General features: G+C 35.2%; 3 pseudogenes; all 3 read left to right on the top strand.

Moving 5' to 3' along the window:
• On the top strand, positions 10,099-10,380 carry RPL37P21 (ribosomal protein L37 pseudogene 21; annotated as a pseudogene).
• Positions 38,352-38,720, top strand: HNRNPA1P18 (heterogeneous nuclear ribonucleoprotein A1 pseudogene 18; annotated as a pseudogene).
• On the top strand, positions 50,682-52,003 carry ELL2P3 (elongation factor for RNA polymerase II 2 pseudogene 3; annotated as a pseudogene).

Raw genomic sequence — 72,089 nt, 5'->3', positions numbered from 1 at the left:
TAATACACCATCTTTATTACTAACTGGAGACATGCTAATTTAAACGAGACATCATTTAGTTTCTACCAACAATACAAAATTTAAAGGAAATGGGAAAAGATAAACCATTAAATACTAATATGATTATTTCAGTGGTATCAATTTGGAGAGGTAAAGTGATACTATCTACCAAAATAAAGTGTGCCCTTAGTGCAGTAATTACAAAACCCCAGCAAAACCTGGATATATTTAAATTTAGAATAACTTTTATAACTGAACACAAAGATGTATAAATGAGTTTGTCTATAGCAATATTATCTGGTATAATTTCAATGTACATAAATGTAGAAATAGGTATATGAATGTTTTCTATGTATCTAATGAAAATATATACATAGAATATTTAAAAAGGATGAGTGAGGTTTTCATTTTTTTTTATATTAGTGGATGTAGATTTATCTCATTCTTTTTTTTAAAATTATTATTATACTTTAAGTTTTAGGGTACATGTGCACAATGTGCAGGTTAGTTACATATGTATACGTGTGCCATGCTGGTGTGCTGCACCCATTAACTCGCCATCTAGCATTACGTATATCTCCTAATGCTATCCCTCCCCCCTCCCCCCACCCCACAACAGTCCCCAGAGTGTGATGTTCCCCTTCCTGGGTCCATGTGTTCTCATTGTTCAATTCCCACCTATGAGTGAGAACACGTGGTGTTTGGTTTTTTGTCCTTGTGATAGTTTACTGAGAATGATGATTTCCAATTTCATCCATGTCCCTACAAAGGACATGAAGTCATCACTTTTAATGGCTGCATAGTATTCCATGGTGTATATGGGCCACATTTTCTTAATCCAGTCTATCACTGTTGGACATTTGGGTTGGTTCCAAGTCTTTGCTATTGTGAATAGTGCCGCAACAAACATACGTGTGCATGTGTCTTTATAGCAGCATGATTTATAGTCCTTTGGGTATATACCCAGTAATGGGATGGCTGGGTCAAATGGTATTTCTAGTTCTAGATCCCTGAGGAATTGCCACACTGACTTCCACAATGGTTGAAATAGTTTACAGTCCCACCAACTGTGTAAAAGGGTTCCTATTTCTCCACATCCCCTCCAGCACCTGTTGTTTCCTGACTTTTTAATGATTGCCATTCCAACTGGTGTGAGATGGTATCTCATTGTGGTTTTGATTTGCATTTCTCCGATGGCCAGTGATGGTGAGCATTTTTTTCATGTGTTTTTTGGCTGCATAAATGTCTTCTTTTCAGAAGTGTCTGTTCATGTCCTTTGCCCACTTTTTGATGGGGTTGTTTGTTTTTTTCTTGTATATTTGTTTGAGTTCATTGTAGATTCTGGATATTAGCCCTTTGTCAGATGAGTAGGTTGCAAAAATTTTCTCCCATTCTGTAGGTTGCCTGTTCACTCTGATGGTAGTTTCTTTTGCTGTGCAGAAGCTCTTTAGTTTAATTAGATCCCATTTGTCAATTTTGGCTTTTGTTGCCATTGCTTTTGGTGTTTTAGACATGAAGTCCTTGCCCACGCCTATGTCCTGAATGGTATTGCCTAGGTTTTCTTCTGGGTTTTTATGGTTTTAGGTCTAACGTTTAAGTCTTTAATCCATCTTGAATTAATTTTTGTATAAGGTGTAAGGAAGGGATCCAGTTTCAGCTTTCTACATATGGCTAGCTAGTTTTCCCAGCACCGTTTATTAAATAGGGAATTATTTCCCCATTGCTCATTTTTCTCAGGTTTGTCAAAGATCAGATAGTTGTAGATATGCAGCGCTATTTCTGAGGGCTCTGTTCTGTTCCATTGATCTATATCTCTGTTTTGGTACCAATACCATGCTGTTTTGGTTACTGTAGCCTTGTAGTATAGTTTGAAGTCAGGTAGCATGATGCCTCCAGCTTTGTTCTTTTGGCTTAGGATTGACTTGGCGATGCGGGCTCTTTTTTGGTTCCATATGAACTTTAAAGTAGTTTATTCCAATTCTGTGAAGAAAGTCACTGGTAGCTTGATGGGGATGGCATTGAATCTATAAATTATCTTGGGCAGTATGGCCATTTTCACGATACTGATTCTTCCTACCCATGAGCATGGAATATAATTCCATTTGTTTGTATCCTCTTTTATTTCATTGAGCAGTGGTTTGTAGTTCTCCTTGAAGAGGTCCTTCACGTCCCTTGTAAGTTGGATTCCTAGGTATTTTATTCTCTTTGAAGCAACTATGAATGGGAGTTCACTCATGATTTGGCTCTCTGTCTGTTATTGGTGTATAAGAATGCTTGTGATTTTTGTACATTGATTTTGTATCCTGAGACCTTTGCTGAAGTTGCTTATCAGCTTAAGGGGATTTTGGGCTGAGACAATGGGGTTTTCTAGATATACTATCATGTCATCTGCAAACAGGGATAATTTGACTTCCTCTTTTCCTAATTGCAAACCCTTTATTTCCTTCTCCTGCCTAATTGCCCTGGCCAGAACTTCCAACACTATGTTGAATAGGAGTGGTGAGAGAGGGCATCCCTGTCTTGTGCCAGTTTTCAAAGGGAATGCTTCCAGTTTTTGCCCATTCAGTGTGGTATTGGCTGTGGGTTTGTCATAGATAGCTTTTATTATTTTGAGATACGTCCCATCGATACCTAATTTATTGAGAGTTTTTAGCATGAAGGGTTGTTGAATTTTGTCAAAGGCCTTTTCTGCATCTATTGAGATAATCATGTGGTTTTTGTCTTTGGTTCTGTTTATATGCTGGATTACATTTATTGATTTGCGTATATTGAACCAGCCTTGCATCCCAGGGATGAAGCCCACTTGATCATGGTGGATAAGCTTTTTGATGTGCTGCTGGATTCGGTTTGCCAGTATTTTATTGAGGATTTTTGCATCAATGTTCATCAAGGATATTGGTCTAAAATTCTCTTTTTTGGTTGTGTCTCTGCCCGGCTTTGGTATCAGGATGAGGTTTTCATATTTATCTCTGGACAGATCACAAAACTTAACATTGAGTGAAAAAAGTAAGAAGAAAGATACATAACACAAAATTGTTCATGAGCATTTAAAGATATGCAAAGCAATAGTTTATCTTTCCTATGGATATGTATCTCAATAAAGATATAAAACATTAGTTGCACAAACCCAAGTCAAAATTATCAGAGTATTTCATTGTTGCTCTTGTTGTTTTTTATCCATCCAAGGGATGAATAAAATTACATTTAAAAAACAGTTTTTGGTCGGGCATGGTGGTTCATGCCTGTAATCCCAGTACTTTGGGAGGCCAAGGCGGGTGGATCATGAAGTCAGATCGAGACCATCTTGGCTAACATGGAGAAACCCCGTCTCTACTAAAAAAAAAAAAAAATTACAAAAAAAGAATTAGCTGGGCGTAGTGGCAGGCACCTGTAGTCCCACCTACTTGGGAGGCTGAGGCAGGAGAATGGTGTGAACTCGGGAGGTGGAGCTTGCAGTGAGCTGGGATCGCACCACTGCACTCCAGCCTGGGCAACTGAGCAAGACTCTGTCTCTATTATTATTATACTTTAAGTTTTAGGGTACATGTGCACAACATGCAGGTTTGTTACATATGTAAACATGTGCCATGTTGGTGTGCTGCACTCATTAACTCGTCATTTAGCATTAGATATATCTCCTAATGCTATCCCTCCCTGCTCCCCCCATCCCACAACAGTCCCTGGTGTATGATGTTCCCCTTCCTGTGTCCATGTGTTCTCGTTGTTCAATTCCCACCTATGAGTGAGAACATGCAGTGTTTGGTTTTTTGTCCTTGCGATAACAGAACCAAGACAAAAACCACATGATTATCTCATTAGATGCAGAAAAGGCCTTTGACAAAATTCAACAACCCTTCATGCTAAAAACTCTCAATAAATTAGGTATCGATGGGACGTATCTCAAAATAATAAAAGCTATCTATGACAAACCCACAGCCAATATCATACTGAATGGGCAAAAAGTGGAAGCATTCCCTTTGAAAACTGGCACAAGACAGGGATGCCCTCTCTCACCACTCCTATTCAACATAGTGTTGGAAGTTCTGGCCAGGGCAATCAGGCAGGAGAAGGAAATAAAGGGTATTCAGTTAGGAAAAGAGGAAGTCAAATTGTCCCTGTTTGCAGACTACATGATTGTATATCTAGAAAATCCCATCGTCTCAGCCCAAAATCCCCTTAAGCTGATAAGCAACTTCAGCAAAGTCTCAGGATACAAAATCAATGTATAAAAATCACAAGCATTCTTATACACCAATAACAGACAAACAGAGAGCCAAATCATGAGTGAACTCCCATTCATAGTTGCTTCAAAGAGAATAAAATACCTAGGAATCCAACTTACAAGGGATGTGAAGGACCTCTTCAAGGAGAACTACAAACCACTGCTCAATGAAATAAAAGAGGATACAAAGAAATGGAAGAACATTCCATGCTCATGGGTAGGAAGAATCAATATCATGAAAATGGCCATACTGCCCAAGATAATTTATAGATTCAATGCCATCCCCATCAAGCTACCAATGACTTTCTTCACAGAATTGGAAAAAACTACTTTGAAGTTCATATGGAACCAAAAAAGAGCCCGCATCGCCAAGTCAATCCTAAGCCAAGAGAACAAAGCTGGAGGCATCACGCTACCTGACTTCAAACTATACTACAAGTCTACAGTAACAAAAACAGCATAGTACTGGTACCAAAACAGAGATATAGACCAACGGAACAGAACAGAGCCCTCAGAAATAATGCCGCATATCTACAACTATCTGATCTTTGACAAACCTGAGAAAAATGAGCAATGGGGAAAGAATTCCCCACTTAATAAATGGTGTTGGGAAAACTAGCTAGCCATATGTAGAAAGCTGAAACTGGATCCCTTTCTTACACCTTATACAAAAATTAATTCAAGATGGATTAAAGACTTAAACGTTAGACCTAAAACCATAAAAACCCTAGAAGAAAACCTAGGCAATACCATTCAGGACACAGGCGTGGGCAAGGACTTCATGTCTAAAACACCAAAAGCAATGGCAACAAAAGCCAAAATTGACAAATGGGATCTAAATAAACTAAAGAGCTTCTGCACAGCAAAAGGAACTACCATCAGAGTGAACAGGCAACCTACAGAATGGGAGAAAATTTTTGCAACCTTCTCATCTGACAAAGGGCTAATATCCAGAATCTACAATGAACTCAAACAGAAAAAAGTTTTTAAATGTTCAGTTGTGGTAAAATACACATCTATTTCTAAATGTACATTCAGTGGTGTTAAGTACATTCACATTGTTGTGCAACTATCATCATCATCCATCCACGAAATCTTTAACTTGCAAAATTGAAATCCTGTTACCCATTAAAAATTCTGTACTCAAACCCCTGGCAAACAGCACTCTACTTCTGCCTCTATGGATTTGACTTCCCCAGGGACCTTATATAAGTAGAATAATCAATTTTTATCATTTTGTGACAACTTAGTTCACTTAGGGTAATATTCACATGGTTTATATATGTAGCATGTAAAAGAATATCCTTCATTTTTAAGACTGAATGATATTCCATTGTATGTATATGCCACATTTTGTTCATCTATTCATCTATCAATGGACACTTGGGTTGCTTCCATGTTTTGTCCATTATAAATAGTGCTTCTATTATCATATTTTCTTATTTTTTCCCATCTTTATTTTTTCTCTTATATTTGGGAAATTCAAAACTGTCCTTGGCATCAGTTTTTTTAATGTTCCTTAGTGCCATTTCCATTTTAATACCATATATCCAAGTAAATTTTGTATTTCTAATTCACTTTTAATTCTAGCTCTTATCTTTTTTTGTATCTTAACTGTGAGTCTCTTTATTTCAACTTATTTTTTATTAGCTGGGTCTGTTTTACTGGATCTTATTTCTGATTCATAAATACCATGTTTTGTAGCCTATGTAAGTCAATAAATATTTAATCTAGAACTGCTAGCAACCATAGTTATCACTATGTTAAGAGAGCCAGTCTAACTATGAAACCAAAAGGTGGGAGATAAGAAGAAATGAAATGCCAGAAAAAGAAAACAAAGATTCCCTTCTGGTTCAGTAGTAAATACTTTTCAAATAATACACTTTTTTAAAAAACATTCAAGATATGTTTTGATTCCATGTTTAAATATATATATACAGATATATAATATATATACATATATGTGTATATATACATATATAGCATTAACTGAAATTTATGAAAATCTTTGTTTTAGGAATAAAGCATGCTAATAATTTTCCCTAATCCATATTTGTGCATTGTCCAGCCATTGGTACATATTTTAGCACAATTTATTTTGTAATAGATATTCATCTGGTTTATGCTCTTCTGCTATTAAAAGGAATCTTTTACTTTTACTACCAGGCTCTACGGTAATCTGAGCAGATAGGATATATGAGCAGAAATCCTAAATACACACACACATATCATGACCAGATATTATCTCATCCCCTTCACTAAACACAGAAAATTTTCATTATTCATGGATTTTATATTTGAGGTTCTATTAGCTAAAATTCATTGTAATCCCCAAATTAATAATTATGGTGATTTCACAGTCATTCGTGGATATATGCGGAGTGGCGAAAATTTGAGTCAGCAACCTGTACATTCCTAGCTGTGGTCAAACGACAATACTCTGCCTTCTTGTTTCAGCTCTCTCACTGTAAATAAATGCCATTATTTTCCAATTATTGAGTACATTGTTTTATGATTTTTTTGTTTTGCTTTTTCTTGGTGATTTTACTGTGTAAAGTGGCCCCAAGTATAGTACTCAATGTTGTCTAGTGTTCCTAGGCACAAAAAAACTGTTGTGCCTTATGGATAAAATATATGTATTAGATAAGATTCTTTCAAGCATGAGTTATAGCGCTGTTGGCCATAAGTTCAATGTCAATGAATCAAAAAATATATATTACAAGGTGTCTTCTAACAGAAACACACATAAAACAAGGTTATATGTTGATTGGTTGACAGAAATGTTGAACCAGATGCTCGCAGAAATTTAACTCTGTATTTCTCCTGGGGGCAATGATTCGGTCTATACAGGCCCTGAATTATGGTGGTTGTACTTACAATTTTTTGATTTTACAATTGAAAGCCATAAGCATTGAATAATAACTATACTTCAAGTACTCATACAATCACTGTTTTTCACTTTCAGTACAGTATGCAATAAATTACATGTCATATTCAAGAATTTATTATAAAATAGGCTTTGTTTTAGATATTGCTCACTTGTACACTAATGTGTGTTATGAACACATTTAAGGTAGGTTAGGCTAAGCTACAATGTTTGGTAGATTAGATATTTTAAATGCATTTTCAACATAGGACATTTTCAATTTATGATATGTTTATCAACACGAAACCCCATTATAAGCCAAGGATCATCTACTTTCGAATTCAGTGTTCACAACAATTTTGTAGAACTTACCCACGTCAAATAAATAGATTCACTTGTATTTTGCTTTATTTGTAAATGCTGTATCCCCTGAGATATAACAGAACGCCACTTTTGACTAGTTATTATTATTATTATTATTGTTATTTTTATTTATTTTTTTCTGAGATGGAGTCTCGCTCTGTCACCCAGGCTGGAGTGCAGTGGCCCAATCTCGGCTCGCTGCAAGCTCCGCCTCCCGGGATCGGGCCGTTCTCCTGCCTCAGCCTCCCGAATAGCTGGGACTACAGGCGCCCGCCACCACGCCTGGCTAATTTTTCATATTTTCTTTTAGTAGAGATGGGGTTTCACCGTGTTAGCCAGGATGGTCTCGATCTCCTGACCTTGTGATCCTCCCGCCTCAGCCTCCCAAAATTCTGGGAATGACTAGTTATTTTTCTTGCATGGAGGGAGGTTGAAGGTAAGTTGCTTTCCTCAGCTAAAGATAGAAAGATAGAAATATCTTCAGCTAAAGATAGAATGGTCAGATGACAGAAGTAAAATGACGTTTTCATGCTCTCTTTGAAAAAAAGAAAACACCAAAATAAGGGTAACTATGCAGTCTTCTGGCCATTAAAAATTTTCTGTGAAGCAATGGTAAACAAATACATTTTTTTGATGTCAGGTGAATAGCCTGGATAAACTTCTGACAGTATTCTAAGAGTGAGCCACCACATGTGTGTTTCAAGTCAATTTAATTGCCTTTGTTCTTAGATGGTGTTATAGATTGTCCACTGCATATTTTATTATTATTGTCACATTTCATTATCTTTTTATGAATATTCATTATATTTACTGAAAATGTGACAACTTATTTCAAAAGTAATATGTTAGAAAGGTAAAATTTTATGCCAAATTTCCTATTTTATGTATTAAAAGCTGGTATCTTCTGAAGATCGGAAGCAGTACACATAATTTATTAGAAAAAATAATTTTGTATTTTGAGACATGGCATACCATATTCTGGCTCTGAAATATAAATTTTAAAAAATCTTAAATAAAAACACATTGCTTCATCACAGCTTAAAGATATAGAGTACACATACAGATATACTGTATCTGGATGTATTAATATACTATTTTGTGTGTTTTCTTTATGATATTGACTAGGATATAACAGTCAATATTATAACACTGACTTATAACATAATATTGACGAATAACATAATGTTATAATGTGATGTCTCTGAAGGGCAGTGTGAAAAGATATTTCACTCAACAGGTAAAGGATTACTGGAATACTGGAAGAAAAACTGCTTATTTCAGGTTTTTTTTTTTAATTGGCAAACAAGCGATTTATGTAAGCTAGAAAAATAAGACATAAAGTAAGTAAAAAAAAAAAAAGTTACCATTATTAAGTTGGTATTTAAATAACCATCAAAAGGAATGGCCTATTTTAAGCACAGGCAAAATGACTCAAAGCAATTGAAATTGCCAAATCTGTTCGAATAGACCCATAATAGATTTTTCAAGACTTCAAGATTTTGATGTTCAAAAGAAGATGATGTTTCAAATAAAGATTTTCAATAATACAGAAAGATTATGGCATACATATTTTTATCGCTAAAATAAATAAATAAATAAATACCAGATGGCTTTCAAGAGGAACTGTTTAAAACATGAAAAAAAGCAATCCAACTAAGGAAAACAAATGGAGATATCAGTGCAATACTATAAGATAAAGTCCTACCTTTCACTTTATTTCAATTTTACCTCACAGTTTGCCTCTGAAAATTTTAAATTCTTCCTACCTTATGATGAAAATTATTATTTCTTGGTACACTACCACAGTGTATTTCTTTTGATAAAGAAAAATAATCTTATAATTTTCACAGACAATTTTGGTAATCACAACATATTTCTATAAAATAAGCCAATCATCTAGGGAAGAATAAATCCAAAATCTGGAAAACTAGAAGATGCAGTTAGTTTTATTATTACTATTATTATTATTGCAGGAACACTTAACATCAGATCTACCAGCTCTTAAAAAGTTTTAAGTGTACAATACCATATTGTTAACTCTAGGCAAGATGATGTACAAATCTCTAGAAAACCTGAGCTTTGTTCCAGTCGAATGGCAACTTCCTATTTTCCCCTCTCCCAAGCCCTTAGTCACAATCATTCCGGTCTCTGAATTTTCTGTTTGACAATTTTATATACCACATATAAATGTACTACATATAAATTATTATTTTAAAAGATATATTTTTCATCCTCATTAGTTTTCTTTCACCTGTTTTCCTAAACAAAACTTACTATACTAATATACTCAGGGATATTAAACATATCCTATTTTAGTAAATGACTAAATTACAATGTCCTTGAGCTATTTTGGTGCTACAAGGCAAATGTTTTCTACCCAGTCTTTCAAGAACAACTCAAATTCAGAAGTAAGTCCATTTGGAATATTCTAAATTTCAAATATCACTCTGTGGCTCATTCAGCACATAATTTAAAAAGAAAAATATATACATATCATTAAAACATTGTTGTATTAATTATTTTTATCTGAAGATGGCAGTTACAGAAAAATCTAACCATTATATAATCCACATAGATGTCCATGCTTGTAACAAAAATATTTTAAAAAGAAAAAAACCTAGTTTTTTGGCCTGGGCTATGAGATGAGATGACAAAGGGAACATCAATATTTAGAATGTGTCACAAGAAAACAGGCATGTTGTGTTGCCATTATGGTTTTAATGGTTTCCACCTGTTAAAATGAGGTTAACCTGCTAACCACAAACAAAAGTATTAATGTAACTGCAATATGAAGGCTAAACAACAAAATGCTATCGGTACTGGCTGAATAAAGCACCTAAAATTTGTGTATCGCAGATTCAGGCACAGGTGCTCTGCAGGAACAACATAATGCCAAGAGGCAGCTGTTGCAGCACCCAGTTCATATTAAATATTTCAGAGACTAAGTAAAATTGACAGTTAAAAAATATTTTTTAAATGTGTGTGTGTGTGTATCTTCAAAGTACTCTGAAATGATTTCTTACCTTCCACTTATATATGACATATTAACTTAGAGCATCAGACTCATATTGGAATAAAAATACATTAAAATTTGATGTCTAAATCCTGTTAAAATTTATCTGCCATTTTTATTTAAATTCAAAGACCTAAGTGATCATAAACGATTATCATTATCATTAAACAGATTTTTATTTGTTTACTATTCTTCATGGTCAGAATAATATTGTATATATTTATTCTGAGATGTAAGTACAGTTTTAAAGTTCTCTTTAGAAAATTGTAAATAACACATTATTTTCCCTTAAACTTCTTTAACATATTTAAGATACTATCAGTTAAATTGCTCAGAGAACATCATCCCATGTTAGTATCAGTTTAAGATAAGACAATTAAACAAGTAAATCTCAACAGATATCAATTAATGCATTCCAAAGCACATATTGGTAATTCTATGACCATATTGCTCGAGCACGTTTGCTTTGTTTGTTCATTTCTCAGTTCTATTATAACATCGCTTATAATGTTATTTCATAATTTCATTGGTTATGTGTCACCTGATGAAGCTTCGTAGTCTTCTTCCTTTGGAGAGGCATACAAGTAATAGAATAAGTGTGGGGCAGCTAGTTATTATACAGATCTTAGAACAAGTGACCCATAAACTGAGCAACATGTCAACCACTTATTAGTTTAAAATTCCTCAAGAGTGTCCTATCATCTCATTTTAAATTTTTCTCACTTCCATTTAATAGAGTTCTTTAGGTTCTGATAATGGAAAATTCTTTCATACAAATTTTAGGCATAAAAACTGAAAAAAGAAAAATAATCCACTAGGTTCACCGACTCTTTGGAAGCTCATTAGGAAATGCTTTCATTCTTATTATTTCTTATTATTTTGTTCTCAAGTCAAAATCTACAAAGCATTTAATATAAGTGATACATATTAATATGTCAATATACTGTCTGTGGTATTTGAGACCTAGTTAGCATTTTTATTGAACTTCTGTGTTAACATTTTCAGAAACTGACTGTTATTAATTACCAATTTAAATCCATATTTTGATACCATGGTCACTATTAAATGGGTCATTTCAGCGGTAATAGCCATTCCTAAGAGCAATACTTGAATTTCAGCAGATTTCAGTGTTAATAATTAAAGTGTGCATGTACCACAACCTATTTGTCATGGTAACTAGACAGCCTAAGACATTAACATGATTCTGCTCTGATGAAAGACACCATTCCATTCCATTGCTATTTTCAAAGCAATTCACTTTTCTTAATTTAGTCTAATTAAAGGATACTGGTTATTTACCTGGCATATAAAAGTAATAATTCCATATCTTAACAGTAATCTGGGGAGGTATGATTGCTAAATGTGCTTGTTCACTCTGTAGGAAATATCACATCTAATTTATTGTAGTTGTTTTGTTAGTTCTGCAAAATCTACTATCACTGGCATCATTAAAGGACTAACAGCATTCCTCTGTGCATATTCATCTTCAAGGACTTTCAAATGTAAAATCTGCAAATTTCTTCTCTCCATCTCTTAATTTCCTACAGTTTACATTGTATCTCAAAGAGATAACTAACACACTTGAGCAGCATGTTATGAGTTAGCAGCTCTGAGATCATAGTTCTGTCTTGATTATTCTGGCTATGGGATCTAAAAAAACTTACTTATCCTCCCTGAACCATAGTTTTCTCTCAAGTATTATATAAACTGTTCTCCTTCTGGCTTTGAAATTCTGTAAGGCTACTCCTATAATAAAAGATAGAATTAAATAAAAAGTGTCTAACTCTAGAAAATGTACTTTGAAGTCATACGATACACATCATTATATTAATATATTAATATAATATGTTTTCTTTGAGATATGTTACTATTGAGGCACTGACATATAAAAGTAATAGGCACTATGGCATTATTGAGGGCAGACATTGTGAAATTTTTAATCAGATCCCTGAAAGTAGAAAGCCATATCTCTACTGAAAAGAACATGTTGGATTGTAAAATTGTGCCTGTTACTACTAGTGAGTGAAGGGAATGGCATTGTTGTCTATCTGGCTTCATGACCCTGGCCTCCTCCTGAGGGAATTAAAATTTTGTTAATGTATAAATTCCTCACTCATCCATATGCTTCATTAGAAGCTGATGTCAACCCTACCATAAGGGGTGGTCTTGAATGGGTTAAGACACAGTTTGAGACATGGTTTGAGACCTTGGCACTATTAATATTTTCCATCTGGGTATTTATTCATTGTGGGCAGGAGCTGATCCGTATTTTATAGAATTTTTAGCGCCATCCCTGGCCTCTGTCCACTGGATGCCAGTAGTGGTGTCATAATTGTGATAACCAAAAAAAAAAGGCTCCAGATATTGTCAAATGTCCCTTCCATGGCAAAATCATTCCCAATGGAGAACCAGTTTAAGGATATGGAACCAAAAAAGAGACCACATTGCCAAGAAAATCATAAGCCAAAAGAACAAAGCTGGAGGCATCACACTACCTGACTTCAAACTGTATTACAAGGCTACAGTAACAAAAATAGCACGGTACTGGTACCAAAACAGAGATATAGACCAATGGAACAGAACAGAGCCCTCAGAAATAATACCACACATCTACAACCATCTGATCTTTGACAAACCTGACAAAAACAAGAAATGGGGAAAGAATTCCTTATTTAATAAATGGTGCTGGGAAAACTGGCTAGCCATATGTAGAAAGCTGAAACTGGATCCCTTCCTTACACCTTATACAAAAATTAATTCAAGATGGATTAAAGACTTAAATGTTAGACTTAAAACCATAAAAACCCTAGAAGAAAACATAGGCAATACCATTCAGGACATAGGCATGGGCAAGGACTTCAGGTCTAGAACACCAAAAGCAACGGCACTAAAGCAAAAATTGACAAATGGGATCTAATTAAACTAAAGAGCTTCTGCACAGCAAAAGAAACTACCATCAGAGTGAACAGGCAACCTACAGAATGAGAGAAAATTTTTGCAATCTACTCATCTGACAAAGGGCTAATATCCAGAATCTACAAAGAACTCAAACAAATTTACAAGAAAAAAACAACCCCATCAAAAAGTGGGCAAAGGATATGAACAGACACTTCTCAAAAGAAGACATTTATGCACCCAACAGACACATGAAAGAATGTTCATCATCACTGGCCATCAGAGAAATGCAAATCAAAACCACAATGAGATACCATCTCACACCAGTTGGAATGGCAATCATTAAAAAGTCAGGAAACAACAGGTGCTGGAGAGGATGTGGAGAAATAGGAACACTTTGACACTGTGGGTGGGACTGTAAACTAGTTCAACCATTGTGGAAGACAGTGTGGCAATTCCTCAAGGATCTAGAACTAGAAATACCATTTGACCCAGCCATCCCATTACTGGGTATATACCCAAAGGATTATAAATCAAACTGCTATAAAGACACATGCACATGTATGTTTATTGTGGCACTATTCACAATAGCAAAGACTTGGAACCAAGCCAAATGTCCATCAATGATAGACTGGACTAAGAAAATGTGGCACATACACACCATGGAATACTATGCAGCCATAAAAAAGCATGAGTTGATGTCCTTTGTAGGGACATAGATGAAGCTGGAAACCAGCATTCTCAGCAAACTATCGCAGGGACTAAAAACCAAACATCACATGTTCTCACTCATAGGTGGGAGCTGAACAATGAGAACACTTGGACACAGGAAGGGGAACATGGCACACTGGGGCCTGTTGTGGGGTGGGGGGAGGGGGGAGGGATGGCATTGGGAGATATACCTTTATGAGTTGGTGGGTGCAGCACACCAACATGGCACATGTATACATATGTAACAAACCTGCACGTTGTGCACATGTACCCTAGAACTTAAAGTATTTAAAAAAAAAAAAGTGGTGTCAGAGATAGGCTGCTGGGGACACACAACTAAGGAAATCGGAGAATTAGAAACATTAAATCTTGACTGGGCATGGTGGCTCACCCCTGTAATCCCAGCACTTTGGGAGGCCGAGGTGGGCAGATCACCTTAGGTCAGGAGTTGAAGACCAGCCTGGCCAACAAGGCGAAACCCTGTCTCTACTAAAAATATAAAGGTTAGTTGGGCATGGTGTTGGGCACCTGTAATCTCAGTTACTCGGGAGGCTGAGGCAGGAGAATTGCTTGAACCCTGGAGGTGGAGGTTGCAGTGAGCCAAGATTGCACCACTGCACTCCAACCTGGGTGACAAGAGCAAGACTCTGTCTCAAAAAAAATAAATAAATAAAATAAGAAAAACATTAAATCTTATTATTGTCACAAATATTTTCTAATCCTTTCTCTCAGTTGGACAAGTCTATGCTAATGATGCTGTGATTGTGGATGAAATCTTCATGTGCACCAGTAGGTTTTCGCATTTTAAGCCAAGGATAAATGCTGCCTGTGCAGATCACAGACTGATAGCTGTTGCTAGATCAGCACTAAATAGTCTCTCCTACAATTAAAATAATATCTCAAAGCACATGTCTTATTGATAGTACATGGGTAGTGGTGCCTTCATCTATGAAAGACTGTTTTGCATACTAAGGTTGTTTTCAATAAAAAAAAAAAAAAGGATATTCTAACTCTCTTTGTCAATGTTTGACTCCAAATGGTCAAAGAATCATATTAATATAAGAAGTCCTTGGGAAAGATTCTAGGGAGAATTTCAGCACTTCCAAGAAAGGGTAATGGGGAAAAGCTACTTCTCTTCTTCCTCTGACTATTGTAATATCTGGATATGATATCCAGAACTGCTGCAGCCAATATTCTGTAAATCTTAGGATAAAGCCAATGTGATGGATGCTGAGGTAAAAGCCAGAAAGACTATACCAAAACTACTTATTTTATTTTTATTTTATTTATTTTTCTTTGGACTTTGCAAAATAAAAGAAATACTATTTAGTTACCAAAAGTCAATTGAATTAACATTAACTTGAAAATCCATGACTTATATATATGACTAATTCTGAAACATATTTTATCTCTATAAAGTCCGAGAACTAGCAAATGCTATAGGTTGGTGCAAAGTAATTGCGGTTTTCACAATTCCTTTTAATGGCAAAAAATAGTTTGAGCTAAGTCTAATTAAGCTTTCAGTATTAACTTATGATGTAGAGATGATTTTTTTCCCACAGCTTTGATAGTTGATTTTTTTCCCTCAGATAACAGCTGTTTTCAATCTGACTTCACGGTTTGTAACTTACTTTTCTGTATTAGTTCTAACATGTATTGTTCAAATTCAGATATATCACAAGTCAGTCTACCATAACAACATGAATCATAACTTTTCATGGTCTCTAGGCTTAAAAAATGAATTTTAAGGAAGAAGAAATTCCCTTGTCTATTGAGTAAATTGTGACCTTTAACTTAAAAGAAGTACTTACTCCCCAGAAGATGATATTTTTCATCTTTTTTATTCCAAGTGAATGAAGAATATAAAAATTTACTTTTCCTGTTCCTAAAAAGATTATCCTTTTTGTTTTTAAATAATACAATTTATTTCATTGTCTCATAAAATGATCCCTTGTTAAGAAATTTCTGGCTCATCACCTAGTTGATGCAGAAGTCTAACATGAAATCTCAGGAATGTGCAAATTCAGATGCACAATCCCTTCTTCCTCAAACCTTACCTTCATCCAATGTGTGTGACAACTCAGACATGTTCATGAATTTGTTGCAGAAGACCTCAAAATTATATTTTTAACTTCATTATTACCGTTTTGCTTGAAAACCTCTTACATAGGATAATCATTTTCAAAAACTAGCATGGATGTTAGATTTGAAATTCCAGTCGTATTAAATGTTTACATCTGTTCTGATCCCATCTTATTCTTCCCTTTAGTGCCCCAACACCAACAATTTTTTTGTCATGCAGGACTTCCGTGCAATGATGCTACTTTTCATATCTTTTCCTTCTTTGATAACCTCTCTTCTTTCCTATATACAATAAATATTATGATCACTGATTATAACTCCTTACTAAATACTATTAGATTCCTTGCTCCATCTCACTTTGCCATACCTGCTTGACAAAATCAGCGTTTTAGTTACATCTAAATGTAGGCTACTCTGACTCTGCACTAATGCAGCAAAATGTGAATACCACCCATAAATAATTTCATTTGGTTTCACTTTATTGTATTTCATAAATATTGTTGTTTTGTAAGTTGAAAGTTTGTAACACACCTCTGCTAAGCAAATAACTCAGTGACATTTTTCAAATAGCATGTGCTTGCTTTGTATCTCTGTGTCACATTTTGGCAATTTTTACAATATTCAAACTTTTCATTCTTGTAATATATGTTATGTTGATCTGTAATGGTGATCTTTGATGATACCATTATAATTATATTGGGCCACCATGAACTGTGCACCAATAAGACTGCAAACCTAGTTCATAAATATTGCATGTGTTCTGACTGCTCCACCAACCTGCTTTTCACCTCTCTCCCTCTCCTCAGGCCTCCATATTTCCTGAAACACACAACAGTATTGAGATTAGGCCAATTAATCACACTGCAATGGCTGCTAAGTGTTCAAGTGAAAGGAAAAATCACACATCTCTCACTTTAAGTCAAAAGCTAGAAAGGTCACCGACATCTAACCTGGTTATAGGTTATTGGTGAAGAAGGGAGTTAGGGCCCTGCCTGAAGGCAGAAACCCAGTTGAGTGGCAGAGCACCAAGGTCCTACTGCTCGATCTATTGAGTGATGACCCCATAAAGGTCACTTCTCTGATAGCTTCAGTTTTCTCACAACTGAATTGTACAGATTAAAAGTTGGTCTTTCAGCTCTGACATCCTATGGCTGATATGGTCTGGCTCTGTGTCTCCACCCAAATCTCACCTTGAATTGTAACAATCCCTACATGTTGTAAGAGGGACCTGGTGGGAGGTAATTGAAGCATGGGTGTGGATTTTTCCCATGCTGTTCTTGTGATGTGAATAAATCTCACTAGATCTAATGGTTTCATAAAGGGGAGTTCCCCTGCACATGCCCTCTTGCCTGCCACCTTGTAAGATGTCTTTTTGCTCCTCCTTTGACTTCTGCCATGATTGTGAGGCCTCCCCAGCCATGTGGAACTGTGAGTCAGTTAAAACCCTTTCCTTTACAAATTACCCAGTCTCAGGTATGTCTTTACTGGCAGCATGAGAACAGACCAATACAGTAAATTGGTACCAGGTAGTGAGGCGCTGATGTAAAGATATCCAAAAACATGGAAACAACTTTGGAACTGGATAACACGCAGAGGTTGGAAGAGTTTGGAGGCCTCAGAAGAAAACAGGAAGATGTGGGAAAGTTTGGAACTTCCTAGAGACTTGTTGAATGGCTGATCACAAAGTGCTGATAGTGATATGAGCAAGAAGTTCCAGGCTGAGGTGGTCTCAGCAAAAGATGAGGAATTTGTTGGGAACTAGAGCAAAGGTGACACTTGTTATACTCTAGCAAAGAGACTGATGACATTTTTTCCCTGTCCTAGAGACGTGTGGAACTTCGAACTTGACAGAGATGATTTAGGGCATCTGGCAGAATAAATTTCTAAGCAGCAAAGTGCTCAAGAGATTACTTGGGTGCTATTAAAAGCATTCAGTTTTATTTATTCACAATGGTAAGGTTGAAATTGGAACTTATGTTTAAAATGGAAGGAGAGAGTAAAAGTTCAGAAAATATGCAGCCTGAGGATGCAATAGAAAAGAAAAACCCATTTTATGATTAGAAATAAAAGCTGGCTGCAGAAATTTGCGTAAGTAACAAGGAGCCAAATGTTAATCCCCATGACAGTAGGGAAAATGTCTTCAGGGCATGTCAGGGACCTTCCCGGCAGCCCCTCCCATCACAGGACTAGAGGCCTAGGAGGAAAACATGGTTTTGTGGGCTGGGCCCAGGGCCCCCTCCTGCAGCCTAGGGACCTGGTGCTGTACATTCCAGTCACTCCAGTTATGGCTTAAAGGGGCCAAGGTACAGCTGGAGCTGTGGCTTCAGAGAGCCCCAAGCCTTGGCAGTTTCCTTGTGATGTTGAGCCTGTGGGTGCACAGATGTCAAGAACTGAGGTTTGGAAACCTCTGCCTAGATTTCAGAGGATGTATGGAAACAGCTGGATGTCCAGGAATGCTTTTGCTATAGGGATGGGGCCCTCATGGGGAACCTCTGCAAGGGCAGGGAAACTGTGGGGTCAGAGCCCCCACACAGAGTCTCCACTGGGGCACTGCATAGTGGAACTGTGAGAAGAGGGCCACCGTCTTCCAGACACCAGAATGGTAGATCCACTGACAGCTTGCATCGTGCACCTGTCAGAAAAGCTGCAGATACTCAATGCCAGCCCATGAAGGCAGGCAGAAGGGGGGCTGTACCCTGCAAAGCCACAGAGGCAGAGGTGCCTGAGGTCATGGGAGCCCAAATCTTGCACCAGCATAACCTGGATGTAAGACATGGAGTCAAAGAAGGTCATTTCAGAGTTTTAAGATTTGGCTGCCCCATTGAACTTTGGACTTGCATGGGGCCTGCAACCTCTTTGCTTTGGACAATTTATCTCATTTGGAACAAATGGATTTACCCAATGCCTATACCCTCATTATATCTAGGAAGTAACCAACTTGCTTTTGATTTTACAGGCTTGTAGCCAGAAGGTACTTGCGTTGTCTCAGATGAGGTTTCGGACTTTTTGGTTAATGCTGGAATGAGTTAGTTAAGACTTTGTGGGACTGTTAGAAGGCATGATTGGTTTTGAAATCTAAGGACATGATATCTGGGAGGAGCTACGGGCAGAATGATATAGTTTGGCTCTATGTCCTGACCCAAATCTCACCTTGAATCGTAATAATCCCCATGTAGTGGGAGGGACCCAGGGGGAGGTAATTGGCTCATGGGGGCAGGTTTTTCCCCTGCTGTCCTCATGATGTGAATAAGTCTCATGAGATCTGATGGTTTTATAAACGGGAGTTCCCCTGCACATGCCCTCTTGCTTGGCACCTTATAAGACATGACTTTGCTTTTCCTTTGCATTCCATCATGATTGTGAGGCTTTTCTAGCCATGCAGAACTGTGGTCAATTAAACCGCCTCCCTTTATAAATTACCCCATCTCAGGTATGTCTTTATTAGCAGTGTGAGAACAGACAAATACAGTGGCTGACTATAGACATCAGATTTCAGTTCTTCTCTAAAAAAATGATCAAAGTTACTGGTGAATGGGAAAGTTCTGAAAAAAAAAAAAAAAAAAAACTGAAGGAAGACAGCCAGAAACTGTAGGACTGCCCATGGGAAAAAGCTGGGGCAAAGAAGAGAAAAGCCAAAACAGTCTGCCAGAGATCAAAACCAGAGAAACTCAGATCCTCATGGAAAGGATAGGTAGGAATGCTTTTCTGCTGCCTTCACCACTGTGAAAATCTGATGACCATTAAACTGGTCGGACCCCCTGTGTCCTTTTGACCCAGGGCATTAACACTGATGGTGCAACTTGAGAAATTCCCGAGAACAAACCAGGTAGCCAGTTGTGTGCCCACACTCCTCTCAGACCCAAACTGAGATAGTTGGTGCTATACTGGTTATGCCCTCATAGTAGGGTACTGCTCTGCCCAGGGTTTATCTGCCTTTGAGTCATCACACCACCAGATCTCCCACAAATATACCCCACAACTCACTCTCACCTTGGAAAGCACAGAGGACCAGTGGGTACCTGAGAAACTCCCTCTGTGTAAGCTGCCCCTAAGGGAGGGGAAAACAAAGCCTGCCAAAGCCCCCTTAGGGACAAAGAAAATGTGTGCATACCACCAATCTACAAAGGAAAAAGCACCAACTCCTAGGAACAAACATGGAGAGAGTAGACATCTTGCACCTCCTCCCTATACCCTGATACAGATACAACAGTGGTTTTTCTTGCTGGGGGCTGGCACATTTACACTTCGAGAAAGCATTTTTCATACTTTTTGTGGTGGCTTCACCCCTGCTGAAAGTGAGTCCATGCTGCTTGGGCTTATATGAAGGGTGTGGCCCAATTCCCCTTCTCTACACAAAGCAGCAGCATCCCTGCAATGGAGGATGGATACCTCACAGAGCTGCCTGCTCTGGACTGGAGGAAGAGGCTCTGTCCCATGCGCATTTTAGTGGTAGCCATAAAAGAAGAATATCTATTACCCTCACCTGCACTGTGGCTGGGAAATAAAGGAATAATTCTTTATAAACTGGTTGTCACAAGCCCTGCGATGGGACACAATAGGGAAGCAGATTGCATTTCTGCTGGCTCAGGAAAAGAAGCCAGCTCCTGGCTTCTTCCCTTGAGAGCTCAGAGCAACCCAAAATTATCTTTTTCTGCCACCCTCCCAATGGTGCTTCCATTTATCATCAGCCTAAGGGTGAGCCAGCTCTTAGTCCAAAGCACCATCAACTGTACTGCAGCCTGAACTGTACCCCCAAATAAAAACCCTACTGCCAGAAAAGCTTAGTGCTACTCCATGAATAAGCTTCTTGAGACTTCTATACATTCAGCCCTATAGGAGTTTGTATATCCGTGCATATGTCCAATATGTTGCTGCAATAAGCAACATCTGAGAAAACACTGTACAAAAGCTATCCACAACCCACAGAACATGTACAGATCCTTAGCCAACTAAACATATCCAAACATGAAGACAAATAATCATATGCAACATATATCACAGTTACAACCTCAAAGGAAGAAAGAATTTTAAAATATATAAAAGTTACATCCAAATGATAGCAAATTCAAAAATAAGAAGCAACATTTTCCTCAGATGAGAAGGAATAGCATAAGAACTCTGGCAGTACAAAGAGCCAGAGTATGTTGACACCCCCAGATGATCACACTAGTTTTATAGCAATGTATCCTAACTAACCTGAAAAGTCTGAAATGACAGACAGGAAATTCAAAATATGGATTGTGAAGATACTCAATGAGATCCAACATAAAGTTGAAATCTAACATAAAGAAACAAGAAAAGTGATTCAGAATGTGAAGGACAAGATAGCTATATTTGACCAAAAAAATAGAAATTCTGATATTGAACACTTCCTTAAATTTTTTTCAAAATAGAGCTGGAAGCTTTAACAATAGGCTGGACCAAAAAGAATGAATTTCAGAGCTTGAAGACCACTCTTACAAATTAACTCCATCAGAAAAATTAAAAAATAAAAAATAAAAAATAAACAAGACTTGGAGGAATATGGGATTATATAAAATGACCAACTCTATGGTTTATTGGTGTTCCTGAATGAGAAGAAAAAATAGTAAGCAATTTGGAAAACATATTTGAGGAAATAAGTCAGTAAAACATCCCTAACCTTGCTAGACAGGTTAACATCCCAACAGAAGAAATTCAGAGAACATCCGCAAGATACTATATAAAATGACCATCCTCAAGGCATATAATCATCAGACTATCCAAGATGTGTGTGAGACAAACATCTCTTAAAGGCTAGAGAAAAGAGCCAAATTGCCTTTAAAGGAAATACCATCAGACAAACAGCATATTTCTCAGCAGAAACTTTGCAAGCCAAAACAGATTGTGGATCTATTTTTAGCCCTTTTAAGGAAAAAAACTTGCCAGCAAAAAATGTCATATGCTGCCAAACTAAATTTCAAAAGCAAAGGAGAAATAAAATCTTTCCCAGACAAGCAAATGCTAAAAGAATTTGTCACCACCGGACCAGCCTTACAAGAAGGGCTCAAAGCAGTTCTAAACATGGAAACAATAGAATAACACCACATAAGAACATAAGAGCACGTAAATACAAAGCTTACAAATCCTATATAGCAATTACACAATTCAGATCACAAAGCAACTAACAACACTCTGAAAGGTACAAGATCTCACATATAAATATTAATATTGAATGTAAATGGGCTAAATATTCTACTTAAAGCCATAGAGTGGTGAATTAGTTTTTTTTTTGTTGTTTGTTTTGTTTGTTTGTTTGATTTTAAATGGCCCGACCTTCTGCTGCATTTGAAAGACCCATCTCATGTGTAATGATAGCCACAGGCTCAAAGGAAAGGGATGGATAAAGATCTATTATACAAATGGAAAACAAAAAAGAGCAGCTGTAGCTATTTGCTGTATTAGATAAAACAGACTTTAAAACAACAACAGTAAAAAGAAAAAACGAAGACAAAGAAGGGCATTTACAATGATAAAGGTTTGAATTGAACAAGATTTAATCAACTTAAAAATATACATGACCAACATTGGAGTACAAAGATTTCTAAAACAAATACTATTAGAACTAAGAAAAGAGATACACATCCATACAATAATAGTGAGGAACTTCAACACTCTGCTGATGTCTCTAGACACATCATCAAGGCAGAAAACTAACAAACTCTGGATTTAACTGGACTCTTGACCAGTTGGATCTAATAGGCATCTACAGAATACTCCACCCAATTACCACAGAACATACATTTTTCTCATCTGCACAAGAAACACTCTAAAATAGATCACATGCTTGGTCATAGAGCAAGTCTCAATAAATTTAAAAAAATCACAAACATAGCAAGCATATTCTTGGACCACAGCAGAATAAAATTAGAAATCAATACCTAGAAGAACTCTCAAAACCTCAACTATATGGAAACTAAATAACTTGCTACTGAATGATTTTTGAGTAAATGACAAAATTAAGATAGAAATAAAAAACGCTTTTGAAACAAATAAAAATAGAACATGTCAAAACTACTGAAACACAGCAAAAGCAGTGTTAATGTAGCATTAATGCCTACATTAAAAATATAGAAATATCTCAAATTAACAACCTAACATTGCACCTAAAGGAACTAGAAAAACAAGAACAAACCAAACCCAAAGGTAGCAGAAGAAAATACAAATTCAGAGCTGAACAAAGTAAAATTGAGACCAAAAATAAAACTTCCAAAAAATCAACAGAATGAAAAGTTTGTTCATTGAAAGAATAAACAAAATTGATATACTGCTAGTTAGATTAACCAAGAAAATACTGAGAAGATTTAAATAAGCAGAATTAGGAATGACAAAGTTAAAATTATAACTGATAGCACAGAAATACACAAAAAATCCTCAAAGACTACTATGAATATTTCTAGGCATAAAAACTAGAAAACCCAAAGAAATGACGACATTTCAGGGAATATGCCACTCTTAACATTGAACCAAGAAGAAACGGAAATCCTGAGAAGATCAATAATGAGTTACTAAATTGAAACAATAATAACCATTTACCAACCCCCAAAAAAAGCCCTGGACTAGACAAATTCAGAGCAAAATTCTACCAGATGCATAAAGAGCTGGTATCAATCTTGCTGAAACTATTCCAAAAAATCAAGGGATTGCTCCTTAAATCATTCAACAAAACCAGTATCATCCTGATACTAACATCTGCCAAGGAGAAAACAAAAGAGGAATGCTACAGGCTAATATCCCTGATGAACATAGACACAAAAATTCTCAACAAAATACTACCAAGCCAAATCCAGTAGCACATGAAAAAAGATAATTTATCATGAGCAAGTGGGATGCAAGGGTGATTCAACATACACAAATCAGTAAATGTGATTCACCACATAAACATAATTCAAAACAAAAACCATGTGATGATCAAACTATCCACAACATCCCCTTTACCTAAAGCCTAATATAGAGACAGTACCTAACTCTCTTCAATTTCATGAAGGCCAAGGGAGGTGAAGAAACTACAGAACACAAGTTTGAAGCTAGAAGAGGTTATTTCATGAGGCTTAAAGAAACAAGCCATCTCCATAACATAAAATGCAACGTTAAGCAGCAAGTGCTTATGGAAAAACTACAGCAAATTATTCAGAAGAATTAGTTAAGATAATTGATGAAGGTGGCTAAACTAATCAACAGGTTTTCAATACAGACAAAACAGCCTTCTATTGGAAGCAAACAGCATCTAGGACATTCATGGCTAAAAGGAAGTCACTGCCTCATTTCAAATCTCCAAAGACAGGCGAATTCTCTTGTTTGGAGCTAATGAAACTGGTGACATTACCAATGCTCCTTTACCATTCTGAAAATCTTCAGGCCCTTAAACATGCTAAATCTACTCTGCCTGTGCTCTGTAAATAGTACAACAAAACATAGATGAAAACATACCTGTTTACAGCATGGTTTACTGAAATTTTAAGCCCACTGTTGAGCTCTACCGCTCAGACAGAAATGTTCCTTTCAAAATATTACTGTTCATTGACAATGCACCTGGTTACCAGGAGCTCTGATGCAGATGTATAAGGAGATTAATGTCGTTTTCATGCCTGCCAACACAACATCCATTCTGTAGGCCATGGGTCAAGAAGTAATTTTGACTTTTGCATCTTAATATTTAAGAAATAGAGTTTGTAAGTCTATACCTTCCATAGACAGTGATTCCTCTGACAGATCTCAGCAAAGTGAATTGAAAAACTTTTGGAAATAATTCACCATTCTAGATAACATTAGGAATATTTGTGATTCATAGAAATGTTAACAGGAGTTTAGAAGAAGTTGATTACAATCCTCATGGATGACTTTAGGGGTTCAAAATTAAAGTGAAGAAAATAACTGCAGAGGTAGTGGAAATAGTGAGAGAACTAGAATTAGAATTGAAACCTGAAGATGTGACTGAATTGCTGTAATCTCATGATCAAACTTGAATGGATAAAAGTTACTTCTAATCAATGAGCAAAGAAAGTAGTTTCTTGAATTGAAATCTACTCCTGGTGAAGATGCTGTGAACATTGTTGAAGTGACAAGACATAATTCAGAATATTATATACATTTTATTGATAAAGCATTTGCACAGTATGAAATGATTGACTCCAATTTTGAAAAAGTGCTACTGTGCATAATATGTTATCCAACAGCATTGCATCCTACAGAGAAATCTTTCAGGAAAGGAAGAATCAATTCAAGTGACAAACTTCATTATTTTCTTATTTTAGGAAATTGTCACAGGCATTCCAAACTTAAGCAACTACGACCCTAATCAGTCTGCAGCTATTAACACTGAGGCAAGATCTTCCAACAGCGATAATATTACTACTCACTGAAGGCTCAGATAATTGTTATCACTTTCTAGATATAAGGTATATTTTAATTAAGTTATATACATTGATTTTTTAGACATAATGTTATTGCACTTAACAGATGAGGTTATAGTGTAAACATATTTTTCTATGCACTGGGAAACCAAAACGTTCATGTAACTTGCTTTATTGTGATATTAACTTCATCACAGTGGTCTGGAACCAAACCCACAATATCTCTAAGGTATGCCTGTGTATAAAACACTCAACCACCTTATCTGTTCTTTCTTTAATTGTATTATCGTGAACGTCAAGTGAACACTGAATGCTGCACACTTGCCACACTGCATTTGTTTATTCCATTCTCTTCTCTACCATATTTGAAAAAGATTTTATATTATTTCCCCAAACATTAATCACCTCCTCCTCTATCCTGCTCTCAGGTGGCAACTTTGTTTCCTACTTTCCCAAGATAATGAAATAGAAGATTTAAAAAAAAAATGTCCACTACCACTTTTGTCCACCATCTAACATCATCAATTATCCATCCCCTTCAAAATTGTTCATTTGGCATTCTTGTACATCTAAAGTAATGGGTGCTATGGCTTTTATTTGTTCCCCAAAGTTCATGTATTGGAAACTTAATCTCCAGTGCAACTGTGTTGAGAGGTGATGCCTAATAAGAGATTACTGGTCATCAAGGCTCTGTTTAATGTCATTATTATGGCATCACGTAAGTTATAGTGAGGGTGTGTAGTTATAAAGCAAGTCCATCCCCTGGTACCTCTCTGTCTTATGCGATCACTTTCACTTTCTACCCTTTCATCATAAGACAAAACTCGCCAGATGCTTGCACTATGCTCTTGGACTTTCCAGCCTCCAGAATAGTGAGCTGTATAAACTTCTGTTCTTTATATATTACCCGATCTGTAGTACTCTGTTATAAAAGCAGAAATGAAATGAATACAATGGCAAATCCATACTGTCTGTTGATTAGTCTCAAAACCCTGAAGTCATTTGACAGTTCCTTTCTTTCTCACACCTTGCATTGCCTTCTTCAGGATTTCTTATTTTCAAAACACATACAGATTCTGATCCCTAATTATCATCTCAACGTCCAGCAGCTCATTTTCTCACTGTATTACTGAAATAACATCCAGCATACTTTCATGCTTCTATCCTCCTTCTAGGTATTTTATTTTCAAATCAGCTTCTATAGATGTTCTTATATAAATCTCCCTTGGACTCTATGAACTGCTCCAATTTCTGCCCAATAAATTCTTTTTGCATACTTTATCTTTTCTTTTCATGAATTGAAATAAGTTATTTCTTTCAAACAACTGTCTTACTGAGCTCTTTTAGTGTTTATTCAAAAGATTTTTCTATTTTTATTTCTCTAGTTCTAATTCGCCTGCACACATTTCTAGGAAAAATATTTTATTATGTGTTTTACAACATTGCAGGCCTTCAGCTATGTTTTCATAATTAGTAGAAAGTATTTTCTTTTTTAATATTCACCAATATCAAGTAAAATTTGTATACAAATAAAAACTTCATTTAATTTCACTTGGATAAGATTTGTTTTTATTATTTTACTTTTATTTTAGTTTTGGGGGTATGTGTGATTTGTTACATGGGTAAATTGTGTGTTGTTGGGTTTTGCTGTATGAATGATCTTGTCACCTAGACAGGGAGCACATTACCCAACATTTTTTCAACCATTTCCCCACTTCTTCCCCGCTCCAGTAAGTAGTCCCCAGTGTCTGTTGTTCTCATTGTTGTGCTCATATGTACTCAATGTTTAGCTCCATTTATTTATAAGTGAGAACATACAGTATTTGGTTTTCTGTTCCTGCATTAATTGACTTAGGATGATGTCCTCCAGCTGCTTCCATGTTGCTGCAAAGGACATAATTTTGCTCTTTTTTATGACTCCATAGTATTCCATGTTGTATTTCTACCATATTTTTCTTATTCAGTCCATAAATGATGGGTATCTAGGTTGATTCAATGCATTTGCTATTATGAATAATGAGACCATGAACATATGAGTGCATGCGTCTTTTTGGTAGAATGATTTACTTTCCTGTGGGTATATACCCAATAATGGAGTTGCTGGGTCAAATGGTAGTTATAAGTTCTTTGAGAAATTTTCAAACAGCTTTTCACAGTTGAACTAATTTACATTCCCACTAATAGTGTATAAGCATTCCCTTTTCTTTGAAACTTTGCCAACATCTACTATTTTTTGACATTTTAATAATGGCTCTTCTAACTAATATGAAATGGTTTTGATTTCCATTTCTCTTATGATTAGTGGTATGGAGCATTTTTTCATATATTTTTTGGCTGCATGCATGTCTTCTTTTGAGAAGTGTCTGTTTATGTCCTTTGTCCTTCATATAATGAGGTCAATTGGTTTTTGCTATTGTATTCTTTACATTCCTACAGATTTGAGATTTTAGACCTCTGTCAGATGCAGTTTGCAAATATTTTCTCCCATTCTGTAGGTTGTCTGTTTACTCTGTTGAAAGGTTCTTTTTCTGTGCAGAAGCTCTTTCATTTATTTAGTTCCCATTGTTTTGGGGGACTTAATCATAAATTCTTTATCAAGGCTAATGTCCAGAAAGGTATTTCCTAGACTTCCTTCTAAGATTTTTATAGTTTTATGACTTACAGTTAAGTCTTTAATCCATCTTGAGTTTATTCTTGTATAATGGTAAGTTTCTTTTCAGCATATGGCTAGCCAGTTATCTCAGCACCATTTTCTGAATAGGGTATCCTTTCTTCATTGTTCATTTTTGTCAACTTTGTCAAAAATCAGTTGGTTGTTGATATGTGACTTTATTTATGAGTTCTCTGTCATGTTCCATTGGTTTGTTTGTTTTTGTATCAGTACCATGCCATTTTGCTTACTGTAGCCTTGTAGTATAGTTTGAAGTTGGGTAGTGTGAAGCCTCTGACTTTGTTCTTTGTGCTTAGGATTCTTTGGCCATTTGGGCTATTTTTTGGTTCCATATGAATTTTAGAATAGTTTCTTTTTTTCTAATTCTGTGAAAAATGATGCTGGTAGTCTGACAGAAATAGCATCGAATCTGTAACTTGCTTTCAGTTGTATGACCATTTTAACAATATTGATTCTTCCTATCCATGAGCAGGTTTTCCCATTTGCTTGTGTTGTCCCTGATTTCTTTCAGCAGTGTTTAGTAATTCTTATTGTAGAAGTCTTTCACATCCCTGGTTGGCTCTATTCGTAGTTATTTTATTCTTTGTGTGGCTAGTGTAAGTGACATTATGTTCTTGATTTGGCTCTCAGCTCGAATGTTATTGATGTGTAGAAATGCTACTGCTTTTTGTATCCTAAACTTTACTGAAGTCATTAATCAGTTCTAGGAGACTTTTGGGAAAATCTTTAGGGTTTTATAGGTATTCTACCATATTGTCTGCAAAAAAAAAAAAAAAGATAATTTAACTTTCTCCCTTCCTATCTGGATGCATTTTATTCTTTCTTTTGTCTGATTACTCTGGCTAGGACTTTCTGTACTATGTTGAAGAGGAGTGGTCAGAATGGACATCCTTATCTGGTTCTAGTTATCCAGGGTAATGCTTCCAGTTTTTGCCCATTCAGTGTGATATTGGCTGTGGGTTTTTCATAGATGGCTCTTATTATTTTGAGGTATGTGCTTTCAATGCCTAATTTGCTGAATGTTTTTAACATGAAGGGATATTGAATTTTATTAAAAGCATTTTATGTGTCTATCATCACGATTATATGGTTTTTAAATATTCTGTTTATGTGGTGAATCATATTTATTGATTTGTGTATGTTGAACCAACCTTGCATCATAGAAATAAAGCTTACTTAACCATGGTAAAATAACTTTTTGATGTGCTGCTGGATATGGTTTGCTAGTATTTTGTTGAGGATTTTTGTGTCTATGTTCAACAAGAATACTGACCTAAAGTTTTCTTTTTTGTTGTGTCTCTACCAGGTTTTGGCACTAAAATGATGCTGGCTTTGTACAATTAGTTAGACAGGAGTCGCTCTTCCTCAAATTTTTGGAATAATTTTAGTAGTATTGGTAATAACTCTCCTTTGTACATCTGGTAGAATTCGAGTGTGAAACTATCTGGCCAAGGGTCTTTTTGCTCATTTGTTTGTTTGTTTGATTTGGTTGGTAGGCTATTTATTACTGATTCAATTTTGAAACTCATTATTGGTTCAGGATTTCAATTTCTTCCTGATTTAATATTGGAAGGTTGTGTGTTTCCAACAATTTATCCATTTCTTCTAGGTTCTCTAGTCTCTGGGCATAGAGGTATTCCAATGTCATAAAATGTGACAAATATTTATCTTTTCCTTACTAAATATTTAGTGAATACTTAGCCTGTGCCAGTACTGTGCTAGATTCTTGGAATATATTGGATATGTTGGTTTCAGTGTTTGATCATGTGATTTTTCTATTTTCATTTCTCTAGTTCTAATTCTAGAGAATGTATTCACTTACAGTGGGACAGTTTTATAAGTAAGATGTTTTACTAATTACAGTAGATTATATAATAAATATTAAGATTCATGTATTTCAGAGAATACTACAGTATCATGAAAGCTAATTTTTTAAAAGATGCCTTTTGAATTCCACGCTAAAAAGTGAATAGGACTTCATTAGCTACCGAGAGGAAGAACAGGAGGAAGGTCATTACGGGCAGGGAACAAATAAATGACACTATATCAGAAAGATGGCAAAGTTTGTAGGGAGATGGCAAGTGATTGAATGTGAGAGGCCAGCTATTCTATCTCATATCTGTTCTCTAGCAGCTATTCAAAGCTAAGTAGCATAATGAAAACTCTTTTTTTTGTTTCCTATCTAATTTCTTTATTGTTTTCAGAGATAACAGCCTGCATTTCTTCTCTGAATATTTTTTGTTATCTATTCCATGTTATATTCATTTATTATTTCAGATTATAGCTTTAACACAACAGTTTTCTGCATTCACAATGAAACACATGGCACTTCCCATAATCTTTACTGTTAATGCTCATAATTAGTCACTTTCCCTTTAATGGATTCACTAAAATTTAGCACTTTAATCACTGCAAAAGGACTGCCTACAAATAGCACAAAGCAAAATGGAAAAGTTGTAAGGCACAACCATTTTAACTGATGAAGGGGACAAAGGGAAATAAAATTCTCATAAGTTATGAACAAGTTGTTTTTTCATATCTCATTGACTTTATTATCATTAAATTTAAAAAACATTAATATTTAAGCTGCTATTTTATATCATATTATAATTGCATTGTATATCATTATGTCATATCATCCCAAAATATAGGTAAAACACCTACTTAGCATCTGAGAGAGTAAAACTACCAATTCCCCCAGTAAAAGAAATCTGTAAAAAGAAAAACTGTACCATAAAGTTTGTCTGTTCTGCATCTTCTGAAATTTGAGTTTCAGATTATTGTAGTCCTCCTGATAAATGTATAAAATGTACACTAAGATAAGAAACAAGAGGCAGAACTATACAATGTTAATTAGAAAGTAACCAAAAATATTGGGCTCAATCTCTGGCTCTAAATCTTACTATAAGTATAATCTTTGGTAATCACTTAATATTTCTACGTGTTTTGAATGTGTAAAAATAATGATAAACTTCCTCTTCATCATAATCATCACTATAATTATATCATAGAATTTTATACAGTAAACATTTTACATTGTGGCACCCATTATTTTTCTCCTTTATGCATATGGTCCTTTTCTACTCTTTCACCCATACTTCTCTTCACCAAAATAAATAGATGAAGTTAAATCAATTAACACAAATATATCAGTAATCAATTAGTATTTTTTAAAGATAGAATATATTCTGTTCATATTCAAAGATATAACATCCATTATTGTATCTCTTATAAAGGAAATTAAATACTTCGATATTTTTCTTTCCAGTGCACATTTTAACATGTCATAATATATGTTTTATTATTCAACATGTCTATTACTTGGTGGGAAAAAATATCTGTGAAACAACTAGATTCTGGTTAAAAAATAACCTAGCTTCTGGTTTAAAATATATATATATATAGATAACATTTACATAGATATGTACATCTAGTTATATAGAAAAAATACATAAAAGATTAGCAAAGGCAAAATGCATTTGCTTATTTAATATGACTCAATTCAAAATGATGTGTTATTTTTCAAATATTCAATACTATTTAAGTCCTAAATTTCTAATGAAGTGGTTTGAACATGATAGTCAAGAAGCATTTATTTTTAAACCTTTTGTAAAACATACTTTTGTTCATCATGTTGCAAATCTCAGAAGTTTTTAACCAATTGGAATACCAAAAATTATTGGGGTATTTCTAGATATAGTCTTTAATTTTGTTACCCTTTCCAGATTAATGTGGATTCTTTTTTTTTTTTTCTGTTATATTTCTTTAATGTACTCTATTTGTGAGTTACATTAAAAACTTGGTGTACCACTGGAGTAATAAAAAATAATACTGAGAAATTAGATATATTTTACTGTGGAGTCTCTTAAATATCATCCTTAAAGTCCCTATAGCATTAGCACTTTAATCATTAACATTTTTTTAAAAAATTACACAAGAAGTCCGGGCATGGTGGCTCACGTCTGTAATCCCAACACTTTGGGAGGCCAAGGTGGTCAGATTTCTTGAGCCCAGGAGTTCAAGGCCAGCCTGGGCAACATGACAAAAACTCATCTCTACAAAAATTAACAAATTATCTGGGTGAGGTGGCATGTGCCAGTAGTTCCAGCTACTCAGGAGGCTGAGGTAGGAGGATGGCTTATGCGTGGGAGGTTAAGGCAGCAGTGGGCCGCGATTGTGCCACTACACTCCAGCCTGGGTGACAGTGTAAGATCCTGTTTAAAAACAAACAAACAAAGCTACCAGAAAATGAATTTAAAAAATTAGAAAATGTATCGTATTAATACATAAATTTTAGGTAGTACAAAGTCCAATTCTTGTTATAAGGTGTAACCAAAGTAGAAAAATTTAAGACATGATAAGTTTGAGGGCCTATCTAGCTGTATGAAAAACATGTTTGTTGTTTTAATTATCAATTAACTGAAGTAAAACTGCTAGTGTTTGAAGGTATGCTTGTTTAAAGTAATGTTGTCTTGAAAAGTACAGCAAAAACAAAAATAAACAACTAAAAACAACAATAAAAATTCTTTTGTGTATTATACATTGTGACATATATGCAGTGCTTTACTCTTTTTTTTGTCAAATATATTATAGAGACGTAGTGAAATGACACTTCAGTATTTTCCTTTTTTCTATGACTGTTCTTCCACCCTTATTCCTTTAGAAGTCTTCCATGAATCTGTTAGAGATAAAGGTGAAAATCAAACTTAACTGATAGGCACTATTAGCATCTCAAAACTCCATCCCTCCTTAGAGGACACTAAGTGTTCTATGATTAGGTCATGCCAATTATGTCTGTCTTCATAATTATCCCAAGAGACATCTTAGCACTTATACAGTGAACAGTAATGCACCTCATAATGTTTTTTTGTTTGTTTGTTTGGCATAAAAACATCAGACTGTAAATTAGTTATCAGGTGAAACTACTAAAATAATCAGATCAATGGTGCTGAAATAAATCTATATATTTCTGTTTTCTTCTTGCATCATGCATATTCACTCATAAACTTTTGTGTTCTTGAACATATACACAAAGATACAAACTGCATACTCCTTAAAACCAAATGTACCTAAAAAAAAGAGTTATATTGAAAATAATGCATACATTTTATACATTTTCCAGCTCACTAATATAACTCAGTGATAGGTTATATCTATCTAAGTGAAATATTTGTATATTTTTCAGAGCTTTATAAAATTAATAACTTTTCACATGACTGAAAATAATCAGATATAATTCATATTGCCTGTTTCTAAAGAGGTACTTAAGTTGCTTATAACATTGGTTTGTACCATAGTATAATTGGATTCTGTTTAAAAAATTTAGAAAATTATAATTTAAACACAATTATTATGTCATATAATGATTCCTGCTATTTGCAATAAAGATTTTTATTACATGCATGGTTAATCTTTATTTTTAACATAAGCTTAGAGTCCACAATGTAAAACAATTAATAACTAATACATTCTGGGACCTTTATCTCATATTTAGACTTCCCAAATGTGTTGACTTTTCTCCAAGGCTGATTAGAAATAATTATATGGCTTGTAATAATTAATTGAGAATCAAATTTTTCTTTCAGAAAACATTTCCTCTGGAATTAGCTATCTTCAAATTACCTATGACTTTTTATATTTGCATAAAAATACTTTTACTTTTCATTAGATTTAAGAAAACAATTCAGTAACTTGCGGATATCTGAATGATATAAAAGCCCATGAATTAAAATGACAGTGCCTGTATTTTATACAGTAAAAAACATGCATTTCTTTAAGTATAATTAAGTGTGCCAATTTGGAACTTATGTTTCCTTATGAGTGCACAGATAATTTAATATACAACACTATATGTTTATTTTTGCTACTATCCTATAACAATATTTTAGTATAGTTTTACTATAAAGTGATTATCTACAATATTAATATGAAATATGAAGCATAACAGAATTAAAAGTGAAAAGAAAATAATTTCTCAAAACAACAACTAAAATATTATCAATTTAATCATAACTACTGATTATGAAATATTAGTAATAAAACAAGCATAATATATTCACTATGCCTGTATACATTCAAGAATTTTGTTCATAAGTAAAATGTGCAATTCTGTAGCATTTAATTTGTGAAGAAAAGCAACTAAAATATTTTTGTTTGTTGTATCCCCTTATGTGTTTACATATCCCATTTGTTCCGCAAACGTCTATTGGCAGCCACTTCGTGCCAGAAATTGCAAATTGATACAGTATTATCTGATGAGAAAAATATCAATAAAATTTCAAGTGAATTATTATTTTTAAAAATCTGTTATACATTCCTTTATTCTAGCCAGTCTCTCCCACTAACCATGAGTCCCTACATGATCCTCTGCCTTTCGTCTCCTGATATTGGGACTTAGATCACTTCTTTAAATATTTAAAAAGGAAAGATTGCCAAGGGATTATTAGTTCATTGGGCAAATAATTGATATGTATACTCTCAAGCTCGTGGCTCTCTCAAAGTGATTTTCTATGTGTGACAACTTTATCAACAATTTTTATTTTGAAGGCTAATGACTCTACACACATATTAAGAATACCTAATGAGACTCCTTTTGTGAAAATAAGTCTTCACGTTATAAAGATGAAATATAGGGACAAGCTTCTACATTTGCTGAACTGTTGATGACCTTTAATAATCGTGGTTACTCTCCTCATTTTATTCTAGGTTCATTAAGCTCAGTATGCTTTTAATGCATCACTCTAGTGTTTAGCAATTCATTTGTTCAACAAGGATTTGAGTGCTACTCCAAGCTCTAGTTGAGTGACTAACCAGCATAAGCTATTTTCTTTAGTTGAGGCCAGGAATTGAAATGTGTACTGACTTACAAAATAGACTAATATCGTTAAAGAATAAGTAGAGTATAAAAGAAAAGAAAAACCCATGTTTCAAAATTAATGAAAGTGTCAGGTAGTATGCTTAAAAATCTTTTTGAATAAAATTAATGTTGTTATAAACTTTCATATACTGTATCTAATTTTAAAAATAAAAACAATTTTAAAATTCAATAAATCTGAAAAAGCAATCAAAACAGTGCAGAGATCATTAGATAATGTCTACACATTTATCTCTGTAGATTTTTCAAATGTATTGACTTTTCTCCTGAGCTGATTAGAAATAATTTCAATTACATTGCTTCACAATAAATAACTGAGAATAAAATTTTTCTTATAGAAAACATTTCCTCTAGAATGACCTATTTTTCAATTACCCATGTTTCTTTATATTTACATAAAAATACTTTTAATTTTCATGAGATTTAAGAAAACGAATTCAATGTGCCAGGCATCCTTCCTAGAACTACAGATATATTAGTGAACAAAACAGCAAAACGCTTGCTTCTTGATGCTTACATTTCAGTTATAGTAGTCAGTGGATAATAAATACAATAATTAAGTTATATTCTATTAAGAAGTTGATGAATACCATAGGAAAAAAATAAAGAAGATAGTTGTAGACAAGAAAATAAAGCTGTGCCTGGAATCCCAGCACTTTGGCAGGCCGAGGCAGGCAGATCACCTGAAGTCTGGAGTTTGAGACCAGCCTGGTCAACACGGCAAAACCCCGTCTCTACTAAAAATACCAAAATTAGCCTGGCGGGGTGGCAGGCACCTGTAATCCCAGCTACTCGGGAGGCTGAGGCAGGAGAATGGCTTGAACCTGGGAGGTGGAGGTTGCAGTGAGGTGAGATCGCGCCACTGCCCTCAAGCCTGGGCAACAGAGCAAGACGCCATCTCAAAATAAATAAATAAATTAATTAATTAATAAACAAATAAATAAATAAGGCTGCTATGGAAAGAGGGTTTCAACAGCATACGATGGACAATATCAACTAAGACAAATATATCTATAGGTACCCTAAACATCAGTGTGAACTGACTTGTTTTTATTTTCTTCCCTTAATTCATTTTCCACCTCATTCTTTCTGGATTCTCCAGAAATTCATTTTCCTTCATGTATACGCCTATATACTCCTTATTAAAGCACCTGATTTGGACCTACATACCCCAGGAAGTATATCTGTGCATCCTTTTCCACCTGATAACCCCCACCAGCATTAGCTCAGACTCATTTGAATTTTTAATAAAATTAAATAATAATAATTTGTATCTTGACTCTAAGCGAATGCTTCCCCTTCACTTCCTTTCCCTATTTTGGGGGGGGTTTTCTTTCTCCATCACTCAGTATGTTTACATTATAAATTGACTATTAAAATTTTACCCATGCTGGCCGGACGCGGTGGCTCACGCCTGTAAGCCCAGCACTTTGGGAGGCCGAGGCAAGCGGATCACCTGAAGTCGGGAGTTCGAGACCAGCCTGACCAACATGAAGAAACCCCATCTCTACTAAAAATACAAAAATTAGCCAGGCATGGTGGTGCATGCCTGTAATCCCAGCTACTCGGGAGGTTGACGCAGGAGAATCGCTTGAACCCGGGAAGCGGAGGTTGCCATGAGCCGAGATCGCGCCATTGCACTCCAGCCTGGGCAACTAGAGTAAAACTCCAACTCAAAAAAAAAAAAAAAAAAAAAAAAAAAATTATCCATGCCAATACAGCACTCTTTGAGGCCTTTTCTCCTCTAGAAAAAACAGAAGAATCTCTGAATACCAAAGACTAATAGATAAATCACATCTTTTTTCTCTATCAGTTATTCACTGACTAACAAATGAAATTATAATTTCAAGTTTTGTGTTGTAGAAATGCTCATGTATATGGTGTGTGGGAAATAAGGATGCTTATTCATGTAATGCATATAATTGTTATGTATACAATATGTCACAGTATTATCTAAGCTATTTTATGTTAATGAGGGGTAATAAAACATTTCATAATTCCAGATCCATGCTTTCAGCTATTAAATTTTTTTTAAATTGTGAATTTCTTAGACCTCACTGAAAAAAAGCCATTTTTTATGACTGAAACAATTTGAAATCTTCCCTAATGTATAAAGGGTTAGTGGGAATTCATACTCCACAGTCACACTGCCACCTAATGGAGGAGGATAAAATGGAAATCAGACACTTGTTTCCCTTCCTTCAGTTCTTTATAAGTTTTTGGTTTTTCATTTTTGTTTTTGGATTTTGGTTTTGAGGATTTCTGTTTGTTTGTTCTCTGTTTTGATAAAAGAAGGACTGTCCTGCTTCCGAGTTAATGATTATCAGTTAAAGGGTCCAATTACAACAGCTCAGCAGTTTATTGACCTACACTTTAGATATCTTAAGGCCTTAATGGAGAGTTAAAATCTTCCAGGTGGTAAGGTTCCAATTATCTGAGATTTCTGGTCATAGATTTGCAAATTGGAGATGAAAGTTGCTCTGGGCAACTTTCTATATTATCCTTTTATCCTTGCATTTTCAGCAAACTGAATTTAGAAATGCTATATTTGGTTGCACTAAAATAATAGTAATTACATTTAGTTACATGAATAACAAGATTTATGAGATTATTTTTAAAGTAATAAATACTAATAGTCCATTGTCATTAAAAACGCTTCACTAAAATCCTACTACACATTTTACATTAATTATATCATCTAATTGTCAAAACACTCTGATTTTGTAATACTACTATCCCGTTTTTTTAGATTAAGCACTAAGGCTTAAAAGAATCAAGGAAAGCTATCAAACTCATACAACTAGTAAATATTTGATTCCCAACTACGGATCATAATATTTCCCATAGTTCAACTTGATAGCAATTATGATATTACTAAATATGTTAATTTCAGATTTTAAAGTAGAGTCTTACATTTATATTCTAACTTCCAATTCAACCTTTGTAACTAGCTTCCCAATCTTTCTATCTATCCAATCTATAAGAAGACAAATAGACCATAAACATTCAATTTAACATAAATGTCTAAAAGCCTCTCAAGATAATTTTTAATTAATAAAGATAATAGCATCTAAAAGAAAATATATGCCAGAGGAATATCCTGTAACTGTGGTATTATGAGATAGAATTTTTTAAATCAAAAATAATAAATTATTGCTAATACGTGGTTCACCTTTAAAAAATGGTAACCTGCCTAGTTGGAAAATATGATAGGAACTGATCCCCTTAGTATATAAAACCAAGATCCAAAAGGTATGACCAAAAAGTTAAACCTTTTGTAACATCCTTTCTGCCTGTGGACGCCACCAGGAAAGCATCGTTGTCTCTTTTCCACTGCTGTCATGTCTAAGTCAGAGTCTCCTAAAGAGCCTGGACAGCTATGGAAGCTCTACATGAGATAGTTTGAGGAGCCATTTTGAGCAAGGCAGAATGCTCACAGACTAGTATAAGAGTCAAACACCAAGAATTCCAGGGGCTTTGGGTTTGTCACATATGCCACTGTGGAAGAGGCAGAAGCAGCCATGAATGCAAGGACAGAAAAAGTGGATAGAAGAGTTGTGCAGCCAAAGACAGCTGCTGCCCTAAGACAAAATTCTCAAAGACCAGGTGTCCACTTAACTGTGAAAAAAGATCTTTGTGATCTTGAAGCAGAAATACCATTCAACCCAGCAATTCCATTACTGGGTATGTACCCAAAGGAATATGTCATTCTATTATAATGATACATGCATCCATATGTTCACTGCAGCACTATTCACAATAGCAAAGACATGGAATCAACCCAAATGCTCATCAATGATAGAATGGATGAGGAAAATGTGGTACATATACAACATGGAATACTATGCAGCCATAAAAAGGAAAGAGATCATGTCCTTTGCGGGGACATGGATGGAGCTGGAAGCCATTATTCTCAAGCAAACTAACACAGGAACAGAAAACCAAATACCGAATGTTCTCACTCATATGTGGGAGCTGAAGAATGAGAACACATGGACACATGGACGGGAACAACACACACTGGGGCCTGTTGGGGGTGAGGAGAACATCAGCAAGAATAGCTAATGGATGCTGCGGTTAATACGTAGGTGATGGGTTGATCTATGCAGCAAACCACCATGGCAAATGTTTACCTGTGAAACAAACTTGCACATCCTCTATATGTACCCCAGAACTTAAAATAAAAGTTGAAGCAAAAAAGATTCAATATGCAAAAACAAAACAAACAAACAAACAAAATAAACACCTAGAAATATTAGACCTTTATGAAAACATAAGTAGACTGAAAGACAATAAATGAGACAATAATTAGAAAAATCTATTGTGCTTATAAATGGGAAGATTCACTATCATAAATATTTCATTTCTCTTCATTTTGATAAATTTTATTTAAAAAGAAGATCTTTGTTGGTGGACATTGAAGAACATCACCTAAGAGATTACTTTGAATAGGATGGGAAAAATTGAAGTGACTGAAATCATAACTGACCGAGGTAGTGGCAAGAAAAGGGGTTTGCATTTGTTCATTTTGATGATCATAACTCCTTGGATAAGACTGTTATTCAGAAATACCATCCTGTGAATTGTCACAACTGTGAAGCAAGGAAAGCCCTGTGGAACCAAGAGGTGGCTGGTGTTTTACCCAGCCAAAGAGGTCGAAGTGGCTCTTAAAACTTTTCTTGAAGTGGCCGTGGAGGTGGTTTTGGTGGGTATGACAACTTTGGTTATCGAGAAAACCTCAGTGGTCCAGGTGGCTTTGGTGGCAGCCATGGTGATGGTGGATATAGTGACAGCAGGCTTGGCTATAACAGATTTAGTAATGGTGAGAGTAGTTTTGGAGGTGGTGGATGCTATAATGACTTTGGCAATTATAATAACCGATCTTCAAATTTTGGACACATGAAGGGCAGAAACTTCAGAGGCAGAAGCTCTGACCTCTATGATGGTGGAGGGTAATATTATACTTTGCCAAACTATGAGCCTAGGGTGGCTATGATGGTTTCAGTAGCATCAGTAGCTATGGCAGTGACAGAAGATTTTAATTACTGTCAGGAAACAAAGTTTAGCAGGAGAGGAGGGCCAGAGAAGTGACGGGGAAGCTACAAGTTACAAGATTTGTGGAGTCAGCCAAGCCCAGTGGTGGCAGGACCTCACTGCTACAAAGAAGACATGTTTTAGACAATACTCATGTGTATGGGAAAAAAAAAACTCAAGGAACTGTATTTGTGACTAATTGTATAACAAGTTATTTTAGTTTCTGTTCTATAGAAAGTGTAAAGCATTCCAACAAAGGGTTCTCATATATAATTTTTTTTGTCCCATGTTGTTGATTGCTAAACACAAAAGTCTGATCATGATGCTGAATATATGTATCTTGTTTTATAAGAAAGGTAAGACTTTCTTTTCTACTTTCAAACATAAACTATTTTTTAGTATCAATTCAGAACATACAACTTCCAGAACTTAGGAAGGACAAAGAAAAATATAATGTGATAACATTGAACCTGGTAGAATAGAAAACAGGTTAAACATCTCGCATTAGTAATCAAGCTGACGTTATCTTGGTGAAATCTAGACATTTCAAGAAAGAAAACAGTTTCAATAACCATTATAAATAAAAATGCAAATTATTTTAAAAAGCAGAAAACTCAAGGCTTGCTCCTTTCCACAAAAATAAGTGCCAGACATTAAGGATGCGATCTGAGACCTGAGAATTGTAATTATTGATAAAATGTAACTGAAGCAACAGAAAGCTATTTTTAAATATCTGAGGGCTCATAAATTAATGATACATGAAATATTGGGTGATGGGGACCTCCTCTGCTTTGCCTGTGTTCTAAAGGAAGTAGCATGTTTTAGGAAGAGCCGATTTTTGAAGCTAAGTTGGTAGAAGATATAAGAAAAGTAATGTTCTATACAACAATGGTTCCAAGAAACAGCGAAAATATTATGAAATGACATATAATATGGTTATTCCATTAAGTATGATGTTAGTCGTAATTTTCTTTGATGTACCTTATGAGGTTGAGGAACCTCCGTTCTATTCTATATTGGCCGGGAGTTGTGTTTTTTTTTTTTTTTTTAATCAGTAGTGGGCATTAAATTTTGTCAACAGTTTTCTCAACAACTATTGAGATGCTTTTCTGATTTTTAAAAGTCAGTTTGTTATTGCTTAGACAGTCCTTATTATATCCAAAAAATCTGATATTCTAGGTGAAGAATATGGGATAAAAGCTTCATTAATCAGGCCAATGGCACTGTCTAGCACATTTTCAGATTAGCTTTGTGAAAATATTATTTAAGTTTTTCCCCTTATATCTCAAATCCATTGGTGCCTACCAAATACATATGAATGCACATACTTTTAATGTTTTTTTTTTCCTTCCTGTTAGAGAGAGGCAATTTCTCAAATACGCCAGAGTGGTTCTTAACTCCAACTGTGATCAGGGTTTAATTTCTGAATTACACACCTGGATTCAAGGATTCATGTTGCCAGTTGTATAATAGTTAAAAATTTAGCAATTATTGATTAAATATTTTTTAGGACATTTAGGGCTACAGGAAACTCTGTTTAAAGAAAGAGTATTGCTTTAATAGAACTATTTTCCCATTTTAAATCAAAACTTCTCTCAACCTATTATATACATAAGTTTTTCTTGGAGAATGTATCTATGATGTACCTAGAAGCAAAGACTCTGTGGGGACAAAATATGTATGCTGCTGATCTGTAAGGATAGTTAGAAGAGGCAAGGCAAATTCATTCCCTATGCAATCCATTTCAGGTTTGGGAAGGAAAAATTTAAACACACATGCAAGAAAACTGCACTTGAAATATTCAGTTGTGTCTGTTATACTAATGATACCAAGTTTTATATATATATGTATATATATACACACACATTTCTAAAACTTTTTTGCCTTTTTCTTAATAATGTTGATATTTTTCTGTGTGTGAATTTCTATTTTTCCAAAATTTTTAAAACATAATTTCAAATATTCAAGGGAAATTTTTAAAACACACTGAATTCTTATCTGTCTGAAAGTGTCCCTTACTGTCAATGATTTATAGTCATCATAATTCTAGAATAATTTCATTTTAACGCAAGTTTTTCACCAAAAGAAGTGAAGTGAATGATGTCATTTAAAAATTGAGTTTCGGAATATTTTATTGAGAATTCTACATGAAAAATTAGTTATTTCTGCCTCCACTAAATAACTCAGCAATATATAATAAGCATTTCTGCTTAGCATTTTTGTTGTTGTTACTAAAAGCTAAGGTATTAAAATTTATGTCATGTAAGAATGTATAATCATTTAAATGGGAAAAACTGTTGTCTTTAGATAGATTATATTTTATTTTTAAACTATAAGGTACTTTGAAATCTACCATCATATTTAAGGTCTGTTACAGCATGTGGACAACAAGACCAGAATCTTTTCATATATATTATCCAATTAAAGTAACCACAGAATATTAGTCAGATATAACAAGTTCCCAGTATTCACAGCTATTGATGCAAATGTGACATTAGTAAGTGTGGAAAAAACTGATGAAGCAATCTGTGAAGATGCAAGAAATATTGTGGTAACAAGTTTTTTTCTTTGACTAAGGCTGCACTTTTTTTTAGTGCATAGAAACATTAAACTATTAATTATTTCTTAAACATTTAAAACTTTAACATATATACGTTTAAAAATCGAAACAAAAATTGGAAAATTATTGTCTAAGCATATGTACTCTGCTTTGTTAAGGGTTACAGATAGAGTTTTCTGGAAGGGATGATTTTATGTTTTCTTTACATGGCTTGTGGTCAGAGACTTCAGTATAAAATCATAACGTTCTATTCTAGAAAAATAAAATATCTGCAATCACTAAACCATGTCCATGTTTATATAGATTTTACTTCATGGCTTGAAAATATCCCTAGGAGGCAGTGCAATTTTTATCATTTACTTTTATAGCACCTCACCTTCTATTAAAAAAAAAAAAAACAGAGAAGAAAGTAATGATGAAATTGAGGACCAAGAATTTAAGATGTTGCTGATAAAATTTAGGTATCTCTACCATTCCTCAAATGTAATTATTCTCTACTATCTTTTAAGCAGTATTTTTCAATCTTTAATGCATGCTCCTCAGGTTTTCCACAAATGTTGCATTAATATTTTATATAATTATATAAAATATAAAAGTCATTTTTAAGCTTTTATTAAAGGATGTTTACTTCATAAACTGCTAATACTCTACTCTCCAAAGGTCAATTAATAGAACCTGACAGGTTAGTAAGTTTTGTTAAGTGTTCATATTCAAATTGTAAATCTGTGTGCCTCTGAACTTTACTGTAGATCCAAATTTGTTTGTTTGCTATGACGTCTGGCTGCCACACAATGTTTGGCAATATTGCAAGCCCACACATGTCCATACAATCAGGATGAAATTCCTTTAAATTTGGTATAGGATCCTAAGTTGTCTTGGGTTAGACATAGTTTTATAATCTTGCTTTAATTAGAAAATAAATTTATTAGAAAGTTATTGAGCTCATGAAATCATCAGGCAACATGGAGAACCAGGCATAAAAAAGGACAGAGCCAAATTATCTCTTATAAAAGACAGGAAATATTGTCAGTTTAAGCAAAGTGTTGCCACTGAAATGACCATCTTCAATTATTGTCCCTCTAATTTCATACTCAATAGCTCTTCTTTTATTCTTAGTAATAGGCTCTTACTTTTTGTGTTGAGATTCTTCACCTAAAAAAATTAAACATTTCCCATCCTTCTTTGTTTTTATTGTAATCACTAAACCATGTGTTGTAACTATGTTCTAGCTAATTCCACAACAATGGAAATGCTATAAAGAAAATCTTGGAAAACTTCTTAAAGGTTACTGTCTCAGCTATCTAGCACTTATCTGTTGTCCTCCTCGCCTTTTTCTGTGCTACTACCTGAAAGGCAAATGGGATGCCTGGGGCTCTATCCCTGATCCTGAAACATTATTGGGAAAGGAAGCCATGTGCTGGAGAGAGCATAGGAGAAGGAGAAAGAATCTGATTCCTGGGGTTTATAGAACCACCATGCCAGGCCCATTGTCTACCCCCAAACTGTTTTGATTTGAAATATATATCATTATGTCTTTAAGCCTTCTTTCCTTCGAGTTTCCTTTTCTAATTTTTTTTTCTTTAAGATACGTGTGCAGGTTTGTTACATGGATATACAGGGCAGGTTTTCTGATACATATTTAAACCTATATCGTGGTCAGGACTCCAGATTTCAAGAGACAAAGTCCAATTGTTACAGATTTTGTTAAGTGTCATTTCTTTATCTTGCTTATAATAAAAACTCCTTTCTTTAGAGTCCCACTTAAAGCAAACATAATTGGGGAGAGATAACATGTCAAATGAAGTTGATGAAGTTGTCAGGCTCTTAACATAAGATGGGAATGGATGCTTCATAGGCCAAATAATAATCAACATCCACTACACACACACACACACACACACACACACACACACACGCACACCCACACAGGCACACATGTCTTTTTCAGGGAAACTAAAACTTACACACTGTCATTTGAGTGTTACCTCTAAGTTATTTTTAAATGAAAGACAGGGAATTGATCAAATGAGACAGCCTTAGCATAATTTGATTGCCTAAGTGGTTGTTAGTCAAATACTTTGAAAGGAAACATATAAGAATGTCTTGATTATGAGCAATGGTCTAGAATCAAATGGAGCTGGTTTCACATCACAGTTCAACTATTCACTCAGTATTTACATAATTGGTAAGCTATGTAAGTATCTTTGAAATTATAATTTCTACAAATAAGCTCCTATTTGTTAGAGTTGTTATGAGGATTAAATAAGATGATGATATATTATTGTCAGTTAGGTAACTATTTGCAAGTAAGAGAACCCCACTTGAGTTATATTATGAAATATATAACAAAAAGTATTTTACTGTATATTAGAAAATTCACAAAAATTTGGAGGACAAAAGATTTAGGACCACAGACTACAGATTGTAAGGACAAATAAAGACTTAAAATAAGAGGCTTACTTCTCTCTTTTGAAAATAACAAAAGACACTTTTTTCCCTCCATTTTTCTGAGAGCATTTACCTTAGAAAACTTTTAATTAAGTACATTTTCCTCTCTCTGAAACACGCATAATTCCATTTGAAAATTACAAGGACTCAGAAACAGAAATGTAAATATCAGGGAAGATAGCAAACTTATCTCCCAGTCTCTGTGGCAGGATAGGAGCCTAACTTTAAGGGAAGACTTGCTCTAAGTTGCAAAATTACTTCGTTTTATCAAGATATAACAACTTAGTTTTTCCTCTGTATAAAGCCAATTAGCTAACACAGATGAACACCCAAATTACCAGGTGAATCTAGGATAAATGACATAGGGCCAATGGCGTGTTCAAGTCCTCCTCCTTAAAGACTAGTAATAGTTTATCTTGACAACAAGTATGTGATGGGTTTTATCTGCTTATTTATGTAAAAGGATGAGATTTCTTTCTGTTTTTGCAATCTCTTAGCGATTATCTGTTATGGGCAACACATTCTGGTTGAAGGATTATTTAATAATAAAACTGCTTTCTTTCTTTACTACCTTTATCAAGAGGTTTTCTGGTTAGTAGAACATTTTGTTTTAATTATATTTCCCCAATGATTTACAGAAATAAAAATATACATGATGAGATTCAGCTGACAGTGCTAGTGAGCCAAGAGTCTCAGTTTGCACCATTGATACTGGGTATGAGCTAATTCTGCTACCACCTCGGGCATCACTGCCTCAAAAGAAGAATACTTCTGTCATACTTTGCTACACTCACAAGAGGGAAATGATTGAGTATCTGCTGTTGTAACTATTCTATACAAGCATCTTGAACAAATACATCTAACTAGAGAAGTATAATTTGCATTGCTGAGCTGTAGATGCAAGGAAAACTGGAAAAATGAGTTTTAGCTTCTTAACTTGAGGAAGCCACAGAAAATGTAGCAGATAAAGGTGCTGTCTTTCCGAAAAAAAAAAAAAAGTGTCTTCTAATGCTCACTCCTTGATTGTAAAATAAAAATATCTGCCATTCTTTGCATTTACACTTTCAGGCAACAATAACGACAAAAATAACTACAAAAATTAAACCAGGCTAAAAATTGAGCTAATACATATCTACAAATTATATTGACAATTCAGTGCCACCTTTAGGCCACTTCTTCCTTTATTTGTACTGGCAGGGAAATGTCAACAAGTGAAACAACCTTGGGAATTAGGTACTGGGAGTAGAATGACCACCCCATTAGGCCTGGACTACTAACTCTAGACTGTTACATGTAAGAGAAACTTTAACTTCTTGTAAGGCCATTATAGATTAAGTTATTTTTATTGCAACAGCATAACACATATTCCAACCAATAGTTTGTTGTTGCTGTAATGAAAACCGTAAAATGTGTAACATTTAGTTAGTGTTTAAGCACTAGTGTTGTGATGTAGCAGATATCATAGCCTGAAAACGCAGCAAACAAAATTGGAAATTTTGCAGGTTAGAATTATGTCCAGAAAGGATCTTTGTGTATTTATTCTTTCACATGATTTATTGAAACAAATAATTCAAGAGTTATTTATTTATCTATTTTTAGGAAAGCACGTTGTTAAAGAAACCACAGTATAGAAAACAGAAGCATACAATTATTTAATTCTTAAAGTATGCCTCAGTCATCCAAACCTACAGCAGCAGGAAGTGTGTTATGAATATTATGAAGTTCCAGGAAAAGCACACTTTTTAACACCCACTTTAAATATGATCATGAAGGACAATAGGTAAGAAAGACCCAAACAGTGGAAAAAAATCCAGGTACCGTAAATGATAAAATGCACAGAGAAGTTATTATAAAGCATTACTCTGGGCTGCCTATGGGGCCACCAAGAAGCAACTCCACTACTTGTGAATTGCACTCTTAGATCCAATCATGGAGGGCACTGCCCGGATCCCTGGGCTTCAGAAGCCCTATGTATTGATCTCTCTCTCTCTCTCCTCAACACAAGATGTAAAAAAATATAATGAAACACTCACATAAAAAGGAAACTTTAGCCAATGACAAATATCAAAGTTGATTTTGAATATTCAAGTTATGTCTTTGAACTCTTGCTTATTGTGAATATTACTAGCAAAAGATTACAAAATAGATTTATGTTTCGCTATTCTACTTTTAAATACTATTTAATAATTTAGAAAAAATAGTTTGGCTAAATCAAAAGAAAGCATATGTAAAGTATTCAACAAGCGTGATGGCTCAATATAATATCTCTAAGAGAGCTTAAAACAAGGAAATAAAAATATGAAAGTGAAAAGATTCATATGCAAATAAACCTTTAAAAGTTATATAAAGATTATTTGTAGGACCACAATAATTCAAGATGCAGTCTTCATTGAAGAGGGCATAAAAGTAATTAAGCAACATATTATTATTTTCATTTTTCTTTAAAATATCCTAGCAGTGAATATTTTGAATGAAAAATAATATAAGAAATATAGCATGGCTCTCAATGTTCATTTAAGAATCATTATATAAGAAAAAGTAATTTATATGATAGATTCAAATATTTTTGAAATTTTTCTGCAATGTTGAGACATAATTTAAACACATGGAAAAGTCATGTTACAGTTCTGTATATAAATATGGTTCTATAAATTTTATTAATAATTTCAGTTGCTACTGACTCAGCAAAGAGACATTTTTTCCCAACTTGATTTTAATCCAAAACTGCAATCTGAAGTGTTTCAAGAAGAGTTGTCTAACAAAGCACACTGCCAACAGAAAACATTTATGAAATTAGATTGTCATCCAAACATCAGTGATCCATTAACAGAACACCCAAACTTGTACATTAATACTGTACTTACACTTTGTAGTTCTAATAAGTAACTGACCTTCAACATTACAAAGGTTATTGATTTGCATTTTTAAACATTTTGTTGTGTATTTTTCAAGTTAGGGCCATGGGACATATTTTATTTAACAATTAGCACTATATATAACTTTTAAATAATTGCACAGCAAAACTATATATAACAGCACAGCATATATAAAATAATTATATATGATTAGATATGTGGTCTTCCTTTTGTACTCGTGTCCTAGACCCAACAAATTTTCAGGTTCTGTTTAACCATTTCAGGCATTATTCAAAATCCCTGACAAGCAATATTTTATAAATGGCTGTGTGTTTCCATTTTCTAGTTTATAATGAGAGCATTCATTGCAGTTATCCTGTTCCTACTTCTTTTTAAATATTGAGTTAGAAAAGAAGCAAGATAACTTAGTAAGTTACAGTAGCTGGATTTCAAAAAGCCACATCCACGTGCAAGAGAGACAACTTAGCCTTGTGCAGATATCCCAGACTTCCAACCAAATGCATTAGCTGAATGAGATTTCGGACTGTCTCCCTTAGAGAAAGAATAAGTGTGCTCAAGGTGAGGGAGATGTGGAATGAAGTAAAAGCTGATTAACAGCCTCCCAGTATCCATTCTCCAATTCATTCTTTTAGTTATAGAATCCTGGATCTTTCCTCACACCTTTGGGTACCCAGTTAGAATTTCATTCCTTTGGACCACTGGCTAAATATGCACCGGGGGAAGTGAGTGAAGAACATTGCCATCTTGTCTTTATAGATTATAACCCTAGATGCTCTCTTTCTCCCTTCCCTGCTGCAGATAATACTTGAGTGATTTGCTGGGATTGGTGATGTCTGGAGAAATCACAACAGCCTTGTGTTGAGAATGACAGAGCTGGCCTGTCGGCCCTGGACTGCTTCCCTCTACATCAAGTCGGCAAACTACAGCCTGCAAGCATAATCTTGCCTGCTGCCTGTTTTTGTAAATAAAGTGTTATTGGAATACAGCCATGTTCATTTATTTACTTATTGTCTACTGCTATTTTCATGCTACAACAGCAGAGCTGAATATCTGTAGCAGAAACCATATGTCCTTTAGAGAAAAACTTTGCTGGCCTCTGCTCTATATTATTAAATAAAAAGAAATACATTTTGTACACATCATTATATCCTGAGTATCTTTGTCTAATGATTATTTAGCATTTATCCAAATTAATGCAGTCACTACACATGAAAAAAAATTATGTCATAACTGAAGAGTATCTAATAAACTAGTTTTCCCAAAAAAAGCACAGAATTGGAACATAATTTAATGGAAGTTTTAAAATACTCTGGGAAGGCTAGAAGGTTAGAAGCCATGAAGGCTACTGTGTGATAGGTGCTATTTGTTGCAAGAAATATGCCACTGTTTAATAGCTGTTATAATTCTGGATACTAGCACTGTGAGAAAGTTTTCTCATAGAATTTGTTTATGCAACTAAAAAAATGAAAGTGTATTAAGCTTAATATCTGAAATACTCCAGAAATGGAATATTGCCTAATATCACTGCTAAATCAAATCAGAAAAATTAAAGACAATGGTATCAACAATGTATGCCTGTCTAGCAAAGTTTATCAGAGTTCTTAGGAATTTGCTACAATTATTCAAAAAATGATTTAAGATAAATAATTTAAAGAAAAGGAACTTATTATAGAGTAACACTTAAGTGAATTTCTGCTTGATAGTTCAGGTAGAGTGTATGACATGAATATTTCTCAATAACCATTCTTGTTATGTACAAATTTATATTTTCTAATATGACTTAGGTTGTTCAAAAGATTTATGGATTATAGTCCTCCAGCGATCAACTAGAATTATATTTATTTTATTTTGGAGACAAGGTCTTGCTCTGTCACCCAGGCTGGCCTGCAGTAGTGAGATCTTGGCTCGCTGCCACCTCCACCTCCTGGACTCAAGTGATCCTCCCACCTCAGCTTCCCGAGTAGCTGGGACTACTGGCATGTGCCACCATATCCCGCTAAGTTGTATATTTGTTGTAGAGATGGGATTTTGCCATGTTGCCCAGGCTGGTCTTGAACTCCTGGACACAAATGATCCACCTGTCTTGGCCTCCCAAGGAGCTGGGATTACAGGTGTGAGCCAGCACACCCAGCCTAGAACTGTTTCTTTAAATATATTCAGGTTCATTGACTCAAAAAGAAAACATCTATTGATTAAGAAAGATTTAGATTATTTCTAGAAAGAATTGTTAAAACAATTGCCATGTATAAATATTTGTGCCTTTTTAAATATCTGTGTACTCTAGAAGGAAACTATCTTGAAGTTGTTGAGGTTTGTTTGCTTGTTTTCTTTCTCAAAATTAACCAAACCAGCAGCACACCAGCTGTAGCTGTGGCAGTAGCTGGAAAAGCCACAATGGAGCTGGAGCAGGTAGGGCTGGAGAATTTAGATGATGACAATGAGGTGAGGTGGGGAGCCTGTGGGAGGAGTAGTGCCACAGGTGACAGCCATGACATCTCCACTTTGCATGTGAAGCTCATCCAAATGGTGACCCCAGCATAGGAAACTCATCAGAGCCACAAGAATTTAATTCCAAGCAGGAAGACTTTAATTCATAAGAACTGACTTGAGATTCAGTTAGAAGAAGGAAAAGTGGTTGAAAAAAGGGTGAAATTTTGGAGAACCTATTCTAAATACAGTGCCTAAGAGTAAAATATTTTCATCCATGAACCCTGCAAATACAATTCAGAACACATGTGAACAGCAGTCCTTGTCAGCAGCTATCCAGAAGGGGATGCACTTACACACTGCAGGCCAGCAAGACATCTGAGCTCCTTGCTCCACTGCAGAGAACAGCACCATTCCAAAAGACAAGATCCTCCTCAGAACAATTCTATAACAAATAGCCAGCTGGAATTCTAAGGATCTTTCATATACTTTAAGATGTTATGTTTGTTTTTAAAGAGATTCAAAGAGACTAGCCTGGATACAATAACAAAGACAGTCATAGGAGTTTCTGATCTCTAGAAAACTAAATGTGTCTCAGGGTGATGAGACAGCAGCCATTCAGAAGCCCTTACATGTTCTAGTAGAGATGCTGTATATATATATGTTCCTCCTCAGAAATGGCTTTTGGATTCAGATTTAATTCATTCTTTAAGAAATGAAAAAGTTTAATTACTTCACTTCAAATTGAGAATACAATTAATATTAAATGGTCATTTAAATCTTACTAGTGAAAACTTTGCTGCAGGTCTCTCTGCTCCTCACAGCTGCTGACATTCCCATGCCTCCATCTGTATCTTCAACCCACCTGTCCATCTCAAAGCTTCCTCTGATTGTAAATTTTAACTCCAATTCCCTCACCACTATAAAAGGCCAGAGGACACAAAGCCTACCTGCTAACAGTTTTAATCAAAATGATATCATCTCTGAGGACCAGCAAGACATACTTCTAGAACTTCACTGAAAATTTACTTTCTGATTCAATCCTACTAAAGCATCCAAAGCCTCTATGAGAAAACCATTTAACGTCTCACATAAATTCTAAAACAAAATCTAAAAAGATTTAAAAAAAAAAACCTAAGGAAAGAAATCAAATAAAAAAGGCTGATCTTGAAACTACTGAGGAAAAGGAGGAGGTCTTTAAAAGGGAAGAAAAAGTTGCAAATGAAATACTTGCAGTCTGAATTCCAATGAAACATTTGCTTCCATGGAGACTTCATTAAAAATTGAAATCCCAGATTATTTGATAAAATATATTGCCATGGTCTCCCATGAGCAACATCAGAATTACAAGGATGACTTCAGTGCTGAGTTTGATAAGTGTGAGTCCTTGCATACCAGGGTGGAGACTACAGCTGGAAGATTTATTATTCTTGCCACACAAGGAAAGCACCTTCCTCCAGTTCAAAAGAGTGTCAGACTGTTCATGAAGTCTTACAAGAACATGAAAAGATCAAGCAGCCTAGTCACAATTATGATGAAGAAAAATACATGTATCTTCATAACAAAGTGGCTCAGACTACAAGACAAATACATTGATTTGAACAAACAACAAGCAGGTCATAGCCATGGCAATCTTCGGCTTTTCCTAGAAGATGTGAATACATTCAAGCTTATTTATTTCATATTAAAAAAACTTGAAATGCTAAGCAAAATTACATAAACCAAATTCATGTGTTTCAAAATATTATTTTATAAATCTGTTGACACAAGTGGATTTTATGTTTAAATAAATTTTACAAACAAAATATCAACTGGCTCTACTTTTATGGCTGAATAGCTGAGATGCAAAACATCTCAGACATCATCTATGTAAAATAATCAAAATAAGCTCGAGATAAACACTTTGGAGATTATTCAAAGATATATGGCAAAAAAGGATTCTACCAGGAAAATAGTTCATTGAGAATAGCATATGTCTTATTTATAAAAAAATTCATATGAATTCTTCACTAACAAGATAGTATAATAACATTGCATCAGATATAAATGTATCAATAGAAACACATAGATATACAACTTATTTTTACTTTTAGGCTGAATCACAAAAAGATTGAAAATATCCTGGCAGAGATACAATAATAGCAGGATTATTTTAGATAATTTGAATTAGCTGTTAATGCCTAGTGTGACAATAATCTAATAATCTTATTTCTCCTATCAGAAGTTTTCAACTATATATATATATATACACACATATATATATATTAATCTTCATTATTTTGGCAATATTTATTTCTTACTCCATTACTTTAAAATTTTATGAGAAGCATTAAAACATTCTTTTAGTAAAGGGAGTTATGGAATCCAGAGATGTTTTCATAGGACAGTGATCTCTCTTACACTTAAAACACTTTTACCAATGTTTAGAGCAGCACGGAAATCCTTTTCCGAAGCATGAAAAAAAGTATTATTAATGAAACAAGTTCATACAGGAGGTTATTTCTGCACAATGATCCATACTAGCATAAGGCCGTTGGCACAGCTAAGTAACCCCTAAAAGATTACTAAACGGCACATACTTTATAAAAATAGTTTAAAATGTAGAAAAATTTTAAGATGGAATATTATAATTAGAACACAATGTTTTTATACATGATACAGCTGCATTATATGCATAGCAGGATAGTCATGAGTGAGAATAAAAGAGGTTTTCAGAAACAGTTTATGATAAAAGAAATGAGAAGTGACAACACAATTTTTGATTTTCAAAATTCTAAAAATTAGACTATAAATGGCCTTTATCTTTGGTTTGGAAAAAATAACTGGTTGGCCTTCATGAATATAAAAATAAAACTAAAAATACCATTATTAATGAAAAGTTTGCCTCAAATAGTTAAATGTTTCTGCATGACATATAAAATTATAATAACTATAGGCAGAGTTTCATCTCAACAAATCGTATTCCAAAATATTTATTTTAAAATTAAAATTAAAATAATGTTGTAACTTTTTTTTACAATTTAAGCAAATTTTCACAAACCAAAAGCACAGACCCCTAATGATTGAAGTAATATATGAAGCTCCTTCACTTTTTGCTGAACAAGATATTGAAAATGAACTCAAATGAGCTGGAGGCAGATGAAGGGAGAAATGATTTATATGCCCCACAGGTTGTGCGATCTCAGATGAAGTAATCCAGCCCCTGGATCACACTGAAAGTGCTTCAAGATGTTCTTTTGTTTTTAAGGGGTTAAAGGAAAACCACACTCTTCAAGAATGAGGGAAATGTCTCTGCCATGCTGGGTATAGGTCATAAGATGGAAGAGGGTTCTTATCTCCGGAAAAGTGAGACTAGGCTGAGACACCGGCAAAGGCTAACTTTGTGTAGCTCATGAAGATTATCAACAGCAGAGGCAGAAGCAGGGTATCAGGATGAGAATGTTTAACTTTTAAGCTACTATTCTGACCAAGCATAACCTAAAACATACAGTAGTTTTCTTAAATGCCTGACAAATACATAGAGTGATTATTTTCCAGCAATTAAGGGATGCGTCTCTGCACATCGAGTATTTGAAAATTATATTGCAATGTGACCTTCATTTATTCAGAAGGCTAGTGACCAAGGCACTGATTGTCCTGTCTCACAAATTTCATCTCAGCATTATCCCTTTCCAATCTAGGGGCTCACCTGTTTTTCTGTTTGTGTTCCAGGAAAGTTTTAAAAATGGATGTCACTATTGTTGACAGAAAAAACAATGACTATGAGTATCATAGTGGCATAAGAAAGATTTATTATAAGAATTAGGGGTGGCAGATATGATACAAGATGCCCAGCAAGAACAAGTAAGTTTGCTTGTATTAATATGTCCCACCTGTTGCATGAGACATGCTACACTTATACAAAAAAAATTTGGTCTTTTTCTAAATTTTAATTTGATATTTTGTGTTTTTACTTGATACATCTGGAAATCCTAATAAACATGCCTCAGAAATACTTTCCCATAAGTATAACATAGTGTCTTCCAAATATTTTCACAACGTGACATACAGAATATAGTATACATCCAGCACATTTTGGAAATGGGAGAAGATGCCTGTCTATAGAGATAGCAAGCATGGAGCTCTAGCTATTCCAGCACTGAAGCACACCTATAAGACATCACAGTCCATTGTACACAGGTAAGACTCTGCTCTCATGGATACAGAATACATTACTGGCGTAAAGAAATATGACTTGTTTTACATACCTAATAACTTATTTTCAATTCATGGAACGTCAACTCTGAGAGCTTACATATTTAGACTACATTTGTAGACTCACATATTTTCAGATATTTTTCTCTCATCACCTCATGAAAAACTTAGTGATATGGTTTGGCTGTGTCCCACCCAAATCTCATCTTGAACTGTAATCCTCATAATCCCCACAAGTCGAGGGAGGGACCTGGTGGGGGGTGATTGGATCATGGGGGTGGTTCCCCCATGCTGTTCTCATGATAGTGAATGAGTTCTTACAAGATCTAATGGTTTTATAAGCATTTGGCAAGTTCCTGCTTCGCTCACTCTTCTCTCTCCTGCCACCATGTGAGACAGTCCAAGCTTGCTTCTCCTTCGCCTTCTGCCATGATTTTAAGTTTCCTGAGACCTCCCCAGCCATGCAGAACTTTGAGTTAGTTAAACTTCTTTCCTTGATAAATTACCTAGTCTTGGGAAATTCTTTATACCAGTGTGGAAACAGACTAATACACTTAGGAAGGTATTTTAATAAAGGGAATGTAATTTTTGTAATCAAACACATTGAAGCTGGAATTTTAATTCTTTTACCTACCAACTGTGTCACCTGGGAGAAATACATGTAACCTATTTTGGACTGTTCCTTTATCTTCAGCAGTACATAATAATAACCTAATATGGAAATATTCAAAATATATGTAAAATCACACATGTAATGGCTAATGCAGGCACTCAAAATTGAATGATATTTTCACTACATTCTGTGGCATGGCTTTCTAAGTAGAGGTAGCTTTGTTTGAAAGGTTTTATGCCACGATAGAATGACTCCTTTCCTGATGTTGGGCACAGAATATAAATTCAAACTCTTAGATTAAAAATATTCATATGAATTTCCTGATGAAGATGGGTCCTGTAAAGTCTTCACTGGATTAAAACAATTTCTCAGATTTCCCTCTTTGGGCATATTATACTACTATCTCCCTAGAGTTACTTTTACTGAAAGTACTTGGGATAATGCCATTGGCTTTCAGTGAGGGCTAGTATCAGAAGCAGATTGTTAAATGCATGAAAGCTTTTGCGAATCCTATTTATTATATAAACTCCACTCTGTGAGGACCCTTGAGGGATATCTATCTACCTATCAAATATATAGATATATGTGTGCATATATATATATATAGATATATGCTGTAGATATATGGCATATGTAGTATATATGTATACATTGTTTGCACATATTTAGTTTTTATGTGTGTATGTGTATATATATGTGGGGTAATTATGTTCAATGAAAACACTTGTTCAGTGGGGTGTAGTGGCTCATGCCTGTAATCCCAGCACTTTGGAAGGCTAAGGTGGGAAGAGTGTCTGAGCTCAGGAGTTCGAGACCAGCCTGGGCAACACGGCAAAACCCCATCTCTAATAAAAATATAAAAAATTAGCCAAGCAGCGGTGGCACATGCCTGTAATCCCAGCTACTAGAGAAGCTGAGGCATGAGAATCGCTTGAACCCAGGCGGCGGAGATTGCAGTGAGCAGAGATCATGCCATTTCACTACTTCAACCTGGGCAACAGAGCAAGTTCTGTGTCCTAAAAACAAAACAAAAAAAAAAAAAAAAAGAAAGAAAAAGAAAACACTTGTTTTACCTTAGTCTACATTTCCTTTATAGATAGTGTAAATCACATAACTAATTATGTCCTCAAGTTTGTGTCGGCATTTAGAAAGCATGGGGCATATACATGAAGATTGTGAGAGTAATTTAGAGTTGTGTTCCAATATATGTCATCTTTCATCTGTAATGATGGGATATTTTTCTGGACACATAGGCTACCAGAATAAATATTATATTATTTTTCCTAGCCTCACTGAAAGTTAGATGTGGCCATGTAACTGGAGCTAATGTCATCATGTAGTTTATGTGGACATTTTTGGAAGGGAAGAACCCTGAGGACTCTTGCTGCTTCTATCACTGCTCATAAAATGGATGCTGCTACCTTGGCTTATGAAAATGAGGTATGTAACCTGAAGATTATGGAATAATAAAAGAAAATGAGCCTGAGCCTAGGTCCCTGACTACTTTGTAGCATAGAGTTGCGGTATAAGCTCTGGACTGCATCCATCCCAATGACTGTGTGAGTAAGAACAAAACTTTCATCTTCTTTAAGCTACTGTTATTGCAGAGTTTTTTCCTGATAAAAAAATCAACTTATAATTATGATCCTAAATAACTCTATAGAGATCTGGCTCTGTCTCTTTTCCAACGAACACATTGAAACATTTGCCTTTAAAGAATTCTAGTTCAGATAAGATTGCAATACTTTTTAAAAAATCTTTTAATTTTAAAACTTAGGAGTTATCTAAAATATGTGAAATGAATTAGTATTATAATAGTATTTGTGCACACGTAAATGACAAAACCTAGACAGGCAGTTAAAAAAGCTCTTCAAAGAGGAGCATTTTTTTTTGACCCAACCATACCATGCCAACCTGCTTTTTTTTATTATTATTTGTTATTATACTTCAAGTACTGAGGTACATGTGCACAACGTGCGGGCTTGTTACATATGCACACATGTGCCATGTGGTGTGCTGCATGCATCAACTCGTTCACATTAGGCATATCATCCAATGCTATCCCTCCCCCCTCCCCACCCCAAGACAAGCCCCGGTGTGCGATGTCCCCCACAACGCGTCCGAGTACTCTCACCGTTCAACCCCCACCCATGAGTGAGAACATGAGATGCTTGGTTCTCTGTACTTGTGATCGTTTGCTCAGAATGATGGTTTCCAGATCCATGTCCCCACAAAGGACATGAACTCATCCTTTTCTATGGCTGCATAGCACTCCATGGTGTATATACGCCACACTCTCCTAATGCAGTCCATCACTGATGGACATCTGGTTTGGCTCCAAGTCCCCGCCACTGTGAACAGTGCTGCAACAAACATACGTGTGCATGTGTCTCCATAGCAGCAGGATTTACAATCCTTTGGGTATATACCCAGCAATGGGATGGCTGGGTCAAATGGTACCTCTAGTTCTAGATCCTGCAGAAAATCTGACAAAAGAGGAACATTTAAAGCCAGCATGTCTGATTTCAAGTTCTGCCTCCCCGTCTAATTGGAATGTGATGTCAACCAAGTGGTTAACATCTCTATACCTCAATATTCTTCACCTATAAAGTGAGAAAAATGATAAATGTTACTCAAAAGTTTGCTGTGAAGACTAAAAGAGCTAATATCTGTAAAGTTTTTATGACAGCAGCTGACATTCATATTAAACACTCTTTAAGTATTAGTGATATGATTAGTTTTCTTTTCCAATCAATAAAATAATTACATGATTTGGTACAAATGATTGCTAAGGAATTTTAAATATTATACCATTCAAGTCTCTTAAGATTCTATGAGATCAGTTATTATTTACACTAAGACTGTGAAAGAATAATTCCTTCACCCAATGTTATTCAGTGACAGAGACAAATTTTGATTCTCATAGTTATATAAGTTTAATTCATATACCTCAAGGTTTGTGCTATTTGCTACAATGTTTGAATACCTGCAAATACGCATTCACCTTACATTTTCATCATGAGAGGCAGGTGCTTTTTCACTAAATTACACAGAAGACAGAGACTTGAAATAGTCAAAATTTCTAGAACATCTGGAATCATCTAGATCACAGTGTCTTAGGATTGCTTGGTAATGATGTATTAATGACAGTTATTAATTGTAAAATATAGATTGGTCAAGCCCTTATTTTATCACTCTTACTGATATTATTTTGAATGTTGTAGTTTTGAACCATTCAATAGGTTATTCATTTGACAAATTTGGCTTTTTAAAGTAATTAAAATATACTAAAAAAAATACAACTCCTCATCCATACTAGAAACATTTGATAAACTTGATATATTATTCTTAGCTAAAATCCATAGTTTACATTAGGTTACATTCTTTGTGTTGTATATTTCTATAGGTTTTGGTGATTCCATAATGACATTCATCCATTATTATGCGATCATACAGAATAGTTCTATTGCCCTAAAAATACCCTGTGCTCCATCTATTCATCCATCTGCTTCACATTTCCCAGAACCCCTGGCAATCATTGATCTTTTTCCTGTCTCTATAGTTTTACCTTTTTAATAACACCTTACAGTTGAAATTACAGTATATGGCCTTTAGAGATGGACTCCTTTCATTTAGTAGTGAACCACTCGAAAGCTAGATGTTTATAATAGAAGAAATGTGGAGGGGCGGGTATATGGGATCTAGGTACTTTTTGCACAAATTTTCTATAAACCTAAAACTGTTCTAAAAATAGTATACACACACACACACACACACACACACACACACATATATACTATATAATGTTTTTTGAAATGGAATATCTCACTGTCACCCAGACTGCAGTAATCATGGCTCACTACAGCCTCGAACTCCTGGGCTCAAGCTATCCTCCCAGATCAGCCTCCCAAATAGCTGAACTATAGATGCATGCCACCACACCTGCCTAATTTTTTAATTTTTATTTTTTGTAGAGAAGAATTCTCCCTTTTTTGCCCAGGCTAGTCCTGAAATACTGGGCTTAAGAGATCCTGCCACCTCAGCCTCCCAAAGGGCTGGGATTTACAGGCATGAGCTACCATGGCCAGACCTATAAAGATTTTTAAAATGCAATTTATTGAGATTAGAGTTTTTTATTATTTAATGCAGCATATGGTCATTCTTGGTGACCATACCATGTACTGGACAAAATTGTGTGATGCATTTGTCTTCTGTAATAAGATTTGATAGTATTTATAATAGTCAGTGTTCTCTAGAGAAACAGAATCAAAATGATGTGCATGTACATGGAGATTTATTGTAAGGAACTGGATCACATGATTATGGCAGCTAGCAAGTCCAAACTGCACTGTGGGCTGTCTGCTTGGAGAACAGGAAAGATCAGATGTCTCAGTTCAAGTATAGCTGCTGGTAGAATTCTTCCTTGCTCAGTGGAGCAATCCTTCCTTGCTTTTGTTCTATGGGTCTTAAACTGGTTGGATAGAGGTATTCAAAGAGCAGAGATTTAAATGTTAATCTCTTCCAAAAACAGTCACAGAAAAATCCTGAAAAATGTTTCACCAAATATCTGCACACCATGGCCCAGCCAAATTAACATGTAAAATTAACTACCACAGTGTTGCTCCAATTTTCTATGGTTTTAGTCCTTTTGAGAGGTGAAGCCAGCTGGGTTTCTGGATCGGGTTGGGACTTGGAGAACTTTTCCAACTAAAGGATTGTAAATGCACCAATCAGCATTCTGTGTCTAGCTAAAGGTTTGTAAATGCACCCATCAGCACTCTGTCAAAACAGACCAATCAGCACTCTGTAAAACGGACCAATCAGCACTCTGTAAAATGGACCAATCAGCTCTCTGTAAAATGAACCAATCAGCAGGATATGGGTGGGGCCAAATAAGGGAATAAAAGCTGCCCCCCTGAGCCACCAGCGGGCAACTCACTTGCGATTCCCTTTCATCCTGTGGAAGCTTTGTTCACTCTTCCCAATAAATCTTGCTGCTGTTCACTCTTTGGGTCCGCGCCACCTTTAAAAGCTGTAACACTCACTGAGAATGTCTGTGGCTTCACCCCTGAAGTCAGCGAGACCACAAACCCACTGTGAGGAACAAACAACTCTGGACATGCCACCTTTAATAGCTGTAACACTTGCTGCGAAGGTCTGTGGCTTCACTCCTAAAGTCAAGTGAGACCACGAACCCACCAGAAGGAAGAAACTCTGAACGTCTGAAGGAACAAACTCTGGACACACCATCTTTAAGAACTGTAACACTCACGGGGACGGTCTGTAGCTTCATTCTTGAAGTCAGCAAGACTAAGAACCCAACGGAAGGAACCAATTCCAGACACACTTTTATCCAGGTATATATCAATTGCTGGGAGTGTAGTGTTAAAATTCTCACACGTATTTGTGAAATTGTCCAGTTTGGTCTTTTATTCTATCAGATTTGTCCCATGCATTTTGTGGCAGATTATTAGGTACATAGATGTTTATGATTGTTATGTATTCCTGATGAATTGATTCTTTGTTATTATTGAAATATTTTTTATTTTTATAATACTCTTTGCTTTGCTGTCAATTTTCTCCCATTTTATTATAAGTACTCTAAACATTTTCTGGCTATTGTTTAGATTGCATTATCTTTTTCCATTAATTTACTTTCAGCCTTTCTATTTTTGTAGTGTCTGTTTGTTAGCACATATTTGAGTACTATATTATAACCACTCTGATCATCTCTGACTTAAAATTAGAGATATATGTCCCTTTCCATTTAATAAAATTAGTGATTAAATTTGTCTCCCAGAGTTTTTTTGTTCTATTTCTCCTTCCACTGTTTCTTTCCTATATTCTTGTCCTTTCCTTTATACCTTGTATTATTTAAATTTTGTTTTAGAATTCTATTTTATCTGTGTTTTTTAGGTATACCTCTTTGCATTATTTCAGTAGATGAACAATTTTAATAGGTATATACTTTACGGTTTATTTTGTTTAAAGTTATACATTTTCTTGTAAACTTCATATATGTTACAATCATGTATGCCCACGTATGCCCCACTTACCATTTTGTCTGTTTCAGTTAGCATATATAACACAACTACCTACAAAAGCATCATAAAACAATGTTATGTATTTTTGCTTTGAAGAGTCATATGCATTTCAAACAAATTAAGATGTGATACAATGTTTCATATTTATGCAGACAAACATCATTCTCTTTTAAAATTAAGTTTAGGATGAACAGAAGAAAAAAAATAATGGTTTGAAAGAAAAGAAGTTTTCCTTATTTAAATGACTTGTCAGTAGGTGTTCCCTATCTTCAAGAGAGTTTACAAATTATGAGTATTACCAAGAGACTTTGGTAAGGCTGTTGGATCATAAAATCAATGTATAAAAATTATATTCATGCTTATATAGCCCCACAAAAAATAGCAAATGTAATTATAAAAAAAACTATTTACAGAAGTATGAAAAATATGAAGCATTTGAAAATAAATAGAAAACAAGTGTCAAGAGTATTGTGAATATAAGATTATTGAAAGGCATTTAAAAATCTAACAAAATGAAAGGATATATACAATGTTGTTTAGGAAGACTTAATAGAATAGAGATATCAATACTTGTAAAATTATCAATACAGTTTAGTTCCATTAAAAATACTACCAGCACTTTTTATTGTTGTGAAAATTTGTCAAATATTAAAACTACCAAGATATTTTTGATGAAGAAGATATCGGTATTTCAACAAGGCTAGAACTGACAATTGAGCACAATAGAGGACCCAAATAGACACAAATCTATATGAAACTTTGCATATGACAAAGATGACATTACCAATAAAAAAGTAATATGAGAACCAGGGAAATATCATTGGTGTTACTAATTCTATACTTATTGGTCTCCTTTTAAAAAATTAATTGAAAAGAAGGAAACTATATTGCAAATAGTTGAGAGTTGGAAATGAGGGAACAGAGAGAGGCAAGAGATTTCATTTCTTTTCTTACTATGCCAAGTATTGCTCCAAAGGCTTTCTAAAACATGATGCTGTGTGATATGGTTTGGCTGTGCCCACCCAAATTTCACCTTGAATTTTAGGGACCAGGTGGAGATATTGAATCATGTGGCTGGTTTCCACCGTGCTGTTCTCATTATAGTGAGTGAATCCTCATGAGATCTGAAGATTTTACAAGGAGTTTCTTCCTTCTCTCGGCACTCACATCTCTTTCTGACACCATGTGTAGAAGGACGTGTTTGCTTCCCCTTCTGGCATGATTGTAAGTTTCCTGCGGCCTCCCAAGCCATGCTGTAGTGTCAGTCAATTAAACCTCTTTCCTTTATAAATTACCCCATCTCAGGTACATCTTTATTAGCAGCACAAGAATGGACTAATAAATTGGGTTTCAACATACGGTACCCTACAGAGTATTATTTTATAATTCATAACTATTTCCTACACAGCAACTGATCCCAACACCCTGATCAAAATGAACTTTCTATATTGTAGATATTTTTCTTATCACTGAACGGAGATCTGCCACCTAAAACCTAAACAATCCCAGCAAATTTGTAAGTAAATGTATCTTAGGGATTTTAAATGTATGTCTCTTAGCAGATGGTTTCATCAGGTGGATTCTAATCTCTTTATCCACATCGCTTTATTTCTGCCAAATTCCTCACAATAAAACTAATAGAAGTAAAGCTAATACTTTTCAATGATGACAGAAATTCAAACAGAAAAAAACTGCCTAAGCCAATGAGTTTTTCTGAACGTTGTTTTTTCTTCTCCACAAATACTTCAAAATTGTTAGCTGCAAGAGAAAACAGTGTCCTTCAAATGGCTCTGCAGTATTAAAATTCTTACAACCTAATGTGACAACTCTTCCAGAGCTGTTATTTCTCACATGTAAATAGGAAAACAGCAATAAAAGAGCAGTTCAACCAAAAAATACAACAAAGAAAGAAAAGATTTTTTATGAACAAAAGTAACAAAACATTGCACACTCATGTTACACATAACAATGGTCAATTAAACCATTTCTCTATATTTAATAATGTTATAATTTGCAACTAACCAGCTCTCATTAATACAACAAATCCTTTTACATCTCAAGCATTCTGTAAGTGCAATAATTTACCTGCCTACATGGAAATCATTGCCTAGTGAGTGAAAGAGACTAAACTGGACAAAGAAATTACATATAACTAATGCCTCCTTAAAATATAAGGTTTTCTATGGTTGAAGATAAAAAGATTGGAGCCTTGTGGTAAGAATAGAAGAATGTCAGGCATCTATTATACACCCACATATGCACACACACACACATACACAAAAGTAAAAACAAGTGTAAATGAGTTAGTGATATTTACAGAATGGTAGAAATTTAGTTTAACATTGTTTTGAATATGCATATAGAAAGAATGATGAGGAAGTTAATAAGTAAAGATAGCATTATACTTTTCTAGGTAAAACTTACATAGTATTAGATGTAAGGCATTATTTAAAAGTTTACATATATTAACTCATTTAATTCTCACAATAATTCTCTAAAGTATGTAATATAAAAAGTGTCCCAAACAAATAGGCAGTGAAGACTATTCGAGACTATTGCAATAGAGGAAACAGATTTAACTCGACTCTACTGGAACAAAAGACAGGAGAGATTTTAGGGGCTTGGGTGATCTAGTGGAAAACTATAGGAAGTAGTGGGGTTGGGGGATTGGTCAATATGAATAGGTCGTCTGTATTTATTAATTGACATTAATGGAAGTTAGGTTTCTATCTTCCCACAAAGACAAGGATATAGGGGCACTATTTTTTATGATGATTACATTTCAAAGAGATTTTACTAGGGGCCCTGAGAAAAAGCATTTCCAAGTTGTAAAACTGGCCGGAGGCTGGGTGATTTTTATCTCAAATGAGCAAAGAAAGAAAATTCTGTGGAAAAGAGAGATAAGGGAACTATAGTCAGGAAGAAACCTGTCTAAAGTTTAGTCAAGCAGTGGAAAATATTAAGGTCATATTGATCAGATCAGTGCTACTGTTGTTCCCATTTTATCAATGAGAAAACTACGACACAAAGAAAAACAGATTGCCAAACATTGTTGATTAATTATTCAGAATTAAAACTCAAGAGTGTCTGGTGCTAGAATTCAAGGTCATATTTTGAGACACCACAATAACTAATGTATGCTATTGGGTGCATTATTAATCGTTTCATTAACCATTTTAGTTTATGTTTTAGGAAGATATCTCTGGAGTTTTGGATGCAAGTGGAAAACAGAAATTCATAATTCTATCATAAGAAATTGTGAATCATTTTTATAAATGTAGGCCAAGTATGGGGATAAAAGCTCTAAAAAATATGAATTAAGATGCTGGAAACAATCCTCCATGATATGTAAGTGTTTAGCTTGAAAGTACAAGTAAAAGATGAGCATGTCTTTAAAAAGAAATAATCAAAATCCATCATAATTCATTCACTGTGTTTGAAATTCACATGGAAGGAAGAGAAATAAAGACAGGGAGAAAGGAAAAAAAAGAGCAAAATGAGGTGATGTTCTTGAACACTCCTACATGGTCAGAAACAATGAAGCTGCTTCTGCTTTACAGCATTACTACCTCACTCATAATTGGTTTTGAAACCTGATTGGGGCTGAATCTGTGGTGGAGAATAATCTTAACCCACTCTAATCTCCTTCCTTACTGATAGAATAGGAATTGTGCTCCTTGTCCAATTTAAAGCCAGTTCCTCTACCTATTATTTAACTTTCATTCTCTCTACCTCTTTGGATTCTTACGCCCTAGATTTTCCTCTTTTTCCCTCTTCCGTTTTACCTAATTCTTATACTTGAATTTTTGCTATTGGAAAATGAATATGTTTAAGGATGTCCTTCCTCCCTGCCCCTAAAAATACATAAAGAAAAAAAAACAGCAAAACCAACAAGAAATTATATTAGGACCAATTTATTTGCAAAATATTTTAGTCTTAATATACTTGGCCTATTCCTTTGCATGAAGTGCAGCAAGAACAATTATTGGCCATTTAGGCTATTTTAAAATTGGCTCTGCTAGAACTTTTTCATAAGGAATCTCAGAATAAACTTTTAAAAGCCTTTATATCCCAGCCAAGGAATTATCTGTGCCTGCACATACCTGTATGAATTGATGACTTCTACTCTTCTCAATGTCTCAAAGTAACTTGAGGTTCCTGGGCCTATCAGAAAAGAGACATTCTTTACTTACCACATGTCTGGAACCTGTAAAGGAACTGCATAGACAGGGTATGAAGCCAGTGTTTCCAAGGGGCCTTTATTGGCTCTATAAAGTTAACCTCTATTTCTCAAAGCAGTCTGCTCATATCTAACAATATCCTATTCCAGTCAAAAAGCCTTGATAAGGTAACCAGTGTCTCCAATTGTGTCCCGATACAAAGGAAAATAGGCTCTTATTGAACTTATGTGAATAACTACATTGCAATAAATTAAGCATACTGACAAATAGTTCCCAAATTCTGGAGAAATCAAGTTGAGAGAAGAAATGTGGTTCAAATTTTCTTCAAAATTGTATACTTTACTCAATGGTTGAAAGCTATAAATAGATCAATAATAATAATAAAAACAACCTTTTGTTAACTCTAAAAAATAAAACCAAAAAAACACCAAGACTTCAAACAAAAAAGTTAAAAGAAATTATTTCAGTGCTCTATCTGTTTAGTCTATGCAATTAATTCCTGTTTGGGGCCAACAAACCTCATGAGCACATTAGCTGTCCAAGTAGCTTCCTGAAAGTTTTTTATCTATTCCAATAACATAATCTCCAAGGTTTTCAGAAAGCTGCATTCAACAGCACCTGTCAGAGTTCTTTCCACGAACTTCCCTAAAAAATCAAGTTTTAGACTTCAGCTGATAGCAAACTGCTCTTTGAGAAGGATCACAGTAAAACAATAATTGTCTAAGGATTGCAAAAGTCTTAGGACAGCCATAGATAAACACACAATTGACAAGGAAATTCAGTTATTTCTGTGGCATACAACAATTCAGCATAATGGTCATTATTACTGATAACATATACTAAGACAAAGGAAAATTATAGGCATCTCATACAATTTTGAAACACATATAATATGGTTTGGCTTTATGTCCCACCCAGCTTGCATGTTAAATTGTAATTCCCATGTTTTGAAAAATGAGCCTGATGGGAGGTGATTGAATCATGCTCATTTTTAGATATGAGCAAACTGCTTTGATAAATAGAGGTTAACTTTATAAGGCAAATAAAACTCTTTGGCAAGACTGGATTCATACTCTATGCAGTTCCTTTACAGGTTCCTGACCTGTGGTAAGTAAGAAATGTCACTTTTCTGAAAGTATCAAACTTTCTTTTTGCTGTTCTCATGATAAAGAGTTCTTATAAGATCTGGTTACTTGAAAGTGTGTAGCACTTGCCCCTTCATGCATGCTCTGTGTGTGTGTGTGTGTGTGTGTGTGTGTGTGTGTGTGTGTCTCTTTGTCTCTCTCTCCATCTCCCCTGTTCCACCAGGGTAAGATATGTGTGTGCGCCTATGACTTCTGCCATTAATAAGTTTTCTGAGGCCTCTCAGCCATGCTTCCTCTACAGCCTGTGGAACTGTGAGTCAATAAAACCTCTTTTCTTCACAACTTACTCAGTCTCAGGTAGTCCTTTATAGCAGAGTGAGAATGGATTAATATAACATATTTATAACACATTTAAATACAACCCAAAGAAAGTTAAACATCCTTTCATATTTGACAATGTTTCCTGTATGATTATAACATATCAAATAAGCAGAATAGGTCTCTCTTGGACTACAGGTGCCCTAATATCCAAAAAGTTAGTTTGAGATCAAAATATTTTATTTTTAACTTGAAATTTGGATTTTGGAAAGTTTGTCAAATATCAAATGTTTAAAACACTTGACATCATGAAACAGAATTACAGATCACTGTAACATAAGTCATTCACTTAGTCAAACTGCTAATTCAATGATTTAAATAAGCAGAATTTTAACTTTTTGATAGAGAGGAAATTCAATTCTCCAAAAAATAAGATTGAATAAAGACAGCATGAGGTCAGCTGAATCTGTCTCTCTTCCCTCTTTTTATGTTGTAATTTACTCAAAAGGTAAACAAAAATCTTATATTAACTTTTTATTAGTATTACATGTGAATCTTATTCAAAAGCAAAAACAAAATTTTACCTTTGTATCAGTGTACTATTAATGTTAAAGCTAATTTCTGTAAGCAAAACTTTTTAATTTTTAATCAGTTTTGCCATGTTATTATTTCCATAAGGCTTTTATAAACTTTCATAATTTTTAAAATTCTCTTTTCCAACTTTCTGTATCCATTCAGTTTTATCTATCATTCTTTTCACTTTCAATTAAAAACAAAACAAACAAAACTCTACACTATGCAAAATTATATTCCCTTTAACAAAAACCACATTCTCATGCATTTTTATGACATTTTTACTAAACTAATTCTATTTTTCTTATGCATTTTGCATATAGAATTGTTTCTCTTATATCTGGTAGTTTTAATCACATACATTAGTTCCAGAGTCAGTTCTTAGTAACCCTTATCTTTACTGAAAAACTTACAAAATAAACCATTTTAATTATGTGTTCAGATGCAGAGCCCAGGACAAAGCACAAAGCTGTGCAAATAATGCCGATCCTTCCCAGGAAAGGCAAGAGGCAGAGGTGGGCCAAGGCTATTTGTTTAGAGCCTAGGATCTAATGGCTATAAGACAGACAAGCCAAAGTGTTGGTGTAGGTATTTAGGCAGACATAAGCAGGGCAGGAAAGAACTTTCTCAACCCCCACCATCAGGTGATGATCAGGTGGTTGTTAAACTGTCTCTCTAAAATAATCATTAGTCACAGCTGCTGCCATGAAAGGCCGTCTCCCAGTAGGTAGAAAACATTTGAAGCTGACAATGAGTAATTTCCCAATAAGATCTCAGGAGTTGGGTGATGTACTCAAGCATGAGCACTAAAAGGCAAAATGACAAAGTTTAACTGGTATATGACATTCTTCTGGGAACTCCTGACTGGTAAGATTAAAATGCCTTAAATGAGCACGTGCACAACTTCAGTGAACACAGTGCACATGCCGCCCCTCCTAAGCGCTGACAGGCCACTGCCCATGGGGGCAGCCTGCCCCAACAAAACATCAAGGGAGAAGAAATGCAAAACCCTGGCCGCATGCCAGCAAATAAAACCCCAAGTCAAAGGTCAAACCGGGCACTTGACTCTCTCAAGTGGCCCACTTGACCCCCTTCTGAGTGTAGTTTACGTCATTTCATCCCTGCTCCAAAACTTTTTAGTAAACTTTCACTCCTACTCTAAATCTTACCTTGGTCTCTCTCACTCTGCCTCATGCCCCTTGGATGAATTATTTCCTCTGAGGAGGCAAGAATCGAGTTGCCGCAGATCCATACAGATTTGCCACTACTAACAAACAATTATCAAAAATATCATAGAAGCAGTTTATGCCTTTAAAATATCCAACTGTAAGCCTTGCACAGAGCCCGCTCCTGTGCCAGTGCTTGGAAGGGCCGGTGGATCCCGCACTTCTTGCTCACACACCGGCTCCTGCCAGGGGCTGAGCGCATAGTCACAACGGCCACAGGATCCGCACTGGAGTGCCGGTCAGGCACAGCCCCGTGGGCCGAGTGGACTGGGCATCTCCTGCAGTGAACCTAGGCCCAATCAAGGCCTGGGCAGAGGAGTCGCTGGCCAAAGGTACCCGGCTGGCAAAGTGGCCTAGAAATATCCCATGTCACAACCTACATTTCTGTTCACCCGTGTTCTCCAAGGCTTCAGCTTCTCAGCTGACCACTATATACAAAGACCAAAGCCCTGTATGCCCCACAGACAGAAGACAGGAACTCAAAAGCTGTGCATGGTAGGGAAAGGAATCAATAAATGGCAAAGTCACACAAATATCTACCAAAAAGGATTTGCTCCCTGACTGGGAATGAATGCCAGGTTGCTGTGGTAAAACAGCAGAACCTTAGCTACTGGAGCAGACTCCATTGCTCTTCCCAGAAGGAATCTGAATAGGCATTTTGAGTTTGCAAAGGATTTTAACTTTTTTTTTAGGGCAGATTTTTGCTCGTTAATTTAGTCAAGAGAATTCGCAAAGATAGCCATGATACTATTATGTATCCTTCTTTTAATTGGAAGTGTCCATCATTTTTTTAGAATAAGAGCTCTCTAAAATCTTTTTAAATTAGAAGTATCTATCTTTTGGCCATTGACAGATAGAATTTTCAATGGTCTACTAAATTCCAGTAGTGACTCAATCCAAACGCCTCTTCCATTAAGCCCAGGTGGTAATTGTCCAGGTTTTTAGCTTATAAGCAAGAGGTATTCTTGGAGAGGACATAGTGGAGGCAGTTCCTACGACCCTGAAAAATTCATTCCCAGAAATAAACTTAAGATAGCAAAAGATCACAAAAATCCCTGTAAGTATGAGACTTTTTAACATAAAACTCTAAGAGCTTGACACGTTTGGAATGAAAAGTGTGCTGCTTAAAAACTTACATGTCTCGCCAGGCGTGGTAGCTCACACATCTGTAATCTCAGCACTTTGGGAAGCCGAGGCGAGTGCATCACCTGAGGTCAGAGTTTGAGACCAGCCTGGCCAACATGGTGAAATCCCATCTCTACTAAAAAAAAAAAATAAAGTACAAAAAAAAAAAAATAACCAGGTGTAGTGGCGGGAACCTGTAATCCCAGTTACTCAGGAGGCTGAGGCAGGAGAATTGCTTGAACCCGGGAAGTGGAGGTTGCAGTGAGCTGAGATCATGCCATTGTACTCCAGCCTGGGTGACAAGAGCAAGACTCTTTCTCAAGAAAACAAACAAACAAAAAAACCACCTGTCTCACACTCCCAATCTTTTCAGACTGGTCACCTGACATGACCCAAAATATCACACCCTCCAGATGGTGGAAACAAAAAGCGAGTTACCTCCACACAGCCACAAGTCAAGGTCCCCAGGGCATAAAACAAGATGAGAGGGAAAACTCATTTGGTTGGTATTGCAAGTACCCACAGCAAAGTTTGTCTTAACTGATGCTCATCTAGTCAGAGGTGCGAAACTGATTAGTCAGCTGGGCTGCCCCTAACAGCAGTCTTATAAGGGTTCTAGGCCCATGTTCTACTCTACAGTACCCCTCTTTATGACAGAACAACACGGAAAGACAAAGACAAAAACAACAACAAGCTATTTCTGCAAGGAAAGGGGTCAAACAATATGAATATTCACATCACAAAGTACCAGAAGCATATTAGGGTCTCTATACTCTAAGACTAGTCACATAAATCCTTTTTTCCCATTATTTATAACCTTGAAGCAAAAGAGTGATTTTTATTATGTAATCAACATTATTGCACAGAGATTTGAGCCTGGCAGCCTAACTGGTAAGAAGTTCTTATGCCTTTTCTTGGTTGTCAGTTTCCTGGTTGCTCTTCACTGTGGTTTAGAGAAAAGCAGAGTGGCTTTGGGGATCCCGCTCACTTTGCCAAAACTGTGGGTCAGGGCTCTTGGCTCTCTAAGCGTTTGCTGAAAATCACTGACATGAGGCAGACTGACTAACAGGAGAAAAGGCATACAAATATATTTAATATATATATACGAGAGCCTTCAGAATGAAGACCCAACTTCCCAGTGAGTTACAGGAGCTTATATACTACCTTGAGGTTACTGAAATAATGGGGACTTGGTTCCTGGTAAAATAGGGAGGGGGAGAAGAGGACTTCTATTGAGAGGCAACACATGACTGCTGGGGAGAATGACTGGAACAGGGAACTTGTAAATAGTCTCTTTGGAATTTACATAATGCATTATTTATATAATTTAAACAATGAGAAGGTAATTATCTTAAAAAAATTATCTGTTGAGGTGTGGTTACATTTTTGGTCTTACATGGAGAATAAGAAAACTATTGTTCTCCATGTTGGGTCTGGATCTTAGGCAGATAAAGGAACTTCAGCTCCTTTGGGAGAGATAATGCGGGTGTCAAAAGACATGGAGACTTTTTCTTCAGTTCAGCAAGTCAAATGCCATATTTTTAGGTATTGGTTTGTGAACCCCAACATAATCAGAATCAGGCCCAACTAACTCTCCAATCCATTCTAACCTAGCTGTTGTCCCTATGACATTGGCAATTTCCTTTATATCCAAGATAATGAATGATCTCTAAGTTCCTAGGTTAATGAAAATGTGTAAATCCTCTCCTAACTTCACCTCCTAGCAGTACTTAATCATTGTGATCACTTCCAAATATTTTGTACGTTCTCTTTCCTTGTGTTTTTATGACACAACATTCTCGTTTTTTTTCAGTTTCCTCTGCAAGCTTAATTTTTTTTTCCATCTGTCAAATGATGGAAATTACTTATGTTTTCAAAAAGGAGCTCTTTTCTCACTCTGTACTTTTATCCCTAGGAGACACAAAATAGATTTAGAGTTTAATAGCAGTCATGAACAAAAACATCAGAAATTTACATCTCCAGAAAAATTCTCCCTTGACCTGCAGACTCACATACTCCACTGATAATTTGACACCTCAGCTCAGACTTGTCAGAAAGTGAACTCTAAATTTTCTGCAGCAAAATCTTGGACTTTAATATTATTTACAATTCAATGATACACAATCTATTTGAATGTAAAATTTAGCTGTCATCCTTGACCTATGTGTTCCCTACTTCTCCACATAGAAGACATCCTCATCTCCCGTTATGTTACCTTAAATATGAAAATAACAATAACTTGGGTCACACCAATTGCTAGTAAAAGGAGATAATGAACTTTGTTTTTAGTCTTCGTATCTAGATATAAAATGCATAA

The sequence above is a fragment of the Homo sapiens genome, chromosome 13 (genome assembly GCF_000001405.40).
Source record: "Homo sapiens chromosome 13, GRCh38.p14 Primary Assembly".
Classification (NCBI taxonomy): Eukaryota; Metazoa; Chordata; class Mammalia; order Primates; family Hominidae; genus Homo; species Homo sapiens.
The sequence above is the reverse complement of the archived record's forward strand: the minus strand, read 5'-3'. Positions and strand labels throughout refer to the sequence as shown.